A 72,089-nucleotide genomic window follows, 5' to 3' on the forward strand; every position below is an offset into this window, starting at 1 on the left:
CAAAAGAATCAGCAGATCCCAATAAAAAGCCTATATTCAACAAAACTGGAAAATCTGGATGAAATGGACAATTTTCTTCACAGATACCAGATACAAAAATTAACTGGGATCATTTAAACTATGTAAAAAGTTCCAAAACTCCTAAAGATATAGAAACAGTTATCAAAGGTCTCCCAACCATAAAAAGGCCCAGGATCAGGAAGATTTAGTGCAGAATTTTATCAGACTTTCAAGAAAGACCTCATACTACTATTCTTAAAACTATTTCACAAAAATGAAACAGAAGAAACACTACCCAATTAATTCAGTGAAGCAAGAATTACCCTTATATGTAAACCACACAACCACCCAACAAAAGAAAAGAAAAGAAAACAACAACAATAACAACAACAAAAACAGAACTTCGGACTAACTTTCCTTCTTAACATTGTTTCATCAATAACTTTCTTGCAAACCAAATACAAGAACACATTGAAACAATCATTCTTCACAATCATGTAGGCTTCTTCCCAGGCAGGCAAGAATGGTTCAATATACAGAAATCTATCAACATAATTCATTACATAAACAATATCAAAGAAAACAAAAACACATGATTATCTCATTAGATGCTGAGAAATCATTTGACAAAAATCAACACTTCTTTATATTAACAGTCTTAAAACGATCATGAATTCATGGCCCATACCTAAGCATTGTAAAAGCAATATACAGCAAACCAGTGGCAAACATCAAACTAAATGGAGAGAAACTTAAAACAATCCCACTAAAATCAGGAACTAGACAAGGTTGCCCACTTCCTCTCTACCTATTCAATGTAGTACTGGACATTGTATCCAGAGAAATTAGACAACAAAATAGGTCAAAGGATACAAATTGGAAAGAAAGAAGTCAAAATATAACTATTTGCAAATGATATGATAGTATAGTTAAGTTACTCCAAAAATTACACCAGGACACTCCTAAAAGTGATAAACAACTTCAGTACAGTGGCTGAATATAAAATTAACTTAAACAACTCAGTAGCTTTGTTCTACTCTAAAGATAAACAATCTGAGAAATTAATTATTGAAACACACTTTATAATAGTCACAGAAAATATAAAGTAATTTGGTGAGACTCTAACCAAGTAAGTGATAGATATGTATGACAAGAATCAAGTTTTTCTGACAAAAATCTAAGAAGATTGAAAGATCTTCTATGCTCATGTTTTTATAGGATTAGTATAATAAAAATTGGCCATCTTGCCATAAACATTCTACAGATTCAATGCAATCTTCATCAAAATACCAACACAATTCTTCATACAGGTGGTAGAGGCAGTTTGCAAAATCATTTGAAATAACAAAAATCCAGGCTAGCAAAAACTACTCTCAACAATAAAAGAATGGGTTTGTAATGGAAGATCCAAACCTCAAACTGTAATACAGTAGAATTTTGATAGGAATCTGCATGGTATTGGTACAGAGACAGGCAGGTATTTCAATGGAATAGAAACCCAGAAATGAACCTAAACACCTATGGTCATTTGATCTTTGACAAAGGAGCTAAATCCACCCAGGGAAAAATGATAGTATTTTCAACAAATGCTGCAGGTTCAATTGGAGGTCAACTTGTAAAAGAATGCAAATCGATCGGTTCTTACCACCTTGTACAAAGCTCAAGTCCAAGTGGATCAAAGACATCAGCATAAAACCAAATCACTGAAACTGATAGATGAGAAAGTGGGGAAGAACCTTAAACAAATGGGAATAGGGGAAATTTTCTGGAATAAAAGAAACAGCAATGGTTTATGCTCTAATATCAAGAATCAACAAATGGGACCTCATAAAATTGCAAAGCGTCTACAAGGCAAAGGATATTGTCAATATAACAAAACAGCAACCAACAGATTTGGAAACAATCTTTTAACAATTCTGCCTCCAATATAGGGCTAATATCCAATACAAAGAACAAAAGAAGTTGGACTCCAGAGTATCAAATAACACTATTGAAAACTGGGGGACAGTGCTAGACAAAAAGTTCTCAACTGTAGAATATTGAACAACTGAGAAGCACCTAAAAATATTCAATATCCTTAGTTATCAGGGAAATTCAAATTAAAACAACCTTGAGATTCTACCTCATTCCAGTCAGAATGGCTAAGGTCAAAAACTCAGATGACAGCAGATGTTGGCCAGGATGTGGAGAAATAGTAACACCCCTACATTGTTGGTGTTACTATTGCAACCGGTATAACCACTGTGGAAATCAGTCTGCAGGTTCCTCAGAAAATAGGATATATTACTACTTGAAGACCGTGCCATAGCACTCCTGGGTATAAACCTAAAAGATGCCCCAACACATAACAAGGACACATGCTCCAATGTGTTTATAGCAGCCTTTTTTTTCAATAGCCAGAAGCTGGAAAGAACCCAGATGTCCTTCAACAGACAAATGTATACAGAAAATGTGGTATATTTAGACAATGGAATACTACCCAGCTATTTAAAACAATGACTTCATGAAATTTTTAGGCAAAAGAATGGAACTAGAAAATATCATCCTTAGTGAGGTAATCATGACAAAATAGAACACACATTATATACACTCACTGATAAGTGGACATTAGCCCAAAAGATCAGATTACCCAAGATACACTTTACTGACCACATGAAACTCAAGAAGTTGGAAGACCAAAGAGCTGGTGCTGCGGTCCCTTTTAATCAGGAGAAAAAAATATTCACAGGAGGAAATACAATGTTTGGAGCTCACACTTAAGGAAAATCCATCCTGAGACTGTTCTACCTGGAAATTATTACCATGCACAGTCATCCAAGCATAGATAATATTGTAAATTCCAAGAAGTACATGCTGGCAGGTGCCTGATATAGCTGTCTCCTGAGAGGCTGTCCCATATCCTAACGAATACAAAGTCATATGCTCTCAACCAACCATTGGAATGAGAATGGTATCTCCAAAGGAAGAGTTAGAAAACGGATTGAAGGAGGTGAAAGGATTTCCAACCCCACAGGAAAGAAAAAAATATTTCCAAGGAGACCTTCCAGAGCTCCCAGAGATGGGAGTTGGGAGGAAGTGGGTAGGTGGAAAAACACTATCACAGATGCAGGTGGTGGAGGAACAGGATAGGGGAATTCCAGAGGGGAAAGCAGGAAGAGAGATAACATTTGAAATGTAAGTAAATAAAATATCCAATTAAAAATCCATGAAATGATAATTATTCTTGTTTAAGGTTTTGATATTTGAGCCACTTTGTTCTTTGAAAGAATAAAACTTTTGCTATTAAATTACAATTTATCAAACTAATATGTACAGTAAATAATCTGTGTTCTCATGTATTCATAACACATGATAAATAGTTTAAAATTGTATTTAATTATTTGTGCAAATATATGGTTTGTCATGGATGTGAAAAAATGGTTTTCTGTGTTTTTCGTCTATTTGTTTTGTTAGTCCATATCAAACTTGTTCCAAACTTAAGTTACTAAGTGAATTGGAACCACCACTTGGCTCCAAATTGCTATTCTCAACCAATATTCATGTCTGAGCATAGTGGGATTTCTGGTAAGCACCCAGGCTAACCTAAACACAGCATACCTCAAATCTGCCTATCCTATTTTGGGTTTATAAACAGTTCCTACCAATTCTGCAGGTGACGGCAATTCATACAAACACATATTCCTAGGTGAATTCAATTACAAATATTATAACAACCATGAAACTCAGAGTATTTATAATAAACTGTATTTTTTCAGACACAAAATACTTATTCTTTTTAATCCAAACTTTTCACAGTGAGGAAGGAAACTAAATTGTCCTACCAGATCATTCAAAATATATCAGCATGTGAAAAGTGATCAAGTTGAGACCAAGTGGTATGTAATCCCAGGTAATCAGGGAAAGAAAACATTCCACTTTTGATTCCCATGATGGAAACGTTTTGGACAATATGCAAGGCTGACTCTCTATGTAGAGAAAAGATGCTGATTCCAAATGCATTTGAAATATGATTGAGATAACGTCTGAAAGTGCTTCCTAGGGAGAGAGTAACCTCTGAAGTTAGGTACAATCTGATGGTCGATTAGCCAGGAGAAGATGATACCTTTGAATAAAATGTGGTATCTTATTCATGTTTTCTCCCAAAGCTCTTTAGATTGGATTTCTTCTTGATCCCAGGAATCACAGAAACATCTCCAGAGAAAATGAAGCAACTGTATCGAAAAATCTGATAATGGGGGGACCTGCCCTGTTTAGTACACATAAAAGAGCAGAGGAGAAGGAAGGAAGAAGTTGGGATTCTGCTCAAAAGTTAAATTTGGGAGGACCAGATAAAAACCATCAAGATTCAAAACCTGCCTGCAGATGGCTGAGAACCCAGAACAGACTTGCAAAGCTCTCCCATCTGAGCCCACAGAGACAGAAATGAGTTACTTCTCATTAGAACTCATCGCCTGCTCACAAAGATCCAAACAGTGTGAAGCAAACTCCTTCCTGAGCCCATGGGCCCTCAGGCCCTCAGACCCACAGGACAAACAGGCTCCAGTCAGAGACAACAAAATCAACCATAATCACAATTAACAAGATGGCAAGAGGAAAGCAAAAGAACCTCAGCAATGGAAACCAAGACAATCTGGCAACATCAGAAAACAGCTCTAACACCACAGCAACTAGCAGATTGCCAAACACACCAGAAAACCAAGACTTAGACTTGAAATCATACTTCATGATAATGATGGAGATCTTTAAGAAGCACAGGAATAACTCTCTTAAACAATTATAGGAAAACACTCATACACAAATAGAAGCTCTTAAAGAGAAAACACAAAACTCACTCAAAGAACTACAAGAAACCACAACCAACCAGATAAAGGAATTTAAAACAGAAATAGAAACAATTAAAAAATCACAAAAGAGACAAACCTGGAGATAGAAAACCTAAAAATGAAATTAGGAGTCATAAATGCAAGCATCTCAAACAGGCTACAAGAGATGGAAGAGAGGATCTCAGGGGCAGAAGACAAAATAGAAAACATTGGCACAACATTGAAATAAAATGCAAAAACCAAAAAGCTCCTAATTCTAAAAATCCAGAATATTCAGGACACAATAAGACCAAACTTAAGTATAATATGTATAGAAGAGGGCGAGGACTCACAACTAAAAAGTACAGTAAATAACCAACAGAATCATAAAAGAAAACTTAACTACCATTAAAAATGAGATGACCATGAACATACAACACGCCTACAGAACTCCAAATAAATTGGACCAGAAAAGAAACTCCTCCAGACACATAATAGTCAAAACACCGAATATTCAAAACAAAGAAAGAATCTTAAAAGCTGTAAGGGAGAAAAGACAAGTAACATATAAAGTCAGATAAATTAGAATTACACCAGACATCTCAATAAAGACTATGAAAGATAGAAGATCCTGGACAGACATCATACAGACCCTAAGAGAACACAAATGCCAGCACAGGTTACTATATCCAGAAAAACTCTAAATTAATGTAGATGGAGAAAACAAGATATTCCGGGACAGAATCAAATTTACAAAATATTTTTCAAGAAATCCATCCCTACAAAGGAAAAAAGATAGAAAAATCTAACACAAAGAAGAAAACTGCACCCAAGAAAAAGAAAAAAGAAAAGAAAAGATAAAAACCAAAAGAAGACAAAAGCACACAAACATAAGTTTACCTCTAACAAAAAAAAGCATGAAACAACAATCACTATTTATTAGTATCTCTTAACATCAATGGACTCAGTTCCTCAATAAAACAATATCGACTATCAGATTGGATATGTAAACATGATCCAGCATTTTGCTGCATACAGGAAACTCATCTCAGAGAAAAAAGACAGACACTACATCAGAGTAAAGTTCAGTGGGAAAAAAAACTTACAAGCAAATGATTCCAGCAAACAAATTATACTAGCTATTCTAATATCAAATAAAATAGATTTTCAACCATAAGTTATCAAAAAAAGATAAGGAAGGATACTGTTTACTCATTACAGGAAAATCTATCAAGGTGAACACTAAAACTTGAACATCTATACTCTAAATAAAAGGGTACCCACATTCATAAAATAAATCTTACTAAAGTTCAAAGCATATATTGCACCACACACAATAATAGGGGGAGACGTAAGCACCCCGCTCTCATCAACGGACAAATCACGGAGGCAAAAAATGAGCAGAGATGCGATAAAATTAGCAGAGGTTATGAACCATTTGGAATTAACAGACATATACAGGATATTTCATCCTAAAATAAAATAATATAGTTTCTTCTCAGCACCTTACTATACTTTCTCCAAAATTTACCAAATATTTGGTCACAAATCAGGCCTCAACAGATACCTGAAGACCTAAATACTCCCATGCATCCCATCAGATCAACATGGACTAAGGCTTGACTTTAATAACAACAAAAAGCCCACATACACATAGAAACTGAACAATGCTCTGCTCAATGATAACATGGTCAAAAATGAAATAAAGAAAAAAAATTAAGGATTTTAAAGTATTTAACAAAAATTAAAGCAGAACATACACAAACTTACAGGATGCAATGAAAGCAGTACTAAAAGGAAAACTCATAGCTAAGAGTGCATCCAAAAAGAAACAAGAGTGGGCATACACTAGCAGCTTAACGGCAAACCTGAAAGCTCTAGAAAAAAAACAAAACAGATATATTCAAGAGGAGTAGATGGCAAGAAATAATAAAACTCAGAGCAGAAATCAACCAAATAGCGACGTACAAACAATCAATAAAATTAATAGCTGGTTCTTTGAGAAAATCAACAAGATCAATATACACTTTGGCAGACTAACTGGAGGGCACAGAGAAAGTATCCAAATTAGCAAAATCAGAAAGGAAAGGGGAGATATAACAAGAGAAACTGAGGAAATTCAAGAAATCATCAGATCTTACTACAAAAGAGTATATTCAACAAAACTGGAGAATATCATCAACAAAACTGGAGAGTCTGGATGAAATAGACATATTTCTATACAGATACTAGGTACCAAAGTTAAACCAGGATCATATCAGCCATTTAAACAGTCCTATAACAACTAAAGTAAAAGAAGCAGTCATCAAAAAACTCCCAACCAAAAAAAAAGTCCAGGGCCTTATGGCTTTAGTGGAGAATTCTCTCAGACTTTTATAGAAGACCTAATACCAATACTCTTCAAACTATTCCTCAAAATAGAAACAGAAGGAACACTCCAAATTCATTCTTTGAATCCACAATTACACTTATACTAAAACTGCACAAAGACACTAAAAAGAAAGAGAACTTCAAACCAATTTTTCCATGAATATCAATGCAAAAATAATAAAATTCTTGCAAACCAAATTTGAGAACACATCAAAACAATCATCCATGATGATCAAGTAGGTTTTATCCCAGGGATGCATGGATGGTTCAGTATACAGCAATCCATCAAGGTAATCCAGCATAAAAACAAACTCAAAGAAAAAAAAACAACACATGATCATCTCACTAGCTGCTGAGAAAGCATTTGACAAAATTCAACACCCCTTCAGGATAAAGAAAAACTTGGAAATATCAGGAATCCAAGACCCATACCTAAACATAGTAAAATCAATAAACAGCAAACCAGTAGCCAACATCAAACCAAATGGAAAGAAATTTGAAGTAATCTCATTTAAATCAGGGACTACACAAGGCTGCCCACTGTCCCTATTCCTATTCAGTGTAGTACTGAAAGTCATCGCCAGAGCAATTAAACAGTAAAAAGAAGTCAAATGGTTATACATGAGAAATGAAAAAGTCAAAATAGCACTATTTACAAATGACAAGATAGTATACTTAAATGACCCAAAAATTTCACCAGAGAATTTTACAGCTGATAAAAACTTCAGCAAAGTGGCTGAATATAAAATTAACTCAAACAAATCAACTGCCTTCATCTACTCAAAAGATAATCAGGCTGAAAAAATATTGAGAATTGATTCCCTTCACAATAGTCACAAAAATTATGAAATACCTTGGGGTAACCCTAACCAATCAAGTGAATTATCTGGATGACAAGAACTCCAAGACTCTGAGAAAGGAAATTTAAAAAGATCTCAGAAGATGGAAAGATCTTCCATACTCATGGATTGGAAGGTTCAACACTAAAAATTGCTATTTTGCCAAAAGCAAACTACAGATTCAATGCAATTCCCATCAAAATTCCAACTTAATTCTTTATAGAGTTGGAAAGCACAATTTTTAAATTCATCTGAAATAACAAAAAAACCTAGAATAATGAAATCAATTCTCAACAATAAAAACACTTCTCAGAGAATCACAATCCCTGATCTCAAGCTATATTACAAAACAATTGTTATAAAAACTACATGGAATTTGAAAAGAGATATGCAGGTAGATCAATGGAACAGAATTGAAGACTCAGAAATGAACCCACAAACCTATGCTCACTCTAACTCAACTGGCAGTCAGCATGGAGAAGAATGCAAATCAATCCTTTCCTATCTCCTTATAAAAAACTCAAGTCTAATTAGATCAAAGACCCCCACATAAAATGAGGCAAACTGAAACTATTAGAAGAGAAAATGGGAAAGAGCTTAGAATACATAATCACAGGGAAATTTCCTAAACAGAACACCAATGGCTTATGCTCTAAGATAAAGAATAGACAAATGGAACCTTATGAAATTGCAAATCTTCTGTAAGGCTAAGAACACTGTCAAGAAGACAAAATGGCAGCCAATGGATTTGGAAAGATCATTACCAATCCTACATTTGGTAGAAGGCTAGTATCCATTAAATACACAGAACACAAGTAGCTAGACTCTAGAGAATCAAATAATCATATTAAATGGGGTACAGAGCTAAACAAATGGCTTACTATTCAGCTATTAGAAACAATTACTTCATGAAATTTGTAGACAAATGTATGGAACTAGAGACTATCATTCTGAGGGAGGTAACACAGTCACAAAAGAATACACATAGTATGCACTCACTGATAATCAGATACTAGCCCCAGAAAGCTCTGAATAACCAAGAAACATTTCACAGAGACATTTTAAATGTCAAAAAGAAGAAAGGCCAAAATGGGGATGCCTCGGTTCTTATTAGAAGGAAAAACAAAACAGTCATGGGAGGAAATGAATCATCAAATAGAGGAACCTGGATTGAAGAAAAGATCATTGAGAGGTTGTCTCACTAGGGAATCCACAACATATGCAGCCACCAAATCAAAGCACTATTGCTGATGCCAAGAAGTACTTAGTGGTAGGAACCAGATAGAGATGTTTCCTCAGGGACTATGTTAGAGTCATATAGATACAGCTGACCATGCTTGCATCTAACCATAGACTGAACTTAGGGATCCCAATGAAGGTACTATAGAAAGGAATGAATGGGGCTGAGAGGGGTTGCAAACTCATGGGAAGATAGCAACATTATCAACCAAACAAACCCTACCAAACTCCCATGGATTAAATCATCAATCTTTGTGCACACATTGAGAGACCTATTGATCCAGTTGGATATCTAGCTGAAGATAGCAGTGTCTGGCATCAATGTGAGAAGAAGCTTTTGTTCCTGAGAGGGCATGTTTTTCCAATGTAGGAGAATGCCAAGGCAATTGGGAGGAGAAGACAATAAGGAGGGCATGCATCTTTCTGAAGGCAAATGGACGGGACAAGGGGACAGGGGAATGGGAGTGGGGCGTGGGAAAGGGATAACATGTAAATGTAAATCAAATGTAAATACAGAGTATCTAATAAAAAATGAGAAAAACTCTTAAATTTTAAACTGTGACTCTGTGCTGCACAGTTCTTAGCTCACTTGCCACCTTGAATCTATGATTTTTGTAACATTTGCCCATCACAGCCCCTTTCCACCCAGTTTAATTTTTAGATTTGTTGGTCATTTGTTTTCCCTGTTTAAGAACAGAAGACGTCATCACTGAATTTTAGATACCATAGAATTATTCACCATAGTTGGATCCTTTCACAATAGTGTGAGTCCTTTAGACCAGTGTTTCAAATTCTCCATGATGACTGTCCCTTTCCCTTGTTTCCCCTCTGATATACATTCATTACTCCCAGAATACAAGATAGCATTGCTAATTCTAACTATGTTAAACATTGCAGTGGAGTGTATTTTCCTTTTTTCAGCTCCAACTTCTAATATTAGGTATACTATTCCTTTTTAAAATATAATAGTTAATAATTTTTAATTTTTCTCATGCACTGTGTATTTAAAACTTAAAATAGTTTTACACACACACACATGCACACACAAACACGCACACACACTTATAAAGATGCTTCCTTGCAGTCATCTATGTATATAATACTAGAAAACGAAATATGGTTAAGTTTTCTTACTTAGATGTCATTCTTCAACACTACAAGTTTTATTTTTCAAAAAGAAAATATTTCTCTTTTATCCCCAACAGGACAGCATAAAAAGTAGCTTCCCTCTTAAGCTATCTGCCCTGATTCATGAGCTTTTTTCAATGGAACACAATCTAATCTCCTAACACTAAGGTAACTGCATAATATTACTGTGGATGAAAATCTTCCCAATTATACATTTTTACAGGCTTACTATTAAGTTTCAAGTAATTGCTCAATACTTGCATAACATGAGATATTAACATAGCTTATCATGTAGCATGTCGGTATTGAATTTCAAACGAAAGAGTTATTTAATAATGGCACTGCAATAAAAATGAAATCTCCATACCCTGAGCAATATCAATGCTTTTACATGCTCTGCAATCCCTAATAGGCTATTAGATGAAAGATAGTAATGTATTCTGGAGAGCCAAGCTCATAGACAATGAACAAAGGGCATGATTTTATTCTTGCTTCAGGAGGAATGATGTCTGTATCTTCCTTAAAAGAATTATAGTCATTACAAACTTCCAGACTTCCATCCCTTTAGGCTTTGAATATGGTTTTAATTCTATGTGGTGTCTTTAGGAGATCTAAAAATATTTAAACTATATAAAGATGTCACAAAATTCAGATGTTAGTGTTAAAAGTACCAAAACTGAAAGATAAAATTAACTTTTTACATATATAGTGAAGATTATTAAGTAGTAAGATATCTCTTCAAAAACATAAAATTCAATGTGTATTGTTTTGAATATTTTAATAATAAAATATATACATCAGGACACATGTATTCAAATTTTTAGCCTTATATTATATTAATATTTCCAGGGTACTAAATTATTATTAGGTCAAATTCTGTATAAATATTGCTGAAATTTTTGCTACATTTCAACATTTACAAATAAATACATTAAAAATTCTTATTGAGTCTCTGATGTGTCTATGATAAGTTTGACAATGAATTGCAGGCATAGAGAACCAGAGCTATCAGAATCCATGCCAAGCTGCTATAATTTATTACAGAGAATTTGAAAAAGATTCTTAGCTTATGTTTAAAAACCACAACATATTCTCAAGTAACCATGGAGATAATTTAAGTGACTTGTAAGAATTTGGCAATGGCAGGGACCTACTGTTTATAGTGATCATTTACAATTCCTGTCTGACTGAGGAAGAAACCATTAAACTCACTAGAAAATTTTATCAATTTTAAATATTGAGCAAAATTTTAAAATTGAGAAAACTTCTATGTCCTTTGTAGACACAGAAATTATTTTGAATCTGATGCTGTGCTTTGGTTTTCAAAAGTTATTTGACTCTAAAACATTGACTTTCTCACCAACTTTGGTTGATGATAGATTAGGGCAAACTGGTATCAATAATTTGAAAGAGATTAACTACTTTGGCAGTCAACATTTTTGAATTAGATGCCAAGAAGAAACTTCAAGGACCTCTAAGCCTTCAGAGTTATTTCAGGGACCCACTTGGAGACCCAAATACACTCAGGGAGATTATATATAAAGGCAAGGTATCTACAAGTCAGCTAAATACCTCCACCTACACAGTTCAAATTATCTATAGAGTGACATTCTATACAATACAAATCTAATATGTGCAGAAAGTTGCTAAACTGTATATTTTAAGTGTTATAGTTTTTAATAAAAGACTTCGTAATTCATTGCAGATATAATCACATAGTATTTTCAACGCATGATAGATTGATTATGATCTATGAGAGGGCAACAGAAACAAAATGGCAATTATTTATGATATGTAAAACCAAATTTTGGGGATCTTCCTTGGAAAGGTTATACTTGTGGACCAGATGCCCAGGTGCTCTGCCACTTGGACCAGCTGATAACCTGGGGCACAGGTCTGGTAGGCTGCATGGTGAATACCCAGAGCACAGAGAGCACTTGGCGGAGGTGCTTGTGGCAAAAGTTCTTTTCCAACCCAGAGTAAGAGTGTATGCAGATCTGCCCAGAAAAGCTGTGCTTGTGGGACTAGACACCCAGAAGATAACTTGGGGCACAGACCTAGTGAGGTTGGGTAGTGAGTACTCAGCACAAAAAGTGCTTTGCAGTGGTGCCCAAACCTGTGTCAAAGAAGAATTAAAATAGACCTTTACTTATCTCCTTGTACGAAGCTCAAGTGCGAGTGGGTCAAAGATCTCTACATAAAACCATGTTCACTGAAATGCTTAGAATAGAAAGTGGAGAAAACCTTAGAACATATAGGTATAGAAGAAATTTTTCTGAACATAAAACCAATGGCTTGTACTCTAAGATGAAGAATTGACAAGTGGGACTTAATGAAATTGCAAAGTTTCTGTAAGGCTAAGAACACTGTTAAAAAAATAAAATGGCAACCAACAAATTGGGAAAAGATCTTTACCAATCTCACAACTGAAAGAAGTCTAATATATAATATATACAAAGAACTCAAGAAGTAAGACTCCACAGAATCAAACAATCCTAATAAAAAATGAGGTTCAGATCTAAACAAAGAATTCTAAATTGAGGAATATCAAATGGCTGAGAAACACCTAAGCAAGTGCTTGACATCACTAGTCATCAGGGAAATGCAAATCAAAACAACTCTTCGATTCCACCTCAAACCAGACACAGTGGCTAAGATCAAAAACTCAGATGAGAGCAGATGCTGGTGAGAATGCAGTGAAAGAAGAATACTCCTCCATTCTTGGTAGGGCTGTGAACTGGTATAACCACTCCAGAAATCAGTCTGGTGGCTCCTCAGAAAACTGGACATAGTACTAACTGACAATCCAGTTATTCCACTTCTGGGTAAGTACCCCAGAGATACTCCAACATACAATAAGGACACATGCTTTACCATTTCATTACAGCCTTATTAATAATAGGCAGAAGCTGGAGAGGACTTAGATGTCCTTCAGTAGATGAATGGATACAGAAATTGTGATATGTTTACACAATGGAGTACTACAGAGCTAATAGAAACAATGACTTCATAACATTTTTAGAAAACTGAATATATCGAGAGAATATTATCCTGAGTGAAGTAACCCAGTCACAAAAGAACAGACACAATATGCAGTCACTGATAATTTGATAGTAGCCCCGCAAAGCTCTGAATACCCAAAAAACAACTCACACAACATATGAAGCACACACAAACAAAAAAAAAAAAAAAAAAAAAAAAACCAACTAACTATAAAAAGAAAACCCAAAAAGTGGAAGCCTCAGTCCTTCAATATGATAATAATAAATGTATAGCACCCTCTGTGACTGGGGTACACCTGGACCATAAATCATTAATAATTCAAAGACTAAAAAGTAAGCCTTGTGGCAATTTTTGGTAGTTAAAAATCATTATGTTTAATCTTTATACACCAAAAAAACTTTGACGATTTCCATGTTATGTTTTGTTTTACATATACATTATGATCTTTGTAAATAGTAAGATTTCAATGCATACTATCAATCCTTTAAAAAAATCAAGTACTGAAAATATATTCATATATATTTATGGTAAAATGCTTTTGATAATCTGTACATGTATCTCTGTTTTTTAAATAAAGTTGTAAGAAAAAAGTCAGTCTGAAAACTTGAAAACAACTTATTAAATGCCTACCATACATCTAAAAATAAAAACATAATTTGGTTAGAGTCATATTTTCTTTGTTTTTATTTGTTATTTTTGTTTGCTTTGTTTTACAAGTTGATGCAAACTGGAGTTATCTAGAGAAAAAAAATAGTTTTAAAAAGACATCTTTATGGAGATCCAGAGACACAGTCCTGGTGACAAGGGCTTTCGACTAGCCAGGGGGCAGAAAGATTGCTGCGGAGTACGGGGAAAGTGCAGCCCTGCCCTGCTTGATCCAGGGGCCAGGAACCTAACATTAGGCTCACTGTTCACAGCCAGCACCTTTGGGGTGCAGAACAGGCACTTGGACCATCTACCACCATGAATAGTGGAGACTCAGCGTAACAGGCCTGGTGAGAAGGGGTTCCTACCTGCCAGGGGGCAGAGAGATCTCTGCTGAGTGCGCAGAAAGTGTGCACCTGCCCTGCATGATCCAGAGAATAGGAACCGAGCATTGGGGCCTCTGTCGCCAGCCAGCGGCTTTGGGTGCAGAACAGGCACTAGGACCATCTGCCACCAGAAACAGCAGAGATCCAGGAACACAGGCCAGGTAAAAGGAAAAGGCGAGAACCAATCACTGAAAACAAGATGGCAAGAGGAAAGCAAAAGATTGTAACCCAGAGAAACCAAGACAACCTGACAACACTAGAACCCAGCTCTCCCATCACAGCAAACACCTAAATGACAAAAACTCCAGAAAAAGTAGACTCAGACCCAAAATCCTAATTCAAGATGATGATAAAGATGCTTAAACGAGAATAGGAGGAAAAGCATAAGGAATTAAAAGCTTTTAAAGAAGAAACAAGAAAAACACTCAACGAACTCAAAGAAGTAGAATAAAACAGAACCAAAGAGATGGAGGAATGGAAGAAGGAATTTAAACAGAAATGGACACAATAAAGAAAACACTAAAAGAGACAAACATAGAGGTAGAAATCCTGAAAAAAAAAATCAGGAGTCACAGATGCAAGCATTTCCAACAGACTACAAGAGATGGAAAAGAATCACTGGGGCCAAAGACAACACTGAAAACAGAGAGAAAACAGTAAGAGAAGATGCAAAAAACAAAAAGCTCCTAACCCAAAAAGTACAGAGATCCAGGACACAAGGAGAAGACCAAAACTAAGGATAATAGGAATTCTAGTTAAAACAAGAAAACTCCTAAGCAATATAACTAAAAGAAGAAATACCCACAGGCACTATTCAACCTACAAAATCGATAATACCAGGAAACCGCAAATATTATTCCTTGATATCTATTAAAATAAATAGACTCAACTCCCCAATAAAAAGATATAGGCTATCAGACTGGATACATAAACAAAACCCAGCATTTTGCTGTATACAGGAAACTCATCTCAGAGACAATGACATACACTATCTCAGAGTAAAAGGTTGGGAAAAAAATTCCCAAGCATATGGCCCCAAGAAGCAAGATGGAGTGGCTATTCTAAGATCTTATAACGAATAAAGTAAATTTTCAAACAAAAGTTATCAAAAAAGATAAGGAAGGAACCTTTTTACTCATTAAAGAGAAAATCTATCAGGAGGAACTCTCAATCCACAACATATATGCTTCAAATACAAAAGCACCCATATAAATAAAAGAAACCCTACTAAAGTTCAAAAAATACATTTTACCTTACATAATAATAGTGGGGGACTTTAATACCCCACTCTCACCAATGGACAGATCATGGAAACAGAAACTGAACAAGGACACTGTAAAACTAGCAGAGACTATGAACCAACTGGAATTAATAGATATCTACAGAACATGACATCCTAAAACAAGAGATTATACCTTCTTCTCAGCACCTCATGGCACCTTCTCAAAAATTGACACATATTGGACACAAAACGAGCCTCAATCTATATAAGAAGATTGAAATACTCCTATGCATGCTTTCAGATCACCATGGTCTAAGGCAGGTCTTTAATAAAAAAAAAGACAACAAAAAGCCCATATACAAAAGGAAACTAAACAATGCTCTATTAAACTATACCAGGGTCAAAGAAGAAATAAAGAAAGAAATTAAGGATTTTCTACAATTAAATGAAATCAAAAACACAACATACCCAAACCTATGGGATGCAATGAAAGCAGTATTAAGAGGAAAATTCATAGCTCTAAGTGCTTCCAAAAGAAGCTGGAGAGAGCATACAGGAGCAACTTGTCAGCACAGTTAAAAGCTATACAACAAAAGGAAGCAGATAAACCCAAGAGGAGTAGTCAGCAAGAAATAATCAAACTTAGGGCAGAAATAGACCAAATAGAAACAAAAAGAACCATTTAAAAAAACAACAAAACAGAGGTGGATGTTTGAGAAAATTAACAAGATAGTTAAACCCTTAGCCAGACTAAATAGAGGGCAAAGAGAGAATATGCAAATTAACAAAATCAGAAAGGAAAGTGGAGAAATAAAGAATGAAACTGAGGAAATTCAAGAAATCATCAGATCCTACTACAAAAGCCTGTACTCCACAAAGTTGGAAAATCTGGAGAAAATGGATGAATTCCTAGACAGATACAATATACTAAAGTTAACCCAGGACCAGGTAAACCATCTATATAATCCCATAACATCTAAAGAAATAGAAGCAGTTCCTCAAAAGCCTCCCAACCAAAAAAGACCAGGTCCAGATGGGTTCTTTGGAGAATCTTATTAGACCTTTATTGACTACATAATACCAATACCCTCCAAAATATTGCACAAGATAAAATCAGATGGAATAATATCTAACTCATTTTTTGCAGCTAATATAACCCTCCATTCTAAACCACTCAAGGACCCTACAAGGTAATAGAACTTCAGACCAATCTCACTTATGAACATCAATGCAAAACTAGTGAACAAAATCCTTACAAACTGAATCAAAGAACACAACAAAATGATCATTCACAATGATAAAGTAGGCTTCATGCATGAGATGCAGGGACAGTTTAATATAAGAAAATCCTTTCATGTAATCCACCATAAAAACAAACTCAAACGAAAAAATCACATGTAATTTCACTGGATACTGAGAAAGCATGTGACAAAATTCAGAATCCCTTCATGTTAAAAGTCTTGGATAAAACAGGAATCCAATGTTTATACATAAAAATAATAAAAGCAATATACAGCAAAGCAACAGCCATCATCAAACTTAACTGTGGGAAACTTGAAGCAATCCCACTAAAATAAGGGACTTGACAAGGCTGCCCACTCTCCCGCTACCTCTTCAACAGAGTACTTGAAGTCCTGGCCAGAGCAATTACAGAACAAAAGAAAATCAAAGGGATACAAATTAGAAAGAAAGAAGTAAAAACATCACTATTCGCAGATGATATGATAGTGTACTTGAGCAACCCCACAAATTCCATAGAGAACTCCTGCAGCTGATAAACAAGTTCAGCAAACTGGATGGATATAAAATTAACTCAAACAAATCAGTAGCCTTCCTATACACAAAGGACAAACATGTGGAGAAAGAAATTAGGGAAAAGATACCCTTCACAATAGTCACAAAAACTATGAAATACCTTGGTGTGACTCTAACTAAGCATGTGAAGGACCTGTATGACAAGAACTTCAAACCTGTAAGAAAGGAATTAGAGGAAGATCTCAGAAAATGAAAAGATTTCCCATGCTCATGGATTAGAAGGATCAACATTTTAAAAATGGCCATATTACCGAAAGCAATCTATAGATTCAATGCAATCCCCATCAAAATTCCAATCCTGTTCTTCATTGAGTTGCAAAGAGCAATGTGCAATTTTATCTGGAATAACAAAAGACCTAGAATAGCGAAATCCATCCTCAACAACAAGAAAACATCTGTGGGAATCATTATCCCTGACTTCAAGCTATATTACAAGGCAATTGTGCTGAAAACTGCATGGTACTGGTACAGAAATAGGCATATGGATCAATGGAGTAGAAGATCCAGAAATGAGCCCTCATGTATATGGTCACCTGATTTTTGACAAAGGAGCTGTAAACATTCAATGGAAGAAGGACAGTTTATTCAACAAATGGTGTTGGTCCAACTGGCACTCAGCATGCAGAAGAATGAAAATAGACCCTTTCTTATCTCCTTGTACAAAGCTCAAGTGCAAGTGGATCAAAGACCTCCAAATTAAACCAGATACACTGAAACTATTAGATGAGAAAGTAGGGAAAACCTTGGAACACATAGACACAGGAGAAAAATTTCTGAACAAAACACCAATGGCTCAAGCTCTAAGGTCACAGATTAACAAATGGGACTTAATGAGATTGCAAAGTTTCTGTAAAGCTAAGGACATTTTAAAGAAAACAAAATGGCAGCCAACAAATTGGGAAAAGTTCTTTACCAACTCCACATCAAATATAGGCCTAATATCCAAGGTATATAAGAACTCAAAAAGCTAGACTCCAGAGAATCAAACTACCCTATTAAAAAATGGTGTACAGAGCTAAACAATACATTCTCAATTGAAGAATATGGAATGGTTGAGAAACATCTAAGGAAGTGCTCAACATCCTTAGCCATCAGGGAAATGAAAATCAAAACAACCCTGAGATTCCACCTCACACCAGTCACATTGGCCAAGATCCAAAACTCAGATGATAGCAGATGCTGGCAAGGTTGTGGAGAAAGAAGAACACTTCTCCACTGTTGGTGGGGTTGTAAACTTATACAACCACTTTGGAAATCAGTCTGGGATTCCTTAGAAAATTAGACATAGTACTACCTGAAGATCCAGGTATTCCACTTCTGGGCATATACCCCAGAGGCACTTTAATATACAACAAAGATACATGCACCACAATGTTCATAGCAGCTCTATTTATAACAGCCAGAAGCTGGAGAGAACCCAGATTTCCTTCAGTAAATGAATGGATACAAAAATTGTGGTACATTTACACAATGGATTACTACTCAGGTATCATAAACAATGACTTAACCAAATTCTTAAGAAAATGGCTGCATCTAGAGAAGATCATCCTGAGTGAGATAACCCAATCACAAAAGAACAGACACAGTATGCAGTCACTGATAGTAGGATGCTAACCCCAGAGGCTCGGACTGCCCCAAAAACAACACACAGACTGTGTGAAATTCAAGAAAAAAAGAAAACAAAAACTATACATATATTCACAAAACAAGAAGACTTTGACTATTTCCATGTTGCGTTTTGTTTTGCATGTACTTTACGCTTATTGCAACTAGTACGTTTTCAATGCATACTGTCAAGCCCTTGAAAAAAATCAAGTACTGACTAAAAAACATATTCACATGGTTTTATGTAAAATTTATTTTAATGTCTGAAAAAACAGTACTGACAAAAATGTATAATTTTAAGCAAAAAATGTTTAAAATCTTAAAAAAAAAAATAAGCTGTTAGTCTTTTGTGTAGATGGAAATATCTCAAGAAACACTTCTTGTTATGATTAAAAATTTGAGTCTTATTTGTAACAGATAAGAGACCAATGTATTTTCCATGTATTTTCATGTTAAAAAAAATAAATCTTGTTTTGAAGACAAAAAAAAAAAAAAAGAAAAGAAAAAAAGAAAAGAAAAGAAAACAAACAAACAAAAGAAACATTATGCTCAGTCTTTACACACCAAGAAAACTTTGACTAATTCCGGGTTACATCCTGTTTTACATGTACTTTTTGCTCATTGTAACTAGTAAGACCTTAATGCAGAGTATGAACCCTTAAAAAAAAGCCAAGCACTGACAAAAATGGATTTGTATACATTTATGCAAAATATTTACAGTTTTTTTTCCTTTTTCTTTGTTTTTTTAAAATAAAGTTTAAAAAAAAGGATTAAAAAAAAAAACACTGATATTCTACCTCACACCAGTCAGAATGGCTAAGATCAAAAATCCAGATAGCAGCTGATGCTGGCAAGGATACAGAGAAAGAAGAACCCTTCTCCACTGTTGGTAGAGTTTTAAACTGGTACAACTACTCTGGAAATCAGTCTGGCAATTCCTCAGAAAATTGGACATAGTACTACCTGACGATCCAGCTATTCCACTCTGGGTATAGACCCCAGAGACACTCAAATATACAACAAAGACACATGCGTCACAATGTTCATAGCAGCTCTATTTATAATAGCCAGAAGCTGGAAAGACCCAGATGTCTTTCAGTAGATGAATAGATACAAAAATTGTGGTACATTTACACAGTGGAGTACTACTCAGCTATCAGAAACAATGACTTAATGAAATTCTTAAGAAAATAGTTGCATCTAGAGAATATCACCCTGAGTGAGATAACCCAGTCACAAAAGAACAGACATAATATGCAGTCACTGATAATAAATTCTAACCCCAGAAAACTCTGAACACCCCAGAAACAATTCACAGACTGTGTCAAGTTCAAAAAAAAAGAAAAAGAAAAAGAAAGAAAGAAAGAAAGAAAAGGAAAGAGAAAAAAAACTATCATGCTTAGTCCTTACACACCGAGAAAACTTTGACTAATTCCGGGTTACATCCTGTTTTACAAGTATTTTATGCTCATTGTAACTATTAAGACCTTAATGCTCACTATTAAGCCTTTGGAAAAAAAAAAAGAAAGAGCCAAGCACTGACAAAAATGTAGTCGTATACTTTTATGCAAAAATGCTTAAAATTTGTTCATTTATCTTTGTTTTTTAAAATAAAGTTGTTAAAAAAGAAAAGACATCTATAAAATGAAAAGTCATTATGTTTAATCTTTACACACCAAACAAACTTTTACTAATTCCAGGTTACATCTAGTTTTACATGTACTTTATGCTCATTGTAACTAGTAAGATCTTAATGCACTCTATCAATCCTTTGAAATAACCAAGTACTGACAAAATGTATTCCTATATTTTTTTGCAAATATTCTTAAAATCTGTACATTTATCTCTGTTTTTAAAAATAAAGTTGTTCAATTAAAAAATTAAAGTAAAAAAAGAGATCTATAAAAATTACCTATGTGTAAGCCTATCCATAATTTTTTACATTAATGATCAATGTGCCAGAACCCACCCCAGTGTGTGTGCGTGCTGCAAACCCTAGGCATGTGTTACTATATCCTGGTTATACTCGATATCAGGTAATGCTAGTCAGTAAGCAGTACACAACCATGGCCTCTGTAACAGCTCTTGCCTTTAAATTTCTACCTTCAGTTATTCCCCTAACTTCCCATTAGGTGGGACTATAATTTAAACCTGAAATAAAGTCTTCACACACACACAGACACACATACACACACACACACACACACACACACACATACACACACGCACATGCACACACACACACATACACACACGCACATGCACACACACACACACACACACACACACACACACACACACACACACTACTGAAGGTCATGGTATTTTTATCAAAGTGATAGAAATACTAAGATAGTGACTTGTCTGAAGAGAGATCACTTGGGCCATCAGAGCCAGTCTACTTGTTTGAGAATAAAACTTCATTTAAAAACAAAGAATGCCTTATCATAGCTGCTCTTTTAAAACAAGGGGAGTTCTCCTTTATTAAAACAACATGAAGAAATAAGAAACTGATTGAGAAAAAGAAGGCCTGTCTGAATTTTAAAAAGAAAATAAACAACGGATCATGTCTTGCTCATCTATCACAGTGAAAGCATTATTTTACTAAAGTGGTTGAAATAAGAACTCCATTCTAAGGCAAAGCCTGTACTGAGAGACTGTGGAAGTTCAGTCAGTCCCACCAACCGCAGCATCTATAAGCAATGAGTTTCTGAAGTTAGCACAGACAGCTTATGTGTAAACACTGTTTTTGATTGGGATGTAAACACTATATTACATGTCATGGATTACATTCATGAAAGCAGCCAAAGTAGTCTGAGTGGAAAACTGAAAATCAAGATTTATCTGTCCTCCTGTGGTTTGCCTACAACTTGGATGTCTTTAAAAACCCAAAATATAATATTTGTTATTAATTTTCTTCTCCTTTTTGAAATATTACACTCATATAGAATATGTCAGCATCATAGCAAACAAACTCCCTAAGATTATGTTCATATCAATGAAATGTAAAGCACAATATTTATATATATCACTCATCATACGATATTTCATATATTAATAATAGGAAATCATACTAATATTTTCAGAACAATGTTTTCAGCTTTTGTCAAGGAGCCACCCTTTTCTAGTGCTAAAAGGATTCTTTTTCAAAAATTCTTACTTAATATGTTTTATTTACATTTCAAATGTTATACCCTTTCCAAGTTTACCCTCCAAACAACCTCTATCCAATACCCACTGCCCCTGCTTCTATGAGGATCCTCCCCAACCTATCCACCCAACTACTTCCTTCTTAAATCTCTGCTCTGACATTCCTTTACACTGGGGCATCAAGCCTTTGCAGGACCTAGAATGTCTCCGCCCATTGATGCCCAACAAGGCCATCCTCTGCTAGATTTATAGCTGGATCCCATGGGTGTGTTCATATTTACTTGTTGGATAATGGCTTAGTCCCTGGGTGCTCTGGTTGCTTGGTATTGTTGTTCTGGGGTTGCGAACCCATTCACGTCCTTCAATTTTTTTCTATAACTTCTCTATTGGGGACCTCATTGTCAGTCACTAGCTGGCTGTGAGAATCTGCCTTTATAATTGACATGATCTGGCAAAGCCTCTCAGGAGACAGCTATAACAGGCTTCTGTCAGCATGCACTTCTAGGCATCAGCAATATTGTCTGGGTTTGGCGGCTGTATATGAAATGGATCTCCATGTGGGACAGTCTCTGGATGGTCTTTGCTTCAGTAGGTGCTGCAAACATGGTCTTTTTATTTCCTCCTTTGAATATTTTTGTTCCCTCTTCAAAGCAAAGTGAAGCATGCACACTTTGGTCTTCAAAATTCCATGTCCAATTTTCTGAGGTATCACCAGACTTATTTCCAGAGTGGTTGTATTAGTTTGCAACCGCACCAACAGTGGAGAAGTGTTCCTCTTTCTCCGCAACATCGCCAGCATCTGTTGTCATTTGAGTTTTGGATCTTGGCCAATCTAACTGGTGTGAGGTGGAATCTCAGGGTTGTTTTGATTTGCATTTCTCTGATGGCTAAGGATGTCGAGCACTTCCTCAGATGTTTCTCAGCCATTCGATATTCCTCAACTGAGAATGTTTTGTTTAGCTCTGTATCCAATTTTTTAATAGGGTTCTTTGATTCTCTGGTGTCTAGCTTTTTGAGTTCTTTTTATAGCTTGGATACTAGGCCTCTATCTGATGTAGAGTTGGTAAAGAACTTTTCCCATTCTGTTGGCTGCTGTTTTGTTTTTTTGACATTGTTTTTAGCCTTACAGAAACTTTGTAATCTCATTAAGTCCCATTTGTTAATCTTTGACCTTAGAGCTTGAGCCATTGGTGTTTTGTTCAGAAAATTTTCCTCTGTGCCTATGTGTTCTAAGGTTTTCCCTACTTTCTCATCTAATAGTTTCAGTGTATGTGGATTAATGTGAAGATCTTTGATCCACTTACACTTGAGCTTTGTACAAGGAGATAAGAAAGGGTCTATTTTCATTCTTTTGCATGCTGAGTGCCAGTTGGACCAGCACCACTAGTTGAATAGTCTGTCCTTTTTCCATTGAATGTTTATGGCTCCTTTGTCAAAAATCAGGTGACCATATACATGAGGGCTCATTTCTGGATCTTCTATTCTATTCCATTGATCCACATGGCTATTTCTGTACCAGTACCATGCAGTTTTCAGCACAATTGCCTCTAATATAGTTTGAGGTAATGGATAGTGATTCCTGCATATATTTTCTTGTTGTTGAGGATGGATTTCGCTATTCTAGGTCTTTTGTTATTCCGTATGAAATTGCACATTGATCTTTCCAATTCTATGAAGAACAGGGTTGGAATTTTGATGGGGATTGCATTGAATCTGTAGATTGCTGTTTGTAGGATGGCCATTTTTAAAATGTTGATCCTTCCAATCCATAAGCATGGGAGATCTTTCCATTTTTTGAGATTATCCTCAATTTCCTTCTTTGGAGGTTTGAATTTCTTGACATACAGGTCATTCACTTGCTTAGTTAGAGTCACACCAAAGTATTTCATAGTTTTTGGGACTATTGTGAAGGGTACCTTTTCCCTAATTTCTTTCTCCACATGTTTGTCATTTGAGTATAGGAAGGCTACTGATTTGTTTGAGTTAATTTTGTATCCAGCTACTTGGCTGAACTTGTTTATCAGCTGTAGGAGTTTTCTGGTGGAATTTTTGGGGTCACTTAAGTACACTATCATGTCTTCGACAAAGAGTGATGTTTTTATCTCTTTCTTTCTGATTTGTATTCCCTTTGATCCCCTTTTTCTGTCTAATTGCTCCAGCCAGGACTTCCAGTACTATGTTGAATAGGTAGGGGGAGAGTGGGCAGCCTTGTCGAGTCCCTGATTTTAGTGGGATTACTTCAAGTTTCCCACCATTAAGTTTGATGTTGGCTGTTGGTTTGCTGTATATTGCTTTTATTATGTTTAGGTATGGACCTTGGATTCCTGTTCTTTCCAGGACTTTTAACACAAAGGGGTGTTGAATTTTGTCAATTCTTTGTCAGCATCTAGTGAGATGACCATGTCATTTGTTCTTTGAGTTTATTTATATGGTGGATTACATTGATGGATTTCCTTATATTAAACCATCCCTGCATCCCAGGGATGAAGCCTACTTGATCATGATGAATGATCATTTTGATGTGTTCTTGGATTCGGTTTGCAAGGATTTTGTTGAGTATTTTTGCGTCAATGTTCATAAGTGAGATTGGTCTGAAGTTCTCTTTCCTTGTAGGGTCTATGTGTGGTTTAGGTACGAGGGCTATTGTAGTCTCAAAAAATGAGTTAGGTTGTATTCCATCTTATTTTATATTGTGGAATAGTTTCCCATCCTGGCCAGCATCTGCTATCTTCTGAGTTTTTGATCTTAGCCATTTTGACTTGTGTGAGTTGGAATCTTAAGGTTGTTTTTATTTGCATTTCCAAGATGACTAAGAATATTTAACATTTGTTTTGGTGCTTCTCAGCCATTCAATTGTTTTTAATTAAGAATTCTTTGCCTAGCTCTGTTCTACATTTTTCAATAGGGTTATTTGATTCTCTGGAGTCTAATTTCTTGAGTTCTTTGTATATATTAGATATATTCGATATAATATTGGTAAAGATCTTTTCTCCATCTTATGGTTTTGTTCTTGTGACACTGTCCATTGCATTATAGTGGCTTTGAACTTTTATGAGGTCCCGCTTGTTCAGTCTTGAGTGAATACCGTTGGTGCTCTGTTCAGGAAAAATTTCCCAGTGACCAGTATGTCAAGTCTCTCACCACAAACCTAATTGTTGGTAGTGATTCCCTCACTGGTAACAACTTAGGTTAGGTCACAACATTGAACAGAATCATTTGCCTCTCCACACTTTAATTCTTAGATTTGTAAAAACCAGAATAATAGCATGTATTTTCTAAATTATTTTTAGATTCATGACTTTGTTCTTTTGAGAAAGCAGTAGAGCAAATCTCTATTTTTCTTATTAAACAGAACTGTATGACTTTTGGGGAGGCTTATAATTCTTGCATAAAGAAACCTGCTTGTCTTGGAATTAGGGTTTTCTTGTTTATTTGTCTATTTGTTTGCTTTGCTTTTATTTTGCCCCACATCATGCATAAAAACACTACAGGTAGAAAGAAAGAGGCTGTTCTGGCTTTGCCTGTCATCATGGTTATCTTCCACTGTTCCAGTTTGCCAAACATGAATGACATGACTTTCTAAGGAAGAAAAAAATTATATTGATCAGTAATTGCCCGATGTTCTCAGAAAACCTTACAAAGTGGTTCAGCAGAGGTTGGTAGACTTAGTTTCTCCTTTTATGATGGAGAAGGATACTTATCCATCATGTGGCTCCCAATTATGATCCTCAAACACATAAACTTGTCTTTGACATTTTTTCTTTTATTGAAAATAGTTTATTTCATACAATGTATCCTGAATAAAGTTTACTTCCCTCTAATTCTCCTCCCAGTTTTTCCCCATTTTTCTGCCCAACTGAACCTACCTCCTTTCTATCTCTGATTAGAAAAGAAATAGGCATCTAAGGGATAATATATACAATAGCTAAAACAAACACTTCTGAATAGGACAAAATAAATAATCAGAATGAAAAGAACCAAATAAAAGGCACAAGAAATAGATAAAGACACAGAAACCCAGTTGTTCATATATTCAGGAATCTTGTTAAAACACAAATTCCAAAACCCATTATATATAGGCAAAGGTTATCTGATTTGACTTTGAAACCAGTCTAAGAGATGGAACACATACATTACACTGCTTGGGTAAACATGAAGCTAAGACCAAATAGCTCATGGTCTTAGGGGAAACACAAACATAATTGCTCTACCAATGGAATAAAGTAATTAAATGTCTCATAATGATATTCTGTTATATTCATAGATCAGTAGCTTGCTCAGCTATCATCAGAATAACTTTCTACTACAATAAATAGGTACAAACACAGGGTACCACAGATATAAAATATGCAGAGAGTGAGAAATTTTGGAATACTCAATCCTAAATGTGATGTATCCATCAAATTCCTCACTTTAAGACTTACATCCTCTACTTTTTACCTCCGTTTTGGGAATGTCATTGAAGAAGAGAATAGGGTTCATTTCTCTTCATGTCATACCATGACCACTGATTTATGATCACATTAATTTTAGCATTTGCTTTCTTGTTTGCCTATGTAAGTAAAAGCATAACATTTCTTCAGCAGCAACAGCAGAGTATCTATGTAAGGAATACTATGTAAGGATATCTATGTAAGTGGAAAGAACATTTGTATGCCCCTATTGATGATAGACAAAATGATACTGACTACATGGCATTATGCCTTTAAGGTATATCAAAGAATGGCATTGAAAATCTCTGTTGCTCTCAGAGGACCAAAGGTGCTGAAGGAAATTTTCCATGAGCAATTGTTGGTAAATTGATGAAAATAATTATTACTGAAATTTCTTTAGACAGGCTTTGTCCTACACATATATATGTTCCTTTTTTGTCACCTGTCTGCTTATAGTTTGTTCTCATTGCCAGATGACTATATTTACAATGGCAAAAAGAAAGCCCAAGAGAGCTGGCTTTTTGAACTGCTATTATAAGTAGGTGGTTTATCAGTTATCTGGGTTACCTAAATCTCTTCAAGAAGTATCATCAAAAGTCTTCAACATCTACTTCTCCATATAGTAATATACAGTATTCAAAAAATACTTTTGTGACTAATATTTATGTTAGTTACCTAATTATCTATATTTACACTTGCCAAAAATGTCTTTTTTTTAAATTTTACCAAAATCAGAATCATGGATGCCTAGTAACTTCTCTCTTGAAAATATTATATCCATTACATGTGGAGTGAAGTTCTTCAGAATCCTTTCTTATAGTGTCTGAAGTAAAGCAACTTAAAATATATTATAAAAGGATAATCCCTTTGAATTTTTAGTTATGCTATCTTCAAAACAAAACCATACCAAGTAAATTAACTCACTTGGCTTAACTGAAAACAAGATGTATACCCCAAGAAGGCTCTCAAGGGTCCATATAGATTTCTATTGCTACTGCTGTTTATGGTTTGTTTGGGGTAATGGAAACTGCTTAGGAATAAATCTAGGACCTCATATATGCTAAGTACTTATTCTATCACTGAGATTAACGCATACCTAACTCTAACAAATAGCCTTGTGTAACCAATTACTTTAACTGATTGGATCTGAAACCCTGAAGTGTAGAAACAATTTCATACTTGGTTCTGCACACTTGATCAAATATCCATTACTATAAAGGTCATTTGTGCTAGTAGGGAAGTTATTTTGCTAAATGGTCAAATTTCCTTCTAAATAACAATCTGTATGCCCATAAATTACTGTTTCTATAAATTTTCTCTAGACACTTAATAGATGCTAGATGAGAGAAACTTAACATGCCCACACCTCAAGAAATTATGGATACCTCTTAAAGACTCTGGACTAGGGGCTCATGAGAGTTTCCCCCCAAGGCTTTGTAGATGGCTTTAGATGGTGAGAAAGATAGACTTTTATTTTCTATTGATTTTGATCATCAATAAGTTACCCAACTCTTCATAAGTAATCAGTCACAGTGCTCCTTTAAATGATCTAATTAAACTCATTCTCTTATCAAGGTAGATTTAGTGGAATCATTCTTTAGGATTCATCATTGATGTTATATCTGTAGTGAATAGACATTTGTTTCTTTCTCTGTTAAAAGTTCATATAACAATTGCTTCCTGAATGTAAGACATAACAAAACAAGAGTTTAGAAATATTACGTTGGCTCTGCTGTAACATGCCACTGAAACTGAGTTCTGACAAACTAGTGTCCACAAAAGCAATCTTAATAAGACTATCATCCATGCAGTATGGACTAACATTCATTCTTGACATAAGAGCTGTTGCATACCCCTACCTAAGAAAAGACATGAAACAAAACTGTTGCATCTGAAGATGGAGTGTCCATGAGGAGAATTCAGATTTTTTTTCTATGTAACATAGAGGAAGGTGCTTTTTTTTTTTTTTTTTTTGATTAATGCATCACTTCTGGTAAGAATGAAGGCAAGCTCAAATGGATAATAAGCTGGAGGAAGTATTGCAGAACAGAAAGTACTGCATATGGGTCAAAGCTCTAAGCAGGACATGGTATCAATTGTAAAGCCTTGTAGGCAATAAGGCATGCTACAAATGTAAAAGAATGGTAAAAGTATTATTTAATTCAATTGCTTATGGATTGGCAGGGTAAAAAATAAAAGAAAGAGATGTTGTTAGTAACCTGCTATTTCTTATAAGTATAATGAGGTGGAATAATTAAAAGAGAATACAAACTGAATCTCTGCTACCTATCCTCATGTTGTGTTACCAAAATTTGGAAACTATAAGAAGAATTGAATAGTGGAGAGAATGTGGTAAAAACAATAAAATTAGCTCTCAAGTCTGACCTTTGATGTAATGGAAGGGAAATTCCATGGGTTAGCATTAAGATGGGGGAACTTAATAATTGGCTCTTTATAATTGTAATTGAAAAGGAGCCTTTATAGAATGGAAGAGCCTTTTATGGCAGTTTTAATTTGCATTTCCTTGACAGCTAAAATGTTAAATATTTATAGTTTACCAGTCACTTGTATTGCATCTTTTCAGTCTCTAGTTGCATGATCAATTTTTTAAAAATTGGGTTGTTTTCTTGATATATATTCATTTGTATTCTTTGTATATTGTAGCTATTTACCTTTGTTATTTATTGGTTAGCTGATGAATATTTTTTCTCATTATATAGTCTCTTTTCCTTCAGTGATGCTGTCTTATGCTGTACAGAAATGTTTTAATTTCATAAGGTTTTATTTTTTATTGAAAATAACAATACCTACACTGCTAATCATGTTAAACTTTTGATGTTGAGTTTCATTCATGATGATAGAATAGAATTTCTAATTATCTTAAATGTAGTTATCCTGTATGATAAGCACCATTTTTTGAAGATGTATTTAATTCTCTAATGAATAATGTTTATTTATTCATCAAAACTAGTTGGCTATAAGAATGTAGGATTGTATGTGAGTTTTTAATAATATTCCATTGATAAGTAAAGTAGCCAAAGAGTTATTTGCAATTCTTAGCCTCTGGGAGAAGGTAAATTTTTCTAAGAATATATCTTCTAGTACTTCTACCTTGTTACAGTGAAAAGCCACATTTTTATGAAAATGTGAAAAGACACATTGATCTTGGTAAAGAATAAAAATAAAAATTTACAGAAAACATAAATTTAGATAGGAAGGGAAAAGGGTGAATCTCGAAAGAGTTTAGTGTAGAATGATAAATGTAATTGGAACATGTACAAAATTATCAGGGAAATTATTCTGACTTATAAGGCTGTAGAGACGTGTGTGGGCGTGGAATTAGGGTCAATACTGTAGAGCAAAGCCCCAAATTAATGTTAATACTCCTTCCTAATTTAGAAAAAGAAGTACATAATCTAAAGAAACTTGAAGGAAAACAGTGCATGATGAAGTGTCTTGTACGAGCCTATAAATCACTTGGTTATGGTGTACTAAGAATTGGGTGACAATGAAGGATGAACAGGCATCACTGAGGAAATCAGACATGACACAGGCAACATGTATGTTCATTTGTGGGAAAGTTAAGAAATGAGTTAACTCAGAACAAATTGTAAAACTAGTTTGGGATTATAATGATTTGCTGAGCCTTGTGCTGAGACATATTTTCCACGTAGGACAGGCTTTGGCAGACCTGAATGATTTATTATGGAATATAAAGTGAATTTTCAAAGGGTCAAAATAATCAAGAGGATATAAGAAAGAGATAAAAGAGACAAAGGAGCTTGACTTAGGCACTTGAAAGCAAATGTGGGCAAGATTTGTGTAGGGCCAGAGTTCCTAAGGAAAATAAATCGACAGAGTCAAACTCAGTGTTATGAGCCTCTGCAAGGTTTTTAACCTGAGAAAAATATTAATGAAGTTATAAATGACAGTACAGTGCAGGTTAAAAAGACACAGTTAGTCTAGGAGAGGGTAGTTACATGCCAGTACTCTACCTGGAGCAATCTGTACACATTTCTTTTAAAGTATATTGGGAGTGGAAATTGTTGACTCAGCCATCTGCTAATCTATGTAGCAGTATGTATGCAACCAAAAGGCAATAGAAACCTACAGCTCTACCCTAGATATTGTTAGAGATGGTGACCTTGTGACAGCATTCAGTTGCTTTCAGGCTTTGACAGAGAAAGACATCATGATAGAAGAAGTTGGTCAAAGAAGGCTGTTAAATGTTGAGAGACCAGGAGACAGATAAGAAAATGTGCCAGAGACATAGTACATAACTCGAGGTCAGACCTAGTGACCAAGACTTCCAATCAGTCCTTACTTCACGGAGTTTCTACCACTTCCAAAGATGGTCATCATCTGGGGAAAAAGTTTTCCGTATATAATGCTTTCAAAAATACTTAAGATCAAAAGCAAAGTAGAACCAAAGTATATACCTCCACCAATTATACATTGAAATCTCAAGTCGAGAATTTCAGACTGAGACAATTTCTTGGAGGTATGGTTTGAATATAGGAGACTAATTTGGCAATCAGTAACATGATCTTTGATGCATAGCATCATTTACCTTCTAAGAGTTGAAATTCATAAGTTGTAACAAGAAAACAGACCTCTATCAACCAAAGAAGTTGTTATAATTTTTTAAGCTCAGAATATATTCTTTCCTCTAAGACTTGGTCAGGAATGACCATGCATTACCCAGAAAAGATTCACTCCTGTGATATTTTGTTTTGGTGGTTCTGATGATCTGAAACCAGATGTCAGGATGCATGACAAGGGACCAAATAACAATGGTCTCATTCAAAATACACTCATTAAGTGGTATTTTCCCATTATTCTTAAACATAGATGTTTTATGATGAGACATAGATGTTTTCAAATGGTAATTTTACAATTAAATATAATTTTCTCATTAAGAATTAAAATAAGTCAACAACTATGAAAAAAACATAAATGTTTTTATGATTAAACATAAGCTTTTTCAATGGTAATTCTATGATAAAATATAATTTCTCATTAATACTTAAAAGAAGCCAAAGTCTGTGACCTGAAATATATTCTCTTAAACTAATGATTACATATTAAAAGTGACCTAAGAGGTAATTACTATATTAATTGTCCTTCTTTTGTCAAAGACTGTAGAGTTTACATAATTCTATCTACATTAAAAGCAGTTTAGAATCAAGCTGGTTTTCAAAGAGTTATCCAAATATTTATTTCAGAAATGTTTTTAAAACATTTTCTTATAAATGATTTTAAGACATTTATTTATAAAGATATTTTATTTGTTTCTCAAAGCTGACATTTTCCTCAGTGTGTGTTTTAATTATTTTCTTCAAAATAAATTTACTCCCCATGTTCGTATCAGAGGTGAATTCTTAACTGCTTCAGATATTTATATTTTATAGAAAATAGCTCTGTATCTTTAGTAGAAAGGGCACACCCAAGAGATGATTTTACATTTCAGAAAGGGATCAGACTCTTTGAAATTCAACACACATAGTGCTACAGAACTTTCCTCTTCTCATTTTAAAACACTTGGTCTAGCCAGTTAGCCAGAGTGCAAGGGCACAACTAAAGGTTCACAACACATGAAAACTCTGAGAAAGCCTGTCACCGTGGAGTTAGCTTGAGGATGATGAGCTAACTTAGTTTGCAGGCAACTGAGGTCAATAATGTGCTGAATGTTAAATCAGAACGCTAAACCAATAGATAAAATGAACAACTGGTATGGAGGCAAGCAGAAGAACTAGGCACATCAAAGAAATTGAATGTACAGAGGAAGTAATTAGTTTGTAGAAACATCTTTCTGTGTGCCTGTGCGGCACTTGTCCAGAAAGAACCACATAGAAGGTTGAAGGATTGTTCATCACAGAATGATTGGGAAGATTTGCCTAAGCTAATGATTTATTTATTTGATAATTGTATTGCCTTGCTAGCTTCATAGAGCATCTGGCTATTCTCACAGTGACAGTCAAGAAAAAGCAAACATAAAAACTAAACTGTAATAAAATGGTAATTCTTTCATTTGTGAGGTATATTCTGGTCATGCTCCTACTTTATCTATGTGCCTCCTTTACTGAGGTTGGGAAGTACTGACATTTTACTTGTACTATGAACACCACCACAATATCAAAACCCAATCCTAGTCATAGGAAAAAAAATTAAAAAAACTGGAGAGTCATGCAATATTTTCAATCATGATTATTTATTTGACTATCCTTCCTGATTACTGCATGTTTGCCTTAATCCCACTGCTGTTGGCCCGTGCTTTGTCATTACTAGTCTGGGCACAAAACTTGATTTCTAACATAAGTAGTTACCACAGTTCTAGAAACCTGCTACTGCAAGTCCAGGTCCACATCTAAAAGCCAAATACATGAGTAGACTCAGCCTTCTCCTGTTACCTAAAAAATTCTATAATTCTAAGTCATAGCTCTGTGGCCAATGAGAGGCACTTTTTGCTTCAAGTATTAATTTCTGTTACAACAAGGACATATAATGTTTGAGCAGGTCCCCAGCATGAAGCAATCCATACCTCCCCACCTTACCGCTCTGGCATTTCCCTACACTGGGGAAATGAGCCTTCACGGAACCAAGAGCTGTTCCTCCTATTGATGCCAGACAACATCATCCTCTCCTACATAAGTGGCTGGAGCCATGGATTTCCCCATGTGCACTTTTTGGTTGGTCACTTAGTTTCTGGGAGCTCTAGTGTCTCTGGCTGGTTGATAATGTTGTTCTTCCTATGAGGTTGCAAACCACTTTAACTCACTCAGTTTTTTCTATAACTCCTCCATAATAGTACCCATGTCAGTCTGATGGTTAGCTGAAAACATGTTAATTTGTATAAGTAAGGCTCTGAAGATACCCTTATTATGCTCCTATCAGCAAACACTTCTTGGCATCAGCAATAATGACTGGATTTTGTGGTTGCATATGGGATGGATGCCCAGGTGGAGCACATCTCTGGATGACCTTTTCTTCAGTCTCTGCTCCACTCTTCCTGTATTTACTCCTGTGAGTATTTTGCTCCTTTTTTTTTTTTTTTTTTTTAGGACTGAACCATTCATATTTTGTTATTCTTGAGCTTCATAGAGTCTGTGAAGTATATTGTGATTATTCCTCTTTAAATTCAATAGAGGACTAATATCTAATATATACAATGAACTCAAGAAGTAATGCTATAGAGAACCAAAAAACCTGTACAGAGCTAAACAGAGAAGCAACTAAAGAAATGTTCAAAAGCCTTAGTTATTAGAGAAATGCAAATCAAAACAACCCTGAGATTCCACCCCACAGGAGTCAGAATGGCCGATTAAAAGCTCAGGTGGTAGCAGATGCTGGCTAGCTTGTGGAGAAAAAGAAACGCTCTTCCATTGTTGGTGGGGTTGCAAACTGGTACAACTACCCTAGAAATCAGTCTGATTGTTTCTCAGAAAATTGGACATAGTGCTATCTGAGGACCGAGCTATACCACTCCTGGGCATATACTCAAAAAATGTTCCAACATATAACAGGGACACATGCTCCACTACATTCATAGCAGCTTTTGTATAATAGCCAGAAGCTGGAAGGAATCCAGATGTCCTTCAACAGAGGAATGGTCAGAGAAAATGTGGTACACTTATACAATGGAGTACTACTCAGCTATTAAAAACCATGACCTCATGAAATTTATAGGCATAGGATGGAACTAGAAAATATCATTCAGATAGAGGTAACCAAGACACAAAAGAACACACATGGTATGAACTCACTGACAAGCGGATAATAGACACATTATGCTTCTTATTCTAGGACCTGTCTTCATGAAAATGCCTTCCATCATTTTTACCCAGGTCCCTGTTCTAGCAATGGATCACTCCTTGTAATAAGCTCTATATTTCATAACTTTTTCTGTCATTAACTGAATCATGCTTTATATGCCTGAACTCTAAAATCAGTACTGTGCTTAACTTGTAGAGAGCCTTGAATTTGAAGAGTGTATATTGTACTAATCCTGCATGCATAGAATTCTTTTCCTTCTTAAAACTCTATATCCAGAAGAATTGATATAGTGTTCATTTTGCAGAAAGAAATTATTCTCTATAACCACCAGCCACTGTTTCTGGACATAGGTAAAGCCATAGTAGGAAACATATGCAATTCACAGTGGCTTCAAACAAAAATTATCTAATATAAAAAATATTGGCTTCTTCCCATTTCTTATATATATATTGGGATAGTAAAGAGCAATTAGTTTTATGCCATAACTTGTGTTCTTAGGCTCTCAAGAGCAGCCATTATCTAAAATATTGCAGAATTCTATGACATAAGAATAGAGAAAGTATCATCAGACTTTACAGTGCCATTATTATTTAGTCAAGAAGTGGCATATACATCTCTGTTGGAAATTTACCAGAATTAGATACTGACCTCAACCAGCCTCAGAGCAAACTCATAAATGCAACTGATCAGATGCTTTAAATGTGGGAGAGCTAAAAATTCTTTCATACATATCACTAGGAATTTTTGTAGTGGCTATGTTTGCTATGAGCACCAAGGCTTACCTGTCCAAAGGAAAGGAAAACAAACTGTGGTATTCAGAAAACTGCTGAGATGCTGGCAGAAACAAGAAATAGAAACATAACTGAGAATCATCCTTAAGGAAAAGTAACTCAAAGATGAGCACTAGTCACTGGAACAATTGACACCTAAAGTACTCACAAGCATTGCCCTCTTCTCCAAAGACACTCAAAGTTTCTGTGTATTCTGTAGTTTTTTAGCAAGTTGCCAATAAGAACACATTAGAAGATTATCCTATGAAGAGAAGCTAAATTAAACCATTTGACTTCTGTTTGTAAAACATGCTAGTAGATTCTGCTCCAAGACTAAAAATAGGAAATGTTGATATCTCAGTTTTTTAAGTCAGTATTGGTTTAGAGATGGTTAGAGGCCAAACTTTTGTTTCCAATCCCAGGCAGAGGAACATTGAATGGGATGGAACTTTGTAATAGTTTGTCAGAGGGTTGAGAGCTTGGGACTGAAATCCTAGTTCCACTCAGTTTAAATAGTTTACTGATTTCAATGTCCTCTCATTGTAAACTGGCAAAGAAACTCTCTAAAGAAACAAATTACACAGCAAGTCTATTGTTGAGGTGAGGTACAATGTGTCCAAGAGCCTGTATTTGTTCATCATCATTAAATTCCAGCTGGGTGACTTTTTAACTTCAGGATGGAACATTCAATGGGTAGACTCTGTGATCATCCTATAAAGTCACTTTCGTTTTCTTTTGTTTGATTGTTTTGATAAAGTTGCAAAATAATTAATTGTAGGTATTCTTCATATTGGAGAATAAATTCAGAATGAGTAGGCACATTTTAGTATGCTTCATCTTTAACTGTATGGAGATTATAATAATAGTAATGCTAGTATGGCAGCCATCATCATAGCTTTGAATCTACAGCCATCAGTGCCCCCTTTTTTTTCCAGGAAGAGTTATTCACATAGTTTTATGTAAAAATTATTTTAATATCTGAAAATACAGTACTGACAAAAATGTATAATTTTAAGCAAAAAATGTTTAAAATCTGTACATTTATCTTTGTTTTGTAAAATAAAGTCGTTTAAAAAAAAGAGAGAGACTAAACATATATAAGCTTGAAAATAAATAAATAAATAAAAAATAAAAACCTCTGTTAAATTTTATGTGCATAGAAATAAATTAATTTATATGGATTAAATTAGTTTATACGAAAAAAACAATTGGTTTAACATAGTATGTTTCAACAAAGGAAAATAAATTAGAAAGGACAGGCTACCCATTAGATAATAATGTAAAATTATACTGAAATTTATGTTCAAAGTAAAGTGAAGTACAGGTCAGGACAACGAGTTTATCATTGAATAACAGAAAAGTCCACTAAATATCAGAAAGGATGAATAAAAATACTTATTTTTTCTTCCTGGATGTTTATAAAATCTTTATTTCTCCATCCTAGATATTAATAAATTATTTTGAAAAATATAAAATGGAATAATTTTGTGTGTATTTGAGTGAGAAATAGATTGTTGGGTACAAGCCAGAAAAATGAAGACTGGAATTAGAAGGTGACATCCTTTTTGTAGTGAAGGTACATATATGTAATTATGATTTTATCTTACCTGTTCTAAACCATTTTAAAAAGAAGTGTAATAGTCAACTGAGTTAGCCATTACTTAAAACTAAATTACATTCAAAACTAAGCAACGAAGCTGGAACAAGGGTTGATGGTGAAGTATGATATATAATTAAAGAAGTGGATTTGTGTAAAATCCTAATGAAGGTTAATGTTTTCTTTGGTAATTTATAGAGTTTATTCAGAAGAGTCAGTTTGCTAATACACATCAAAATTAGGATGTTGAATCATTGCAGAGTGATTCTGAGGATTTTTTGTTTTGTTTTTCTGTTTGTTTTGTTTTTAGGTATCAGAAACTATTGATTAGCATTTTATAACTGATAAATAATTTGATCAATTCACCAAATTAAAACAGTTTTAGAAACAGCCAGTAGATGTAAGACTATATTGGTGTAAGTCCTTGGGAAAAGTTAAGTTGAGCTGTAGTTTATGTGACTGCATTTGACTCTATAAATGGTCTCTGTGATGAATTCTTTACATACTATAAAGTATAAACGAGAAGTGGGGATGAGAAAACATCTCACAGTCCTAAGCCTCCAATATGTATCTCATCATTTGTCCTCCAAAAGCATCTCAGACTGTAATTATACTCAATACAAATTTACCAACTTAGTTGTTGAGCCAGCAATGCTTCCCCGGAAGACCTTATCTCTTGTTACTTCAGTCATCTATTTGTTTCCTTCAAAATTATTTTTTCCTCATTTTCTCTTTCACTCCTAAGAGTCTGTGGTTTCTGAAAACTATTATAATGATCAAAATGAATCCACATACCAATTTTAATTATCATTTATCTACCAATTTTCTCTGGATCAACAACAGGGTCAGAGAGGAAGATACTTGTCTTTTCCCCCATAGGCTGTCATTATCAGTGTGGAGAACTGACCTTCAGATCTGGAAGGCTATAAACAAGAAAAGCACAGAGCATACAGTTCTATGAAGCTACTCAGAACCTTTTTCTTAACATTAAACAAAGCATATAATATTTGTTCTCTGCTCAATATATACTGGTTTCATGAAAAGACAAACACCATTAGTTTCTAAATAAAAATTCCATGAAAGTGAAAGTTTTCTAAGAATGCTCCACCCTAATTAAATTTGAGACAGGGCCTTATTTTGGATTTTATTGCTGTGAAGGGACACTATGACAAAGGCATCTCTTATAAAAGGAAACATTTATTGGGGCTGGTTTATAGTTTCAAAGGTCCAGTTCATTGTTATCATGGGCAGGGGGAATGCCATCATGAAGGCAGACATGGTGCTGGGGAAGAAGCTGAAAGTTCTACATCTTTATCCAAAGATAGCCAGAAGGACAGACTTGAGCATGTATATGTGTGTGTGTGTGTGTGTGTGTGTGTGTATGTATGTATATATATATACATACAGATATGCATATACATGAATAAGACCTCAAAGCCTGGACTCTACAGTAACACAGTTCCTCTAATTAGAAAAAGGGCAGAAAAACATTACCATGTTATTGCCCAAGATTGTATGAGTTTTCAGAGAAAAATTTAAGTGACCTTTGCTGAAACTCCTAGCAGCATAGGATAAAAACCCAGTGTTATAATTCTTTAGCTTCAGTAACCTGAGCATTTTATAGCAGTCATTCCATGAAAATAAAATAGAATCAAAGACCCAGAAATGAATCCACACAACTATGGTCATTTGATCTTCGACAAAAAGAAAGCTTAAAAACATTCAATAGAAAAATGACAGCCTCTTCAATAAATAATGCTGGTTCAACTGGCAGTCAGCATGCAGAAGAATGCTCAAGTTCAAGTGGATCAAAGACCTCCACATAAAACCAGGTACACTGAAACTAATAGAACAGAAAATGGGGAAGAGTTTAGAACATATAGGCACAGGGGGAAATTTCCTTAATAGAACACCAATGGCTCATGTTATAAGATCAAGAATCTACATATGAGACCTCATGAAATTGCAAAGCTTCTATAAGGCAAAGAACATTGTCCATGGGACAAAACGGCAACCAACAGATTGAGTAAAGGTCTACACCAATTCCACATCTAATAGAGGGTTAGTATCCAATATATACAAAGAATTCAAGATGTTAGAGTCTAGAAAATCAAATAATGCTATTAAAAATGGGGTACAGAACTAAACAAAGAATTCTGAACTGAAGAATGTTGAATGGCTGAGAAGCACTTAAAAATGTTCAACATCCCTAATCTTCACAGAAATGCAAATTAAAACAACACTGAGATTTCACCTCACAGCAGTCAGAATGGCTAAGTTCAAAAACAGGTGACAACAGGTGCTGGAGAGGATGTGGAGAATTGGAACATTCCTCCACTGCTGGTAGGACTGTAAACTTGTACAACCAATCTGGAAATCGGTCTGGTGGTTCCGCAAAAACTTGGACATAGTACTAGCTGAGGACCCAGCTATACAACTCTTGAACATATACCCAAAAGAAGTTCCAACATCTAACCAGTCACATGCACAACCATGTTTATAGCAGCCTTATTTATAATAGCCAGAAGATGGAAAGAACCCAGATATCCTGCAACAGAGGAATGGATACAGAAATTGTAGTACATATTCATGATGGAGCACTACTCGGCTATCAAAAACAATGACTTCATGAAATTCCTGTTTAAATGGATAGAACTTGAAGCGATCATCCTGAATGAGGTAACCCAGTTACAAAAGAACACCCATGCTATGTACTCACAAGTGGATGCTAGCCCAAAAAGCTTGGAATACCCAAGAAAGCATCCACAGAACTTATGAAGCTCAAAAAGAAGGAAGGCCAGAATGTAGATGCCTCAGTCTTTCTTAGAAGGAAGAACAAACTGTTCAAGGGAGGAAATAAAGGGACAAATAGAGGAGCAGGGATTGGAGAAAAGATTATCTAGATACTGCCGCACCTGGGGATACACCCATATGCACCCAATAAACCCAAGCACTGTAGCTGAGGCCAAGTAGTGCTTGCTGGTAAAAATCTGATATGGATGCATCCTCAGACACTCTGTCAGAATCATACTGATACAGAGGAGGATGTTTGCAGCTAACCATCAGAATGAACATGAGGCCCCTAATGAAGGAGCTAGAGAAAGGACTAAAGATGCTGAAAAGATCTGCAATGCCATTGGAAGAACAAAATTGTCAACTATCCAAACCCACTACACCTCTCAAGGACTAAAACAGCAACCAATGACTTCACATGGAAAGACCTGTGGCACAAGGTATATATGCCTCAGAAAATACATAACATTTTCTGACATGAATGTAAGGAGAGGCCTTTTGTCCAGTGAAGTTTCATTTTCCCAGTGTAAGGGAACACCAAGGTGAGAAGCTGGAAGAGGGTGTTTGGAAGAGGGAGCACCTTCATATAGGCAATGGGAGGTGGAGGAGGGATGGGATTGTGTGAAAGAGATAACATTTGAAATGTAAATGCAGAGAATTTCCAATAAAGATTTTGGGAAAAAAAGAAAAAATTTCTTCTGTTTCTATTAAGTCACCTCAGATCATTAATGTCAGATGTCCTGGAAGCAGCATGTCCTCAAGGATATCAAGGCTCAATGGTGTGTGTGTATTTGTGTGTGTGTGTGTGTGTGTGTGTGTGTGTGTGTGTGTGTGTGTGTGTGTGTGTGTGTGACTTATTTTTCATAAAAATATTGTAAAGTTATGAGTTTCACTTTTGAGACTAAAAAAATTTAAGCTAGATACTAACATGATTGACGTTAAGGCCAGGTTGTTTGTTAACATCAACCTGTTGAAGATTCAAGCTACAGCTCTCTAAGATACCCTTCGTTGACATTCACAATAACCTACATGTCAGAAATGTTGAGAGTCAAAAATTGAACTAATAACATTATAAGTCAGAGAACCTCAGCACTACATATGGTTTCTGACTCCTGATAGCAAGACATCAAACAAATCAATTACTTAAAAGTGTATTATTAACACTTACTTTCTAGTTTCTGTAGAAACGGTGAATGATCATCTATACACTCAATAGGAGAATCAATGCGAACATTTATGCAGAAAACTGAGTGTTTGTGAAAGCATGAATAAATCATAATTAACTTCATATCTTATGAGTATTTAGAAAGACCAAATACTAGAAATTTACCCTTCAGTCATTCTTAATCATTTATTTTATAGTAAACATGTCTGTAATATTAATATTGATATAAAAGTTTAATTCTAAAATATAGTTTAATGGTTCAGAATTTAATTGTGTTCTGCTCTGTTAAAAATAGTCTTGAAAGCTGCTAAAACATAAATTGCAATGACCATGAAACTGTTGTCTTCAAAAATAATCTTTCTTTAATATCTATGGTAGAAAAAAATTTGATATTACTAACACACACACATACACACACACACATTCACTTGCAATTTGATGAATATACCATGGTAGAATATATTCTGATTAATGGTATGCAAGTTTGTTATAAGAAAATCAATAAACCAAATTTATATCCTTTTCTTATACTTTATTATTTTGTTGTGATTTCTTCTATTTTTTTATGAAGTTGAAATAATTTTATATAGGAACCAAGAAAAATCTTAGGCTATTAAAATTATCTAAAAAGTCCAAAAATAAATATTTTACTGGTTGCTTTTGTTAAATTATAATACTTTTAAAATTAAATAGTTCACAAATAAATATCTGTTTCGAGAAAAATCAATTCTTAAATTAAAAGTTTTGTTTAGGTCACAGTAAGACTGAAGAATCTTTCAAATTATTTTGAGAAGGTTAAACACATTCTTTAAATGAAATAATTTTTTCCTAGATGAAAAAAATCTGTTCTAATATAATTATCTTTGAGTTACATTGAATTCTGCCAAAAGAAATTTACACATTTGCCTCTTGAATATTTATTCATGCATGCATGTGTCTGTCTGTTTGTGTATGTGTGTATGTGTGTATGTGTGTGTGTGTGTGTGTGTGTGTAGTATGATGATCACTTTCAAATCTAGAAGTAATATTTAAATCATTGTTCATTGGCTGCTCAAGTATATGAACACCTGTGCTATTATTTAAAAGGTCAGATGAGACAGGAAAGGATTGTGTCAAGGAGTGCGGTGTTACAATTACTCACAAAGAAAGTTCATTTTCAGAATTTTCAAAATAATTATTCTGTAGCTGTCCCAACTCCTCCATTGACATGATTCATATAAACTAAGGTTTTTTTCAGTGTTGCTCAAAAAAATTAAAGAAAAAATGGGTAAAGTTGACATTAACAATAAGAGAGCATTTCTTTCCTAGAACCAGGCAAGAAAGCCATTTTGAAAGCAGGTGTTCAGTGACTTGGATTTGTCGAATTTAGCCTTACCTATGACTCACTGTTAAGAAATATTGACCTTTTCAATTTTAAAAATAGAACATTTGAATAAATTGGCCTATAGAGAAGTCAAACTAATAGCAACCATTAATGACAAAATTTTAAAGCATGTTTTTCTAGTGCCTTGCCCAGTTGTTGAACAAAACAGGAAATACTGCACATTTCCATAGACATTACCTTCTTTGTTCTCTGACTCATTATGTTCTTAAGTCTGTTCTATTGTAAATTTATCTTTGTGCTTCTGGCTGCTGGAAGATAGCAGGTTAGTTATTTTGACCATTTACTTGTTTCTCCTGAGATTTGCAGTGTGGAAGATGCCAATGCTACTTCCTATCTATAGGCAAGTGCTAGGTGAACAGTTACAATACCGTTTTTATTTTTGGAATGCCTCAATGGTCTTCCATTAGTTTTATTGACTGCATTTTATAAATTTTTTCTATCTTAGAGAGAACACTAGCTTTTGTCCGTATTGGGCTATCACATCCTAAGCCAAAGACCAATGTGTATAAATTGAAAGACCACTCAAGTCCATGTAGAGTTCATGTAAATTACCACACTATCTATCTATCTATCTATCTATCTATCTATCTATCTATCTATCTATCTAATCAATATCTATATATATCTATATCTATATCTATCTATATCTATCTATATATATATATATATATATATATATATATATATATATATATATATGTCTTTAATTACTTTTACTGAAGTAGTGGCATTCACTTATTTTCTTGTTTTTTCCTCTTTGTACATGATGGGTTACTACTCCTCTTGCAAGATGCTTACCTGACAAGTGGATGACAAACATTTGAACACCAACTCTATACATAGGCTCTTCATGTCTTGTACTGCTCTGTGATGGTAGGGGCTTGTCAGTTTCATGAGGTTCAAAGAAACACATTTCTGGGTGTGTCCAGGAAAGTGTGTTTATTGTAGCTAACTTCTATTGCCAACTTGACAGAAATTTTAAAATATTTGAGAATAGAGAAGCTCAAGTGAATAATCAACCTATCACATTAGTATTTGGTCAGTCTGTGAGACAATATTTAATTGATCATTTATTTCAGAGTTTTTACTATGTGAAGTGCCATTTCTATGCAGGTAGGCTTGAATTGTATGTTAAAAGCCAGGTAGATAAAGTCAGTTAACAATAGGACCTCATATATTCTGCCTCAAGCTTATGCCCTGAGTTCCTGTTTTGGCATCTATAGTAATAGACTTGTAATATGAAATAAACCTTTTCCTCTCCAAATTGCTTTTCATCTATGTTTTTCAGTGTCAGTAGAAAACTAGTACAATGATTCCAGTTTCATCTTCAGTATGGATAATGCTATCCTATGGTTTGGGGTTTCAGTCAGGGAAAATACAAAAGCTTGTGTGTGGAGTACTACCATTCACCTCTCTGCTTCCTCCCTGTAGATGCAATGTGATTAGATGACTAAGAGTCTTACAGCTACATCTAGGACATTCCTCACCTGAATGCCTTCTCCACCATGATGGAACGAACCCTCACTATATCCTACAAAGCAAACCATATCTTTCTATTATCGAATTCTTTGTCCATAGAAGAAAATAATATAAACTTAGGGCTTTAACTCATTAATTTGACCTTTGATACAATAAATTTATCTTTATTTTGTGTTTGTCTATTAATTTCACTCATTTGTAGGTAGGTCCATGATGAAAGGACCTTACTTTCATGCAGAAAGAGAACACTGTGTTACTGTGCGATATGCCCACTTCCTTCTTTAATAGAAATTATAGTTTCATGTCATCCACTCTCTGAACTTATTTCTCTAGTTTTCTATGTCCTTAATAGGATAGTGTTGTCTACATAGCCATTAAAATTTACAAAGGTTTACTCTTCATTCTCTTTGAAATGCATAAAATTATTCAAAACAGCAATTCATAAAATACGTACTGTACTACCATGTAGTCTGACATCCTTCAGTTCTTGCCTGCCCAAGTAAAATCAGACTATTTTTATTAATTGGTTTTATCAGTTTTTTTCTTTTAAAGCACTTTTAAAATTACCTTTTTAGTTGCTATTGTTTTTGAGCATTTATATTATATCAGATATTTTAATGGTGTTTCATGTAACCACACTTTATTATCTCAATAGTCATGCTAGATATTATTTTTATTGTTGATAGTATCTTACTACAACTAAGGAGATGAGAACAAATGTCTAAATTCCTTGAATAAGCTAAATGTTGTAAACTATGTATATAAGCAAAAAAGTATTTAAGTAAAATATGCTAAATCTATAATTCAAAAATATGCACTGGCAACTCCCTGGTATTAGTGAGTTCTATACAAGGTTTAGCATTTGTTTACTTCTTTTCTGGCAGGATAAGTTGAGGAACTGCAACAATGACTATTAGCTGAACTGGAAAGAAATAGGCTGCTATTCATCTGACTGTGGGAACACAAAACCAGCCAGAACTTAATAGGTAACAGAATTTCCTCACATCTGTACTTGTAAAATATCACAATAAGCCTCTTAAAATTGTGTTTCAATTGCAGTGATACTGGGTAAGACTTTTATCATCTCATTTGCCACTGAGGACACCTAGCTACTAAATTCTGCTCATCTTGTTATGTTTACAATCCTACTTAATTCCAACTCCCTTAGAGACAGCAGCTAGACAAATTTTCAGAATCAGTTGGGAATGAACCAAATGATATAAAGATGTTTCCTGGACCTCTCTCATCATGTGGTGTCTAGAACTTTTCAACCTGTGTGGGTCACAACTCCTTTTGGATTTTGAACTAACCTTTCATAAGTCTCGCATGTTGGATATCTTGCAAATCATCATATTTACAATACAATTCATACCAACAGCACAAAGTATCAGTTATAAAGTAGAAAAGAGAATAATTTTATGGTGGAAGGTCAGCACAGCGTAAAGAATTTATTAAAGGGTAACAGTATTAGAAAGGTAGAGAATCACAGGTCTAGAGTAGGTGTCTTTGATTCATTAATAAATGAATCTTCTTCTATTAGACTTCAGGCTTTCATTGCTGATCTTAAGCTGATTAATAAACCTCTAACAATACATAATAAATTAAGTAATTACAAATAGGTCACTTACAGAGGAAGAAATACAAAGTATTGTAACTATTAAACATTTGAAAGAATGACCAATGTCCTTTTTAAATAATATGCACATAAATTCATATACTATTTCCATTTATCAATTTGGTAGAGACATTGGACACTAAATATTTTTGGTAGTAGAAGAAGGAATGTATGCACTCATACATGCAAGAGTAATTGTGATTCATATTCTATTTTCTGTAAGTCTCAGTAGTAGAAATTCTGAAATAAGGGCCAGTGAAGTCCTGACCCACTCCCCAAAAGGTCATCTGTGGACTAGACCACAGATGTTCCTTGACATGCACTAATTGAAAATCTAAGATGCCTAAATGGAACATAACAAACATGCTGGCACTCTTTCTACATACATGCATTCTTCATTAAAAAAAATGAATCCAAGTTGTATTTTTTCCTTTACTTTCTTAATTGTGTAATTTTTAAAAATTGAATGAGTCTTGTGAAATCAGCAGCAGTCTGCCCATGGTAATTTCTTGATTTCACATGTGCTTGTCAAAGGTTCTTTTTGCCAGATAATATAAACTAAACAGTTTGAGATAATTGGGGTGAGTACTAGCTGCATATTCTAAAGCCGTTCAGTCTTAAAAATAAATTGATGAATGTTAGTAATATGTTTGTTGAAACTTTCCAAAAAAAAAAAAAAAAAAAAAAAAAAAAAAAAAAAAAAAACCTTTTCTCTCCTTTCCTATCCCTACAGTGTGTCAAAATAGGGCAACTCCCTGTATACTTTGAACGCATTCTTCTTTTTTATTTTATTGCATATTTTCTTTGCTTACAATTCAAATTTTGTCCACTTTCCTGGTTTCCCCTCTGAAATCCCCCTATCCCATAACTCAGCCCCCTACTCTTTGAGAGTGTTCCCTCACTAGCCCGCACCCTCTCATCTCCCTGCCCTGTCTTTCCCCTATACTGGAGCATTGAGCCTTCACAGGCCCAATGACCTCTCCTCTCATTGATAATCTAATAAGTTTATGTAAGTTGCAGAGGACATGGGTCCCACCATTTGTACTCTTTGGTTGGTAATTTAGTCTCTGGGAACTCTGGGGAGTTTGTTTGGTGATACTGTTGTTCTTTCTGTGGGGTTGCAAACCCCTTCAGATTCTTCAGTCCTTTCTCTAACTCCGACATTGGGATCCCCATGCTCGGTTCAATGGTTGGTTGAGAGCATTTGACTCTGTATTTCTCAGGCTCTGGTGGAGCCTCTCAGGAGATAGCCATATCAGGTACCTATCAGCATGTACTCATTGGCATCTACAATATTATCTGGGTTTCGTGACAGTATATGGCATGTATCCCCTGGTAATGCAGTCTCTGAATGGCCTTTACTTCAGTCTCTGCTCCAAACTTTGTCTCTGTCTTTTCTCCTTTTAAGAAGGACTGAGGCATCCCCTTCTTAGGTCTTCCAACTTTTTGAGCTTCATGTGGTCTGTGAATTGTGTCTTACATAATCTGGACTTTTGGGCTACTATGCCCTTATCAGTGAATGCATACCATGTGTGTTCTTTTGTGACTGGGTTACCTCACACAGGATGATATTTTCTAATTCCATCCATTTGCCTAAAAATTGCATAAAGTCACTGTTTTTAATAGCTAAGTAGTACTCCATTGTATAAATGTACCACATGTTCTGTATCCATTACTCTGTTGAAGAACATAGGGGTTCTTTCTAGTTCCTGGCTATTACAAACAAGGTGCTTATGAACACAGTGGAGCATGTGTCTATGTTATACGTTGGAGCATCTTTTGGGTATGTTCCCAGGAGGGGTATAGCTGAGTCCTGAGATAGAACTATGTCCATATTTCTGAGGAACTATTAGCCTGATTTCCAGAGTTGTCTTACCAGCTTGCAATATCACCAACAATGAAGGAGTGTTCCTCTTTCTCCACATCCTAGCCAATATCTGCTGTTGTCTGAGTTTCAGATGACCCCTCACTTTCTCTCCACTGACTATCTAGGGGAGATCAACGAGAACTCTCAGGGCTTAGGTTGCCTGAGACTGCCTGGGAACAGACTGTTCTGGCCCAGAGTCAGAGCCAGAGCTGGCCCACCAATACCAGGACTCACGGTCTGACCACTCATTGTGGAGTACCCTGGGAATTATCTAAAGCCCTCTAGCTCATGAGCACACATGTGAGCCCCCACTTTCTCTTCAATAAATATCTTAGAGAGACCTCTAGGAACTCTTGGAATGCAGATAAATTGAAACTGGATGGGAATGTAGTGTTCTGGCCCTCATCTATTCCCAGAGTGAGAAGTGACTTACTATCTGAACTCACAGCCTCGCCAGAAAGAGCTGAACACTCAGGAGCAATCACCCTCCTGAAACCTCAGGCCCACAAACTCAAAGAAGAAACAAGCTCCAGACAGAGACAACAAGATCATTTAGCATCACAGATAACAAGATGGCAAGAGGCAAGCACAGAACCTAACCAAGACAACTGGGCAACATCAGAACCCAGTTCTCCCTCCACAACAAGTGGATACAAAACACACCAGAAAAAAGAAGATTCGGACATAAAATCATACCTCATGTGGATGACAGAGGGCTCTGAGAATTTTATGAATAATTACATTAAAGAAATGCAGGAGAACTAGGAGAATACACATAAACACGTAGAAGGCCTTAAAAAGATAAAAAGAAAAAAAATCCACGTAAAGAGCAACAAGAAAGCAAAACCAAAGAGGTGGACGAATTAAAAGTGGAAATAAAAACAATAAAGAAATCACAAAGGGAGACAAACCTGGAGAGAGAAAACCTAAGAAAGACATCGGGAATCATAGATACAACCATCACCAACATAATTCAAGAGATGAAAGAGAAAACCTCAGGGGCAGAAGATACCATAGAAAACATTAATTAAAAACTCAGAGAAAATGTAAAAATCACAAAGCTCCTGCCTCCAAACATCCAGGAAATCCAGGACACAGTGTGAAGAAAAATCCTAAGAATTATAGGTATAAAAGAGAGAGAAGACCCCCAACTAAAATTCCCACTCATTATTTTCAACAAAATTATAAAAGAAAACTTCCCTAGCCAAAAGAAAGAGATAACCATAAACACACAAAAAGCCACAGAACTCCAAACTGACTGGACCAGAAAAAAATTTCTTCATGATACTTAATAGTTAAAATACCAAATGTTTAAAACAAAGAAAAAATACTAAAAGCAGTAAGAGAAAAAAAAAGTAACATGTAAAAGCAGACTGATAAGAATTACACCAGACATCTCAACAGAGACTATGAAATCTAGAAGATCCTGTACAAACATCATACAGACCATAAGACAACACAATGCCAGCCCAGGTTAATATATCAAAATTATAAAGGTTACTATATAGAAAAACTCTCAATTACCATAGATGAAGAGACCAAGATTTTCCAGGACAAAGAACATTTTCAAAATATCTGTCCAAAAACTCATCCATACAAAGGAAAATTGAATATAAACTCAAACTCAAGGAGAAAAACTACCTCCTAGGAATAGTAAGAAAATAATGTTCTTGCAACAAACATAAAAGAAGTGAACCGCAAAAATATAATTCCACATCTAACAACAAAATAACAGGAAACAACAATCACTGTTCCATAATATCTTTTAACATAAATGGACTCAATTTCCAGATAAAAAGATATAGACTATCAGACTGGATATGTAAATAGGATCCAGGTTTTTGCTGTATACAGGAAAGTCATTTCAACGACAAAGACAGAAACTACCTTAGAGAAAAAAAACAGAGAAAAAACTTTTAAAGCAAATGGCTCCAAGAAACAAGCTGGAATACCAATTACAATATCAAATAAGATAGATTTTCAACCAAAATGTATTAAAAAGTAAGGACAACACTTTTCACTAATTAAAAATAATCTATTAAAATTAATTCTCAATCCTGAAAATCTATGCTCCATATACAAGGGCACCCACATTCATAAAAGATACTTTACTAAACCTCAAAGCATATATTGAACCACACACAATAATAGTAGGAGACTATAACATCCCACTCTCATTAATGGACAGATCATGTAATCAGAAAATGAACAGAAACACAGTGAAACTAATGGAAGTTTTGAACCAAATGAATTTAACTGCCATCTATAGAAAATTTATCAGAAAACAAAAGAATATACCTTTTTCTCAGGACCTCACGACACCTTCTTCAAAATTGACCATATACTCTGTCACAAAACAGGCCTCAACAGATACAAGAAGATTGAAATAATCCCATGCATTCTATCAGATCACCATGGACTAAGGCCATTCTTCAATAACAAAGAAAAAAAAAGCCCACATACACATGGAAGCTGGATAATGCTCTACTTAGTGATATTTTGGTGAAGGAAGAAATATAGAAAGAAGAAAGATTTTTAAATTTTAACAAAAATGAGCACACAACAAATCCAAACTATTGAGATACATTGAAAAACGTACTACAGGAAAAATCCTATAGCTCTGAGTGCCTCCAAAACGAACTGGAAATAATCACACACTAACAACTTAACAGCATACCTGAAAGCTCTAGGGAAAAAAGAAGATACACCAAAGAGGAAAAGACAGCAGAAAATAATCAAATTCAGAGTTGAAATCTACCATGTAGAAACAACAACAACTATATATATATATATATATATATATATATATATATAGAATAAACATAACATGGAATTGGTTCTATGAGAAAATCAGCAAGATTAATTAAACCTTAGATAGACTAATGATAGAGCACAAAGAACATATCAAATTTAACAAAATAAGAAATAAAATGGAAGCCATTACAACAGAAACTGAGGAAAATCCAGAAATCTTCAGATCGTACTACAAAAGACTATACTCAACAAAATTGGAAAATCTAAAGAAAATGCAAAATTTTCTAGACAGATACCAGGTACCAAAGATAAATCAGAATCAAACAAACTATCTAAATAGTCCCGTAACCACTAAAGAAATAGAAGCAGTCATCAAAAGCCTGCCAAAAAAAAAAAAAAAAAAAAAAAAAAAGAAAACTTCATGACCACACACATGGGTTTAGAACAGAATTCTATCAGACCTTCATGAAAGACATAATATCAATAATTTCCAAACAATTCAACAAGATAGAAATTGAAGTAATACTATCCATCTCATTCTTCAAAGCCACATTTCAGATCATAACTAAACGACACAAAGACCCTAGAAAAAGAGAAATTCTGACCAATTTTCCCTCACAAACATCAATGCAAAAATACTCAATAAAATTCTTGCAAACCAAATACAAGACCACATCAAAATGATCATTAACCATGACCAGGTAGTTTTCATCTCAGGGATGCAGGGATGGTTCAGTACACAAAAAATCCATCATTATATAAAAAGATCAAGGAAAAGAAACACATGAGCATATTATAAGATACTGAGGTGTTGGCAAAATTCAACACCTCTTCATGATAAAAGTCTTTAAAAAGTTAGGAATTCAAAGCTCATACTTAAACATTGTAAAAACAATATACAGCAAGCAAACTGAATGGTGAGAAACTTGAATCAATCCCATTAAAATCAGGGACTAGACATGTCTTACCACAATCTTCATATCTAGTCAATATAGTACTGAAAATACTAACCAGAGATATCAAAACCCAAAAGAGATCAAAGAGATACAAATTGGAAAGGAAGAAGTCAAAATATCACTATTTGCAAAATACAAGTTATTATATTAAATGACCCCAAAAAATTCACTAGAGAATTTTTACAGCTAATAAAAAACTTTAGCAAAGTGGCTGAATATAAAAACATATCAGGAGCTTTTCTTAACTCAAAAAAACAAACAAGCTGAGAAAAATTAGAGAATCAACAACCTTCACAATAGCCAAATAGAATATAAATTACCTTGGTGTGACCCTAACCAGGCAAGTGAAGGATCAATAATTTCAAGCCTCTGAAGAAGGGAATTGAAGAAGACCTCAAAAGATGGAAAGGTCTCCCATGCTCAGGGATTGGAATGTCAACATTTAAAAAATGGCCATCTTGCCTAAAGCAGTCTACAGATTCAATGCAATCCCCATTAAAATTCCAGTTCAATTCTTCAGAGTTAGAAAGAGCAAATTGCAAATTCATTTGAAATAATTAAAAAAAATAATAGCCGGAATAGAAAAAAAAAAAAAAAAAAAAAAAAAAAAAAAACAAACAAACAAAAAAAAAACCTTTCTGGGGGAATCACCATCCCTGCCATCAAGTGGTATTACAGATCAATTACCTGGTATTGGTACAGAGACAGATAGGTAGACCAATGGAATAAAATCAAATACCCAGAAATGAACCCACAAACCAATGGTCACTAGATCTTTGACAAAGGAGCTAAAAACATTCAATGGAAAAAGGACAGCCTCTTTAACAAATGATACTGGTTCAACTGGCAGTCAGCATGCAGAAGAATGCAAAACGAACCATTTTATCTCCTTGTACAAAGCTCATGTCCAAGTGGATCAAAGACCTCTACATAAAACCAGGTACAATGAAACTAACAGACAGGAAAGTAAGGAAGAGCTTAGAACACATAGGCACAGGGAAAATTTTTCTGAACAAAACACCAATGGCTTATGCTCTAAGATCAAGAATGTACAAATGGGACCTCATGAAATTCCAAAGCTTCTGTAAAGCAAAGGACACTGTCAAAAGAACAAAACAGCAAACAACAGATTGGGAAAAGATCTTTGCCAATCCCACGTCTAATAGAGGGCTAGTATCTAATATATAAAATGAACTCAAGAAGCTATACCCTAAAGAATCAAATAATCCTATTAAAAATGAGGTACAGAGCTACACAGAGACTTCTCAAAGAAGGAATATCAAAAGGCAGAGAAGCACCTAAAAATATGCTCAACATTCTTTGTCATCAGAGTAATGCAAATCAAAACAATGCTGAGATTCTTCCTCACACCAGTCTGAATGGCTGAGATCAAAATCTCAGGTGACAGGAGATGATGCTGGCAAGGATGTGGAAAAAGAGGAACACTCTTCCACTGTTAGTGGGACTGTAAACTGGTACAACCACCCTGAAAATCAGTCTGGTGGTTCCTGAGAAAATTGGACATAGTGCTACCTGAGGACCCAGCTATACTACTCCTGGGCATATACCCCAAAGTAGCTCCAATATCTAACAAGGACACTTGCTCAACAATGTTTATAGCGGCCTTATTTATAATAGACAGACGCTGAAAATAACCCAGATTTCCCTCAACAGAGGAATGGATACAGAAATTGTGGTATATTTACACAATGGATTAGTATTCAGCTATTAAAAACAATGATTTCAAGTAATTCCTAGGCAAATGGATGAAGCTTGAAGCTATCATCCTGAGTGAGGTAACCCAGGCACAAAAACAAAGCCAAATAAACAAACAACAATAACAATAACAACCTAATTGTATGTACTCATTTATAAGAGGATACTAGCCCCTCATCCCCCACCCCCCAAAAAGAGTTTGAAATATCCAAGTTGGATTATTTCCAATATTTTGCTATTATTTTATTTAAAAAAACTTATAATAGTTGTGTCCATGACAGTTTGTTAATAAGGGTTTTTGTGCTTTTGGCATCAATCTGAGTAGTGAGTTCTATGGTGGGTGTGTGATTGGCTTAGCAAGAAAGTAATCATTTTCCAAAATTTGTTTCATTTTCTCATTATCAGTTTGTAAAAGTACCTTTGCTCTTCAAATTCACCAATGCTTTTAAATTTTAGATATCTTTAATTTTTGTCTCTAGATAGCTAATGATTTTGAGATTTCTTTTTATGTGCATGCAAATTATTCCTTTTTAAAAAAAATATGTATTCTAAGTATATTGACTGAGTTTTAGGAAATAAATTTGACTGATTTTTATGGTATTGATAGCTTTTTAGCTATTATAGGTACAAAGCATTCAGGACAAGAGATCTACAAATACTGTTTGTTAAATTTATGAACGGGGGGTTATTTAAAATAAAACATAATGAAATAGATACTTTGATTTTTTTCAACCAGTAATTTTTCCATAAAGTAGAACTGAGATATTTACAGGTGCAAATAGGAATACAGAAAATCATTTTGGCTTGTCTGTTTCCTCTTCACTTCTGCACTTGCAAATACTTTTGTACCCATATGTGGTTTCCACCCTTCCTTTCCATGGAACCTGTAGATGTTTTGTAATTTTACAATGTCTTCACCTGCTTTGGAGTCAGGAAATGGAAATGGACTGCTGTTTTGCTGATTTGGTAAGCTATATCTCACTTAGCACCCAAACCCTTGTTGCCTTCAAAGAGCAACCAAAGTTCTGAGATTCACACAATGTACCAACTAAAACGTCCGCATGCTTTGTTTCTGTGGATGCTATTAGAAAAATTTAAGATTCATGAGGCAAAGTTCAAGAATAATTTATCACTCACAGTAGTTGTATTAGCCAGTGTATCAAGGTCAGTGTGTTGGTGTTAAAGTCTCTATTTCCATAAACACTGAAGAGAAAAACAAAACCATCATATTCACTGATTATTATCAATAGAAGCCAGAATTTCACAAAGACAAACTTCCTCCTATGATTATAACGATGGTTGTTCATTTCTCTACAGGGAGATTTCAGTCCTCACAATAAAATTACTTTTAAAAAATGCCTGAGGTAATGACCACTTAATCCCTTGTTTATCTAAGAGGTCCTTTGAGAGATATTTACTGAGAGTGACTAATTGATTCTGGTTGTTCACATCAGGGATTTATAGAGATCTGATGCTGATGATTTTTTTTAGTCCCTTTCTTTGTTTGAAGACTTTGGTTTTTGATGAGGCCTTTACAACCTATAAAAATATGATTTTTTAAAAAAAATTTTAATAAATGATTCATTTTAATACTTTGTGTATTCTTTGAGGTAGGCTCTCACTGAAATAGCTCATATAGTCCTCATACTCTTGATCTAGATATTTGTCTAAATATCATGTTCCTTCTTTGGCTAGGCCTCACCAGTACTAAAAAATGGGTATGACCCAATCCAAAATTTAATTGAAAGAAAGTTTTTCCTCTAATTGTTCAGCTCCATTTGCTGCATGCCTTCCTTCATTTTTGAAAACTCTAGTTTCATGTACATTTGATCACTTCAAAATGACTCAAATATCACTGATGGTTTTGGGTATCAAATACCATTTTTGTATGATAAAGTTAGCTTTTAACTGATTCATAGAAAAAAACTATATATCAAAGCTTTAACATGTTGTTTGATAAGTCTAAAGACTACATAATATTCAAACCAGGTTGAAAATATTTATGTGCATGAATGTTGATTTATATTTTATGATTTAATCTTTTCAGGTGTTTGGCTGAAACTTTCTATATACTACTTACTATACTGTACATAGTATACTGTTTATATTTACCCTACTCTTCACTAGCACAACACTTTGTGTTTTATTTAAATAACTGGGTAGCCATTGATCAGCCTTACCATTTCCCACTGTGCCTCTTTTTATTTACTTGCCCTCAACTTCTATGAGATCAGATTTTAAATTACTACAGGTGAATTAAATCACATTCCTATTACAAGTTTTTTTTTTAATTTTATTCTTCTTTCATACATAACAACCCAATGAAATTATGTCCCATGGATATCCATGATTACAGCCTAACAAAATAAAATAAAACTGGACATAAATCCTCACATCACATCTGGATATTGCAACCCAGTAGAAGGAAAAAGGTCTAAAAGGCAAAAGAATAAAGGACAAGTTTCACTTATATTTTTATTGGTGTATACTTGGGTATATGCTGTGTGTGTTGGGGATGGAAGGTGGGGGGAGGGGTATATACAGAGTTCAGAAAATGAAAACTAGAGTTACAGATAGTTATGGCACAAGCAATGTGGGTTCTTGGAATTAAACTTGAATAATATGGAATAGAACACAATTTTAACTGTTGTACTCTTCCCAGAAATTAAAAAATATTTTTAATTAATTTTAATCCCCCTTTTCTTTATTATTATTTTTTTTAAGAATCTTTCAACTTTTATTTTTAGGATACATTCATCCGGAATCTTTTTGTTTCTTTACAATTTTCCCCCTAAAAGAAATAAATGAATACAATAAAAATATAATCCAACTACCAGCAATGCTTGTAACCAGAAAGGAATCTAAAATCTCCGCTGTGATAATATAGGATATATATTCTTTTAAAAAATATAAATTCCATACCAGAAATAAAGCCTTTTTTGTTTAATATTATATTCAATGTTAATAATTAATAATATATTCCAAGGATCAAGGAACTTTCTGGATGAGGAGAAAGGAAGAATGTGAAAGTCAGTTGATGACAAAGAGAACTGTGTATAATGATTTCTGGGCAGAACATTGCTTCTGTGTGCATCAAGTCACAACAGTGGAGATTAATTGCACAAGATCAAGTCAGTCTAAATTTAAACATGAATGGGAAAGGTACCCCCCCCATTAAGGTTTCATCTCTATTAAAGGAAATACTGGCAACTGGTATATAATGTGGGAGGGCAGCTGCTCTACTTTGAAAGCATAGCTAATGGTAGCATACTTATGATCCGGTGTACAACCACATATCCTTGCGTATATGGGCAGCAATAATTGACTTACAGAGTGATTGATAGCAATAAAAGATAAAAGAAATAGTTGTGAGTAAGCTAAAGGGAAACCCTGGTGAAATTGGAGAGATAAAGTGGTAGATGGTTATAGTTGACATGGAATATAGAGATATATAAAACTTTTAAAGAATAAAAAAAGAATTATTTAAAATTTTAAAGAAAAAAATTATTCTTCCCATCACAAAAAGTTTCCAAAACCATAATACCCATCACATGATTTTGTCTTTCACCTATCTATTTTACACTCTGTTTTCCTCCTGCCTTCCTGAGCAGGTAGCTCCGAGCTTCAACAGCACTGTAATATTCTCTATGCGAATTCTGCAATTTACACCAGTGAAACTTGTTTTTATCTTTTACTTACTGCCTCTTTGCACGTTTGATTGGGAAACAAACATTGCTAGTTATGTTATTGTTTTTGTTTTTGTTGAGTGCTGAGTGTTTTCACATTCCTATATTCATTGGACATTTCTTCTGATCCAAAGTCAGTCAGTTAAACTTGATTGCTTCTTTGTAAATTTGTTTTTAAAATTTTATGTCCTTGCTAAAATAAGATTCTTTTCCTCCCTATATACAGAGTCATGACTATTTTACTCTTGTTTTATACAACAGACTTTATTCAAATTCATGTTTTATTGTAATTATTATGTGTTTTAGGATGTTTGTGTGTGTGTAATATACATATGTTCCTTGTGCATGTGTACACATATGAATGTGTGCTGGTGCACACCTGTGTGCAGGTCACAGGTTTTCATCAGGTATCCATCATAACCCTCTCTATCTAATTATTATTATTATTATTATTATTATTATTATTATTATTATTATCATTATTATTGTTGTTATTATTATTATTTTGGAGACCGACAGGCTCTGTTGCTTATTCACAGCTCACTAATTTTAATAGACTGTCTGTCTCATAAGCTTCAGAGATCCTGTCTTTTCCTCCTCCAAACTGGGATTATAGAAGCATGCTTGAATTTTTATATTGTCACAAGAACCCTAACTCAGGTCTTTATAATTACACAGCAAACACTTTCCAGAGACAACTCCCTCACTCCCTCATTTGAGGGATTTTTATACTCTTCACATATTTCTGCCGATCCATCTTCAAATGAGTATTGTAAAGAGACCTTCTGTATATATTGAGAGTTCCCTCTGAGCAGTATTCTCTTTTCTGGTACTGAGCCTGAGAATCCCACCAGCTTTCTTCTTTCCAGACTTCAAGCTTAATTGCCTCCACTGAGAAAGACACTTCCGTTTTGGCAGGATTCTTCTGCTGCTTGCCATACTCTGAAACCTCCTCCTGAGAGTTATCTGTGAAAACTATGGGGTTTATCTCATTTGCTTCCCAGTGCTTTCTCACTCAATGTCAAATATTTAAAGTTGACTTTTCTGTATATTGTGTTTATTTTCGAGTTATTCTCGGTAGTTGGTTAAATTTGTCGATGGTCAATCTGTGTGGGTCATGAGCAGCCAATATTTACTTGTTGCATTAATTTCACTTTATTTATGTCCAGATCAGAAGGGTCTCTGGATTCCTCAAAGTTAAAATTCCAGGTGTTTGAGAGCTGCCTAATGTAGGCTAGAGTCTGAACCCTAGTCCACTGATAGAGGTGTAAACTATCTTGCCAGTTCCATCACTACTTATTTTTAATATAGAAAGATATTTCCCTTTACTCTAACTTACATTTAAATTCTAATAGCAATCAATCAGAAGCTTTTCTCTCTAGGAACTGAATCTTTGTAAACCACTTTGTTTTGAATAGATAAATTCTAAGAGCATATAAAAAGATTGAAACCCCAACACCTTAGTAAAACAAGAGGTGATTGAAAGCATCTATTCCATTTTCACTGTTTGCAAGATTGAATAAGAATAATGAAAAAGGTTGGCCAGTAGCCATCTTATTTGTGTTATCCTGAGAGCAGACCCAGCTCCTAGACCAGGATTAATTCCTCAACTCTTGTAGAAAACTGCACAGAAAGAATGTCCTGAGAGCTTATTTATGTTGACAGTACAGGTACATTTTCATCCACTGATTTCTCTCAGGATTTACACCTACCATTTGTTCTTAAGAATTCAGTGTCCTAATTAACATTTGTTTGAGTCACAGACACTTACAGCAACAAACGCACTAGAAATAAAGCAAAGTTTGGATTTTGTTTCCTGCTAGTAAATACTATTGCTCTAAGGGCTTAATTCTGGTTTTTGAAAACTCTCTGTTATCCACAACCAAAAGTCAAGAAAGAAAGGGAGACTTAACCTAATTTCAAGGAAACTCCATAAATACAGCCACACACTTAATATATATTTCCAAACTTCAAAGGCACATTCCAAGGCTCAGTGGAATAGTGCATCAGAACTTGAGCTCTCATTTTTGTGTTTTAAATAATTAAGCATTACATAACAACAGAAATAAACTAGTGGCTTCATGGCTCTGTTACAGACAGGAAGGTTTTTCTTTTTTTTTTTTTTTAAACGACTTTATTTTGCAAAACAAAGATAAATGTAAAGATTTTAAACATTTTTTGCTTAAAATTATACATTTTTGTCAGTACTTTTTTTTCAGACATTAAAATAAATTTTACATAAAACCATGTGAATATGTTTTTTAGTCAGTACTTGATTTTTTTCAAGGGCTTGACAGTATGCATTGAAAACGTACTAGTTGCAATAAGCGTAAAGTACATGCAAAACAAAACGCAACATGGAAATAGTCAAAGTCTTCTTGTTTTGTGAATATATGTATATTTTTTTTCTTTATTTCTTGGACAGGAAGGTTTTAATTCAGAAGTTTCTTCTCTCAGTCTTTCTCCTTATTTCCTAGTATCTATCAGTAAGTAAAATATCCTCAATAGATAATTTTAGTCTCACAATTTATAAGTTGAAATGGCTTTTCTGTCTACAGTCTAAAAATTGACATAATAAACATCAGCTAGTGTCATTGCAGTGTACTGGCTTTGCAGGCTCTGCATATTCTGTTATTAGAACATCATGACCTCAAAAAGTTCTACTCGGGTGTTTGGCCTCTGAAAAGGTCTGCTGAAGAAAGTAAGAGGTATTCTCATCCCAAGCATAGCTTGTAAGTCATTAGATTGTCTTCTGTTTTATACATAATATAAAACAAGAGTTTTGGTTGCTGTGAATTCAGGGCTAGACAGCAAAAAAATGGCATGGTGTTCTTTTGAAACCTTTGTACTTCAGGAAGATGTAAGATTCTTCCCTTTGCACTAAAAAGAGTTAGAATTAGGGATTTACTTTTGCCCTTTTACAATGATAAACACATGTTATTTGTAGCATGATATTTCAAATTAACCTTCTACTTCAGGAACTTAAAAATTATAAAATTTCTATCCCATCTATTTAGCTTTATTGGCTCACAGTCATTCCTGTAAATTAAGTAAATTTTGAGTCTGAGTCATTATGTTTACACTACCTTGTCTATGACAGTCAATATTTACTGCTTTTAAACGTTTGTTTTTTTATTTATTGTAATACTGATTATAGGACATTTAGTTACATACTTTTTCATAATACATGCATTTTAGATTTTATTAGTTATTTTATTTACTTATATTTCAAATGTTCTCCTTTTTCCAGATCCCCACCCTACAAGCCCCAATTACTTCCCCCTGTGGGTTGCTTCCATACCCACCCACTCCCTCCCACTTCACTGCCCTGGCATTTCCCTATACTGGGTCATCAATCCTTCAGAGAATCAAGGGTCTCCTCTCTCTCTGATGCCAAATAAGGCCATCCTCTGATACATGTGCAGCTTGAGCCATGTAAACCCCTTCAGCAACTTCAGTCCTTTCCCTAACTCCTCTACCGGGTTTCCCTCACTCAGTCTAATGCTTGGCTGCAATCATAAACATCAGTATTTGTCATGTTCTTGGCATATGCAACAGTGTCTGGGTTTGGTGTCTGTATATGGGATGGATCCTTAGGTGGAACAGTCTCTAGATGACCTTTCCTTCTCGTTCTGCTCCACAATTTGTCCCTGTATTTCTTTGTACAGAAGAAATTCCACATTAAAAATTTGGAGATAAGTGGTTGGTGGGTCACCCCATTCCCCAAACAGGGGCCTTGCCTAACTTTTGGATATGGTTCCTAAAGGTTCTCCCTCACTTTGATGGAAATTTCAGTTGATTTCATTCTTATTGGGTCTTGGGAGGCTTTTAATTTCAGGACATCTGGATCTTGCTGGTGGACCTCTATTTTTCCATATCCCATTGCTACACACCTCTGTAGACCATTCCAGTCTCCTCCTCTACCAGATCCTGCCCACTTTTCCTCCTCCCCCCCTCTATTCCTCTCCAGTCCCTCCCACACTCTACCTCCTGTGAGTCTTCTGTTCCCCCTTCTAAGAAAGACTAAAGCATCCATGCTTTGGTCTTCCTTCTTCATGAGCTTCACATGGTCTTTGAGCTGTATCATGAGTATTCCAAGGTTTTGCCAGTTATCAATGAGTACATATCAAGTGTTTACTTTTGTAACTGAGTTACGCCACTCAGGACAATATTATTTAGTTCCACATATGTGCCTAAGAATTTCATCGAGTCTTTGTTTTTAAGAGCTGAGTAGTAAGTATACCACATTTTCTGTATCCTTTACTCTGTTGAAGGACATCAAAATTTTTTCCACCCTCTGGACATTATAAATGAGGCTGCTATAAATATAGTGGAACTTGTATCTTTATTATACATTGGAGCATCTTTGGGTTATACACCCAGGAGTGGTATAGCTGTGTCCTCAGGTAGTACATATTATATATATATATATGTATATATGTATATATGTATATATGTATATATGTATATATATATATATATATATATTTATATATATATATATATACATATATATAATTTTCTGAGGAACCTCCAGGCTGATTTCAGTTTGTACAGCTTGCAATTCCACCAAGAATGGAGGAGTAATATACTTTCTCCACATCCTAGTCAGCAACTGTTGTCACCTGATCTTAGCCATTCTGACTGCTGTGAGGTAGAATCTCAGACTTGTTTTGAATTCTTTGTTGTTGTTGTTGTTGTTGTTTAGCTCTGTATTCCAGTTTTGGTTCTCTGGTATCTAACTTCTTGAGTTTTTGTATATATTGGATATTAGTTCTGAATTGGACTTAAAATTAGTAAAGATTTTTTCATAATCTTTTGGTTGTCATTTTGTTCTCTTAGCAATCTCATTTTCCTTACAGAAGCTTTGCAATTTTATGAGGTCCCATTTGTTGATTATTTGTCTTAGAGCAGAAGCCTTTTGTATTCCCTTCAGAAAATTTTTCCTGTGCCCATATGTTCTAAGCTCTTCCCTACTTTCTCTTCTGTTAGATTCAGTGTATCTGGTTTTATGTGGAGGTCCTTTATTCACTTGGCCTTCATTTTGGTACAATGAGAAAAAACAGGTCAATTTGGATTCTTCTATACTCTGACCATCACTTCAACCAGCATCATTTGTTGAAAACATTTTCTTTTTCTACTATATTTAGATCTTTTGTAAAAGATCAAGTGATCATAGGTGTGTGAGTTCCTTTCTGAGTCTTCAATCATATTCCATTGATCTACCTGCCTATCTGTATACAAATACCATGCAGTTTTTACTACGATTGTTGTATAATACAGTTTGTGTTCAGCATGGAGATTCCCCAGAAGTTCTTTTAGTATTCAGAATAGTTTTTGCTATCTTGGGTTTTGTTATTCCAAATAACTTTTCAAATTGTTCTTTCTAACTCTGTGAAGAACTGAGTTAGAATTTTGATGGGTATTGAATTGAATCTGTAGATTGCTTTCATCATGATGGCATTTACACTACATTAATCCTGCCAAATCAAAATTGACCATATAATCAGACATGAAACAGGACTCAACAGAATAATGAAATAATCTGATGCATCTGATCAGATCACCACAAGTTAAGGCTGCTCTTCTATAGTAATAAAAAACAACAGGAAGAACACAAAGTTATAAAAGCTGAATAACACTCTACTTAATGAATATTTTGTCAGGGTAGTAATAAAAAATAAATGACTTGTTAGAACTTAATGAAAATGAAGGTAGAACATACCCAAATTTATGGGACACTATGAAAGCAGTCCTAAGAGGAAAACTGAGTGCCTCCAAAGTAAAACTGGAGAGAGCAGATACTATCAACTTAACAGCACATCTGAAAGCTCTAGAATGAAAAGACTCAAATACATTCAAGAGAAATAGAAGGTAGAAAATAATAAATCTGTGGGCCAAAATTAACAAAGTAGAAACAAAAGGAACTACACAAAGAATCAACAAAATCAGAAACTAATTCTTTGAGAAAATCAACAAGATAAACCCTTAGCCCAACTAATAGGAGGGCACTAAGACAGTATACAAATTAACAAAATAAGAAGTAAAAGGGGAGAAATAACAACGGAAACTGAGGAAGTCCCAATAAAATCATCATATACACTACAGAAAACTATACTCAACAAAACTGAAAAATTTGGATGAAATGGACAATTTTCTAGTAAGATACCAGGTATCAGAGCTAAATCAGAATCATATAAACCATTTCAACAATTCCATAACTCTTAAAGAAATAGAAGCAGTCATTAAAAATCCCCTCCCTCAAAGAAACTATACCAAATAGATCTAGTGCAGAATTTTATCAGACCGTCAAAGTAGACTTAACACCAATACTCTACAAACTATTTCACAAAATAGAAACAGAAGGAACTCTACCCAATTTATTCTATAGAACCACAATTATACTTATATCTAACCCACACAAAGACTCAAGAAAGAAATTGAATTTCATGTCAATTTCCCTTTTGAATATTGATGCAAAAATATTTAATAAAATTTTCAAAAATTGAATCCAAGTACACATTAAACCATTAGGAAGTCCTTCAAAGTAATCCACTATATAAACAAAATAAAAACAAAATCAAAAACACATGATCATCTCATTAGATGCTGAGAAAACAATTGACAAAATTCATGTTAAAACCTTGGAAAGATCTGGAATTGAAGGCCCATACCTAAACACATTAAATGCAACATACAGCCAGCTAGTAGCCAACATCAAGCTAAAAGGAAAAAAAAAATTTTGACACAATTCCACCAAATTAGGAATTAGGAAAAACTTCCCACTCCTTTCCTATCTATTCTATGTAGTATTTGAATTCCTACCCAGAGCAATTAGACTACAAAAGAAGGTCAAATGAATAAATATTGTAAATGAAGAAGTCAGATTCCACTGATGAGAGGTTACTATAATTTAGTGACTCCAAAAATTCCAATAGAGAACTCCTTTCCTTACTTCTAAAATATTTGATAGCCCTTTTTTTATTTTTACTTCTTAAATTTTTACTCTATCTGTATATTCACCTGTCATCAAATTAACAAAATCATTTCTTATTCTCACAATGGTCTGGAAGATCAAAACATAAGAATTAGGATAATAGAAAAAATATTTGTATTGACTTTTCAACTAGAATATTCTATATTTTTGTATTAGTGAGTACATGTTCTTATTTATAAGCATAGGAATATGCACACAATGTTGCAAGTCTAGAGGTTACAGAACATCTTGGTTCTTTGTCTTTGACCTCTACCTTCTTAAAAACAGATTATTTTGTGTTTTGCATTTCTGTGTTCTAAGATAGCTGGCACTTGAAAACTTTCAGAATTCTTCTGTTTCATCTTCTTTCTTGAAATCCACACACTGTGACTGCTTAAAGTCCACATACACTACTATATCCAATGTTAAATAGGTTCTGGTAATTGAACTACAGTCCAACTGCTTTTACAACATCTAGTTCTCCTCAGTCATCTTTCCAGCCAATTTTTTCATGGTATAATAGTCACATGAACATATTAATTTTGGAGCATGACAGAAAAAGACAAGCAGATTTGAAATTTGTTAGTGTTCTCTCTCTGGTGGTCACCCCTATACCTTCTCTCCTTCCCTATCACTAAATTCTGTTTTTACCTAATGTTCTTTCTGGTCTTCTGCAAACCATGTTGCATACTGTATGTAGTTTTGTTTTCTCCTGGTCTTATCATTGCATTGCTTATTTTTTCCATAATATTTTTATTCTTTCACTTGGAAGACCCATGACTCCTTCAGCCTTTATGTATAGTTTTTTAATTTTGTTCTCAATGTTATAGTTAAGAAGTATTGTGAATGACCCTGTGGGTCACAGTAGTCTTATGGCTTAAAAAAATGTCTCTAAGAAACAGGAAGTTCCTTAACTAACAAGAGTGTCTGCCCTTAGCATTCAGCCAAATCAGTAAAAGCAACATCTCATGTACATAAATATCTGAATTCTGTGTGAGAGATTTTATGAATTATAGAGGTTAATTGTAAATATCAAAGTATTTGTAGATGGAAATATTCAGCCAAAGCTGAAATCTGCCAACACTCCACTATGTAAGACCTTCCATAAAAGGGAAAACTGACAGCAGAGAACTAGGTGGAAGTAGTTTTCATAACAATCCAATGAGGTAAAGCTGATGGCAGTAAATAGTTCTTAGACTTCAGGTATAACTTGAAAGTGTCATACTAGCTGATGGCATAGGGAGAGTAAAGGTAAACAAGATGACCTAAAGTTTTTTGGCTTGATCAAAAGTATAAAATGATGTTTTTCATATAACTAAATGTCAAAACTTGCAAATATTCACAAGGAGTGGAGCAAGGTTCATTTTAGAAATAATAAAATTGAAACTCATTTGTTGGGCAAAGGGGCCCCGCAGAAGTCCCTAAACAACCGAGACTATTGCCAAGACTCTTAACAAACAGGTAACTCTTCACCAACTGACAGCAGGCCCTGTTGCTGAAGATAACACCTACACAATTCATTGAAAATAGAGCTGTTGAGCCAGAACCTACATAGAGCTTTCAGCCTTATGTTCCAACATCTTTGGTATAGGAATGTACTCTCAATGCTATAAAAAGAGAAACATAAACAAGCCACCCACAAACATTTTATCAGCAGTGGTAGTCCCGCATGATGCCTGAGGCCAATTGTGGTACAGTGCTTGTAGGAGTAACCAATTAAAACTAACATTATGTAAGGTGTACTAGACAGACTAAATTACATGTGACAATGTTGACCAAGAAACAGAGCCCAAATAATCCAAGAACCTAAGGTAAACCAAATAATGATGGTCTAAACATGTAATTATAAAATGACATTTAACCATACTCATAGTTCAGAACCTTATTCATCATTATTTATGCTTCCTACTGGAGCAGATCAGAAAATTTAGAGGCCTACATCTAGATCTTATGTATGAGAGACTTTGGAATACCCAGCCTTAAATGGGATGTCCCCATAAAATCCATCCCCTCAAAGCTCAGGAAACCACAAGGCAAAGGAGGCAGGAGTGTAAGAGCCAGAGAGAACGGATGACACCAAGAAAAAGTATCTTCTTTAATTGCTGGTTTTGTGTCAACTTGACACAGGCTAGAGTCAGCAGAGAAAGGAAGGAGCCTCAGTTGAGAAAGTAGCTCAATGACATCCCACTGTAAAGGCATATTCTTAATTATTGATCAATAGTAGAAGGCCAAGCTCATTGTGGATGGTGTCATACCTGGGCTGGTGGCCTGAAATCTACAAAAAAAAAAAGGCAGGCCGAGCAAGCTAGTAAACAGCACTCTTCCATGACCTTTTTATCAGCCCCTACAGCCAGGTTTTTGCCCTCTTGTAGTCTTTATTCTGACAATCTTCAGTGATGAATATGGAAGTGTAAACCAAATAAACCTTTTCCTCCCCAATTTTGTTTGATCGTGATGTTTTATTATAGCAATAGTAGCCCTTACTAACACATCTGTAGAGTTGTAGGTCCCATGTCTGCTTCAGCTGGTTGATCAGGGAGAGTCCTTGGCCTGATTGAGGCTTGAATTTGGTGGCAGTCATGGCTTGGAGTGTAGAGAGGTCTTCTCTAGGGCTTCCCATGGCAGATCCTGATGAAAATAAACAGTCTTTAGTTCCAACTTATTTAATGCCCTAGTGGAAAGTGGATGTGTAAAACCATAGCCCACTACTGAAGGCGGGCCTGAAATTAAATACCTTTTGCAAAAAAAATTGTCTGGGAAGGAAAGCTTATTGGCTAAGCCCCCCAGGCCTCTAGGTACCATATTAGAATGGCAATCTCTATCTTGATCTTACATGACCACAGGTCACTTACTTTTCTTTATCTAAATGTGGAGGGCTTAGGACATTGCCCTTATATAACTGATGGCCACAAATCTATGTGGGATTATGGCTAGTGACAGGGACCTAGTTCCTGGGAGCAGGCAAAGCTCCCAATGTTCATTCAGGGTCTCAGAGCTTATAGCCTTTGCTTAATTGGAGACCAGACTACCTTTCATGGTCCCACAGACACCCTCTAAATCAGCATGAGCAAAATTCATTTGAACTCACAGAGCTTTAGAGCAGTGTACACAGGAATGACGAGTGTTTGTATCAGGTCCTCTGCAATTATATTATAGATTCTGCTTCAGTGTTTTCATGAAAATCCTGAGTGTGAGAATGAGTGAGTTCTCTGACTCTTATTACCTACTCTTGGCCTATTTTCTTTCAGCTGGTTTGTCTTGTCTGATTTCAATGTAATAGTTTTATATTATTATGCTTTCTTTTGAAAAAGTAATCAGTATAATCAAAAATAATAACAGGCATCCAAGAAGAGGTACCTGACAGACAAGGCTATTAGCACCTAGGAGATCTGAGCAAACTGCAGAAGTAATGTTAGACATTAATGGCACATAGTATTTATGTCGACAGTTCTAGTATGAGATTGTTAATGAGGGATACATAGAATCAAAGTTAAATGTATCAGTGGTACAACATTTTTACATGTAGGATGGATGATATGAGGAGAAGCCAAATCTTCATATGGTAACAGTCAAGGTAACATAAACAGAGTTGAGATGCAGATATCTTACCCAGGAAAAGGAAGAAAATATTTTTAAAATAGAGTGATGGATTGGTTTGTACAAAACTAGTGTTCCTTCAAATCTTTTTTAAATTGATATTTTTCTGCTTCTATTCTTCATCAGGCAGAATTTTATTCCTTTTTTACTCCCAAAGCAGTTGTTTTCATAGGGCTTGTAATAACACAGTGTATCTTGGTACCTCTTGTCCTCTAAAATAGAAAAGACACCATTCTCAACATGAACATAAGACCTATCATAATTTAGAGCCTGCTCTTCTATATTCTCCATAGACTGTGCTGTTCTCTTAGACATTATCTCATTAGTCCTAAGGAGTAAGTATATAAATATTAAAATGCATTTAGAAGTGTATGTGAAGCATTAATAGTTTAAAATAGGTCATGTAGAACATTTGAAATAAATAAAACAAAGTTCTCTATAGATAGCATATTAAACTTTCTCCTCAGCTTTTATGCATGCTTATTCATGGCTGCCACGAAGACTGAATCACTGAAACACCAATTTGAATATCTCTGTAAGAAAAATGTCCATATATTATTTCTGATTTAAGACTATGATCATAACCACAATTATTTTCAAGACCCTTAATCCATGGTAGCACTGTAGTACCAAATTACCACAGCTTCCCTATAAAGTTTCTAGAGTTACCTGCATTTAAAGAAGGAACTCTCACCTCCCCTTTTAACACCCAAGAATGTGCCCAGTGTCTCATAGACAAAGTGATAACAAGAAATCTGTATGAATAAAATACAATGTAGATCCTGACACTTCAACTGTGTTTGCAAAATACTCTGGCCAAAACTGTTATGGAATTCAAAGAAAAATTTAGAAAACAGGATGTGGCAAACAGAACTAAAGTTTATTTTTTTTTAGAAAACCAACTTGGAAAATTAATGAATATCAAAAAGAAAGAAAATTAACAAAGGTAATTCGATAAAAATAATATGAATATCTATTTTTACCAGTACATACTTAAGACTTTAAAAGTAAAACTGACTCAGATTAAGAATAGAAAATCATAGTCCTACCTTCATCATTAAAATAGGTATAAACATTGCCAAAATTGAAAGCAACCTACATGATGAAGCATATATGTTGTTTCTTAAGGCAAAAATGAATCATAAAATGATTTTAAGTGGAGAATGAAATGATGTGTGGTTTTTCTAAATATATATGTCCTTGTTATATAGCATTTATTAAAACATAAATCATAAATTCTATAAAAACTGTTCATGATACTTTTCCAAGGTAGACAGTAAAACAAATATGGCTTGGACATGTGATTAAACTAGACCAAACTAATATTGCAGGTTTAAATTTTCACTTAAATATGAAGATTTTTTTCATGCCATAGATACTTCTAAAGAATAAATAAGAAATATATTACCCTGCATCAGATAAATTAAGTAAATGGTAGTTAAATTTTTCTTTAAGTAGTTGAACTTAACTACTAGCTATACTAGTTTATATGTATAAAATAAATGTTGAAGAGTTTTTCATCAGGGATTTTAATAATGACTAGCTGTAAGAAGAAATGCATAAAGGTGGTAATTAATGTACCTGTGAAAACAAATGTAAGATATAGAGTGATACATTTAAAGATGTTGAAATGTTGAATACTAATAAACCGAAATTCAAAGGTAAACCTCACACATAAATAAAACTGAGCATTTTATACCAAACATACTTTTAATAAGCAGAAATATTTTTTCTAACATTATTTAAAAACAAGATACATTTACATATTTTAAAGCATTTTGGCATAACACTATATGAATATATTTTTGTCAGTACTTAATTCCTTAGAAGTTTGATAGTATGCATTAAAATCTTACTAGTTACCATAAGCATAAAATACATGTAGAACAGAATGTAACGTAGAAACAGTCAGAGTTTTCTTAGTGTATACAGATTGAACATAATGGTTTTTGAATACCAAAAATATCCAGGAGACTAATTCTTAGCTACTGGATTATTTATCATTTAAGGTCCAGGTGTACCACACTCTGAGAGGTTGCTATAAACATTTTTTTAAGGAAGACTGAGGATTTTAAATTTTGGCCTGTGTTTTTCTAGAGCTTTGTATAGCCTGTGAGTTGATTCTGGGGTATTCAGAGATTTCTGGAGAGAGTATCCAATTATCAATGACTGCATATTATGTCTGTTCTTTTGTGACTGGATTAGCTCACAAAGGGTGATATTCTCTAGATGCATCCATTTTCGTAGGCATTTCATAAAGTCATTTTTTCTAATAGCTGAGTAGTACTCCATTGTGTAAATATACCATAATTATTGTATCCATTCATCTAGTGAAGGACATCTGGGTTCCTTCCAGCTTCTGGCTATTATAAATAGGACTGCTATGAACATTGTGGTGCAAGTGTCCTTATTGTATGTTGAAGCATCTCTGGAGTATATGCTCAAAAGTGGAATAACTGGGTCTTCAGGTAGGACTATGTCCAATTATCTGAGGAACTGCCAGACTGATTTCCAGAGTGGTTGTACCAATTTACAACACCAACAACAATGGAGGAGTGTTCCTCTTTCTCCCCATCCTTGCCAGTATCTGCTGTCATCTGAGTTTTGGATCTTGGCCATTCTGACTGGTGTGAGGTGGAATCTCAGGGTTGTTTTGATTTGCATTTCCGGGAATACTAGGGAATTTGAGCACTTCCTTAGATGCTTCACAGCCATTCGATATTCCTCAATTGGGAATTTTTTGTTTAGCTCTGTACCCCATTTTTAGATAGTATTGTTTGATTCTCCGGGGTCTAACTTCTTGACTTCTTTGTATATACTGGACATTAAACCTCTATCAGATATGGGGTGGGTAAAGATCTTTTCCCAATCTGTTGGCTGCTGTTTTTTTTTTTTCTTGACAGTGTTCTTAGTCTTACAGAAACTTTGTGATTTCATTAAAATTTTCTTCTTGTTATTTGTGATTACCCTTCATCTCATTGTCAGTCACTGGCACCTGTCTCTCCTGTGGATAGGTGGGCTTGTTGGCTCAGGAAAAAAACCGCTTCTGAGTGTTTGGCTTTTAGTGGGAAAGCAATGAGTTCTGGTAGCAGTAACTCAGCTCTGTCTTTGTGGGCTCTGGTGGCGGAGCTCTTTTGAGGCTGTCCTGGTAGCTCAACCCTGTGCTCACAGGTCCTGAGTACTACTGGCTGGGACCTGGCTCTTTGTCTAGGCCAAAACAGACCCTTTTCCTGAGAGCACAGTTCTTTCTGCTCTCTGAAAACTCCCGGTGTGCTATTCCTGGGCCTATGTGTGAGGCTTCCCTCTGGTCCAGGTGTAAGAAAAGTTGTAAAGTTGAACCTCAAGCACTGCCTTTTCGAGGCAGATCCCAGTTCCCACTGACAAGATCCTGTGCCTTACAGTGGGCCTGTGTGTTTAGTCTGTGTGTCCGGGCTTTCTAGCAGAATCTTGAGTCCCTCTGCCAGAGCTCCGGCCCTACTGTAGGCAACAGGGGAAAGTTTTTCCATGAGCTCTGCCTAGCCCTCTCCTTGTTTTGGTTACTCACAGTGCAATATCACCAGGCCTGTGTCCCCAGATCTCTGCTGTTCCAGGTGGCAAAGGGTCAGAAACATTTTTAAATGAAATTATTTTTAAAATGAAATATTTGTATTGCAACAGCCTAGAGTAGAGTTTTAGAAATGAAACCTTATTTAATTTCCTTCTCTAAAATTACATAGCTTGAGAATGTAAATTTAAGATTGGAAAATGGCTCAGTCAGTAAAGTTTCTGCTGCTTTAGAATAAGGACAAAAGTTTGTATTTTGGGATAAAAGCCAGGCAGAGTTTCATGGGTCCCTTATCTTCAGTGCTTATGGTGAGAGATAGAAGGAAAACCAGGGCTTACTTGGCCAGATAGCCTAGGAAGTTGATGAGAAACCCTTTGTAACAGATAGTGTGGAGGGAAATAATGCATGGAAATATCAATCTGTAGACTTTCTTGGAAACCGAGTCTTTATATATGTATATTCCCACTCCAACATGACCAGTATCCTCATAAACAAACAAATCAATAAACAGATGAAAATCCATCAAAAGACTTCCATGTGATTCCAGAGGCAACAGGCCATACATAACAAGTGATATCAGAAATTTCTAAAGAAAATAAGAACTTATATCTCCCGAAAGCAACGTGAGCATGCAGATGTCTGATTTCAGACTTAAGTCCCTCAAATATATAAAAGACTGCATTTGTTGTCGCCAACTAAACTGGTTATACTCATTTGATTTAACATTTGTAGGAGGACAAAAAAGATGTAGACCTTGGCCAAGCTTTAAATGCCACTTTTTATAAAAAACATAAACGCCACAGAGAATTCAAGTTCTCCGCCTTATGAATGATCTTTTCTGTTTACAGGGACATTCTGTCCCTGCAATACAAGGCCTGAATGACAGTACCTGAGAGTAGAAGCTTGTACCATTAGCTAAAGATGACAAGGTTTCATCAGAATTCATTGTTTTATTAGATATTATAAGCCTTGAAATGTGTGTAACTTGGTGCTGTAATACTGAAAAAAATTGATAGATTAATTTCTATTCTTATTAATTAGTAAGTATATTAAAAAGTAAAAGTTACCTCAAGCACAGCAGGACATCAACAAATTTCTGTCATCATTGTTAGTTTTGGAAGTAATTAATGTATTTCATGTTATAATTCAAACAAATAGTTATAAATAGTAATGAATGCCTAGACAAACTGAAGTTCTGTGTCTATAACGGTAGTTTTTGCAAGGTTAAAACATGTGTCAAGCTTTTTTTTTTTTTTAAGATTATTGAAAACACTGATCTTGAGAAGAGGGAAAGTATTATTTGGGCACATATAGTTATGGATGGAGAACTGTGAATTCTAGGAGTCTGTGGATCCTGAGGTGAGAGGTGCCTGTGACAACTAAGGACAGTAAATTAACACATGCACTCACATGAGGGTTGATGTTAAGGGGATATATGATTGGACAGTGGAGAGGTAGGTGGGGAAAAGGTTAGGAAAACAGAAGAGGAGAAAAAAGGGGCATTGGAGGAGGAACAACAAAAAACAGGCAGATGTTGGTGTTTCTCTTGGTGTATCTCTTCATAAATAAGTTTGTAATGAATATTTTATAAGGAATGGAATTGTACAAGATCATTTGACTTATAAAGGTTAGCAAATTATATTAAACTTATTGTATCAGAGTAGTTAGGTGTGTTCTTTGATGTGACAACTTAATTGAGGTCAAAGGGTGTAGTTGCAGATAACATAAAACCTGCCGCAGAGTTAGAATGTGTGTGTCTACAGCTTGGCAACAACATGCC

Source organism: Micromys minutus (genome assembly GCF_963924665.1).
Source record: "Micromys minutus genome assembly, chromosome: 7".
NCBI classification, from domain to species: domain Eukaryota; kingdom Metazoa; phylum Chordata; class Mammalia; order Rodentia; family Muridae; genus Micromys; species Micromys minutus.